The sequence below is a fragment of the Cannabis sativa genome, chromosome 3 (assembly GCF_029168945.1).
Source record: "Cannabis sativa cultivar Pink pepper isolate KNU-18-1 chromosome 3, ASM2916894v1, whole genome shotgun sequence".
NCBI classification, from domain to species: Eukaryota; Viridiplantae; Streptophyta; class Magnoliopsida; order Rosales; family Cannabaceae; genus Cannabis; species Cannabis sativa.
Genome location: NC_083603.1, coordinates 28,205,216 through 28,266,163, shown reverse-complemented (window position 1 = coordinate 28,266,163; position 60,948 = coordinate 28,205,216). Strand labels below are relative to the sequence as shown.

The 60,948-nt window shown below is 34.3% G+C and overlaps 2 protein-coding genes across 5 annotated transcripts; both read left to right on the top strand.

The window, feature by feature from the left end:
* Positions 1-11,461: 11,461 nt before the first annotated feature.
* LOC115710261 (receptor homology region, transmembrane domain- and RING domain-containing protein 1) lies at positions 11,462-14,796 on the top strand. Of its 3 annotated transcripts, none has more exons than XM_030638616.2 (6): positions 11,462-11,636; positions 11,757-11,908; positions 12,102-12,341; positions 12,947-13,342; positions 13,511-13,608; positions 14,135-14,796. In XM_030638616.2, exons 2-6 carry the CDS (start codon positions 11,785-11,787, stop codon positions 14,156-14,158), a joined length of 882 nt encoding a protein of 293 aa, XP_030494476.1. In that variant the 5' UTR covers positions 11,462-11,636; positions 11,757-11,784; the 3' UTR covers positions 14,159-14,796. The 3 variants fall into 3 exon arrangements, with proteins under 3 accessions (XP_030494476.1, XP_030494477.1, XP_030494478.1); XM_030638617.2 differs by having other exon boundaries at positions 11,462-11,643; XM_030638618.2 differs by having other exon boundaries at positions 11,462-11,676.
* A 7,518-nt stretch (positions 14,797-22,314) lies between these two features.
* On the top strand, positions 22,315-25,517 carry LOC115711255 (nuclear transcription factor Y subunit B-1). Of its 2 annotated transcripts, XM_030639592.2 has the most exons (7): positions 22,315-22,651; positions 22,883-23,118; positions 23,239-23,368; positions 23,743-23,748; positions 23,852-23,932; positions 24,069-24,119; positions 25,138-25,517. In XM_030639592.2, exons 2-7 carry the CDS (start codon positions 22,901-22,903, stop codon positions 25,180-25,182), a joined length of 531 nt encoding a protein of 176 aa, XP_030495452.1. In that variant the 5' UTR covers positions 22,315-22,651; positions 22,883-22,900; the 3' UTR covers positions 25,183-25,517. The 2 variants fall into 2 exon arrangements, 1 of the variants encoding a protein (XP_030495452.1); XR_009686833.1 differs by having other exon boundaries at positions 22,459-22,651; positions 22,781-23,118; positions 23,239-23,748.
* The last annotated feature ends 35,431 nt before the right edge of the window (positions 25,518-60,948 follow it).

The window sequence follows — 60,948 nt, the reverse complement described above, 5'->3', positions numbered from 1 at the left end:
TATCCTAAAATATTTCTGAAAATATCTGTTACTGTCATTTTTATCATTTAAACACTTTATTTTATTTTGTTACCAAAAATCTCACCATTTTCGGAACTAGGTTAGAGTTTTATTAGCTTAGATTAAATAAGTATTTTCTTCAATTTCACGCAATTCCCATGGGTTCGACCTCGTTCTTCACAATCTCCATACTACAATAAAGATTCGTGCGCTTGCGAGTTGATAAATGTAAAACGTACCATTTTGGTATACAACAAAGGGACCGATATTGAACTTTGACTTAGATTTATTAAACTTACCGTAATATCTATTCAAGTCAATATCGCCTAGTTGATCCTAGATCAAATGATCTTAATCCTGTTATGATTAGGCTCAATCTTGAAAGGCTATTCGTGTTCTTTGATTTGTTAGTTAAGCCTACTTTTAGGTCAGGGTGATATGTACATTTTGGGAACACGGTAGTGCAATTGAGTGGGAGCGCTATCATAAACATGGAATCTATAGCTTCTATCTGGCGAATAGTAAGCAAAGGATGATCTCCTTCGAGCTTGACCAAACGAACATAAATGGTAGAGTACTCATTTCACATAAGCTGAAATATCATTTATACGGGGTCAAGTGTTTTAAGGAATAAATACATTGTAGGGTGTAACGGTAATCTAATCCCTTTACAGTGTAGATCATTCATATAGAGGATCATTGATCACATTAGGATTATAACAATGGATAACTAATGATGTGTCTATATGGTGGAACATATAGAGCATTCTATATACTGAGAGTGCAATTCTAAGTTCTATGCGTGGATTCAACAAAGAATTAATAAGTTAGTGAATTCTAGTGCTAAATTCTTGATCTACTTATTGGAAGCTCGGTTATATAGACCCATGGTCCCCGCACTAGTTGAGATAATATTGCTTGTAAGACTCATGTAATTGGTTTTGATTAATCAATTATAATTCTCAAATTAGACTATGTCTATTTGTGAATTTTTCACTAAGTAAGGGCGAAATTGTAAAGAAAGAGTTTTAGGGGCATATTTGTTAATTATGATACTTTGTATGGTTCAATTAATAAATATGATAAATGACAATATTATTTAATAATTATTTATAGTTATTAAATAGTTAGAATTGGCATTTAAATGGTTGAATTAGAAAATTGGCGTTTTTGAGAAAATCAGATGCAGAAAAGATAAAACTGCAAAATTGCAAAAAGTGAGGCCCAAATCCACTATGTAGGGCCGGCCACTTTTGTAGGGTTTTTCCCTCTGATATTTTCATTATTTTAATGCCAAATAATTCAAACCTAACCCTAGTGGAATGCTATAAATAGATAGTGAAGGCTTCAGGAAAATTACACTTTTCTTCTGACACTTCTGATTCAGAAAAAACTGAGCCTCTCTCTCTCCGTATCTTTGGCCGTACCCACTCTCTCTTTCTTCTTCCTTAAATTTCGAAAATCCTTAGTGTATGAGTAGTGCCCACACACAGCAAGTGATACCTCAATCATAGTGAAGAAGATCGTGAAGAAAGACTTTCAACAAGAAGGAGTTTCAGCATCAAAGATTCAGAGAAAGAGATCAAGGTTCAGATATTGATAATGCTCTGCTACAGAAAGGAATCAAGGGCTAGATATCTGAACGGAAGGAGTCATATTATTCCGCTGCACCCAATGTGAGGTTTCCTAAACTTTATATGTGTTTATTTCATCGTTTTAGAAAGTTCATATTTAGGGTGTTAATAAACATACTTGTGAGTAGATCTAAGATCTTGGTAAAATAATTTCCAACAAGAACTTTATTGGTATCATTATCTATTACAACAGTAAATCTAAACTGGAACATATAATCAAGATCAAGGATTTATTCTGATAATATCTAATTCATTATATTACTTCCATGTTTAAAATTATGTGTCTCAAAGAGTACTGTGGAATATAGTCCACCCCTAAGTATATAGAGATTATGATCCATCCCTAAAGGTTATAGAGATCATGATTCTGTAAGTGTTATAGAGATTATGTGGAGTTTCGAATATAATCCAGAGTTCATTAGATATAAAAGATCGTTGAACTGCATATTATCTTAACTTTTTCTCCACCCCTATCAGATCAAAAGATCTTTTTATTAAACAAATTCTTAATAATTGTTTTTAGAATTAACAATTATTCATAAACATAGAAATAATTTCCAGTGTTTATGTAGTAATAACTCTATAAAGAGTTTAAGGAACTATAGAATTTGTATCAATAATAAAAACACACACACATACAAACATGATAATTTGGTAATTTATATATAAGATAAAGTTATAAAGCTCAACTCATAGATTGCAATTTATTTGTAAAATAATAAAAAAAAAACTTAATTATAAAATCATAAAAAATTGTTTGCAACATAATGAGAAAAGAACAGGGAATAAAATCCCAAACTAATAATTGAAATCCAAATTGTTCTGAAATTGAAACAATTAATTCAAAAATAAATAAACGAGCTTCATCTTTATCTTGGACGAACTCCACCCCTTTGTCCAACTTTTCGATTCAACTCGCTAAGATAGCACCTGAGTTCAAGCAGCTTGGGCTGTAAGAAGAAAAACAAATAAACAAGGTTAGTAGTCCAGAATTAATAATCCAAATAGATAATAATTCACTAAAACTCATCAATTTATAGAAAGAAATACCTTGTTTCTTTGCAAGAAGCTTAGGACATTGGGGTTTCCAATGGCCTTTCTCATTGCAGTAGAAACACTTTCCTTTTAGTGTATCACCAGGAGCAGCAACCTTTTTGTTCTTAGCTGTTTTCACAGCTTGAGCTCGCTTCTTGGTGTTTTTCCACTTCTTCTTTGTCTTGGGTCTGGAAGTAGAGGCAACATGTGCCTCAGGTTTAATCGTCCCATTACCATTTCCAGAATTCTGAGGTTTACTCCCTTTCTTCTTGGGTCCTCCAATCAAATTTTCATATGTCTGAAGGCCATTGACTAACGTGTGAAAGTCTTGTTCCTTCTTATTCATGACATAATTCGATATAGGGCAGAAAAGCTGGAGTCAGACTATTCAAGATAAGACTCACTTGAGTCGTCTGATCCATTTCAACACCATGATTCTGGGCTTCCTGGAAATAACTTGCCATTTGGAGAAGGTGATCACACACATTCTGATGGGGTTCCATCCGTGCATTGATGAATTTCTTAGTCGCGTCAAAGCGAGACTGGATAGATGCCATTCCGAATAGCTTAGTTAACTGCGTCATTATTTCTGCAGCCGTGACAGTGTTAGCAAACCTTGTTTTCAAGGTGTCAACCATGCTGGAAAGCATGAAGTATCGAGCTTTGTTGTTAGCATTCTGCCAACGCTCGAACTTCTCTTTAACAGCTTTAGTTGCATTGTCACCCTATTGTTAGAGAGCTACTCGATCAATACAAACAGGGTACTTTCACCTATGAGAGCAATATTAATGTTCTCTTTCCATTTAGGGAAGTTAGATCCACTTAACTTATTTTCAGTCAACAGTGATAACATGGGATTCGACATGGCAATACAGGATACTACAAAATAATAAATAGAAATTAATTATGGTTTAACACAAAATCTTATTCAGAAATTATTAGCACATAGCAAGTAGGAATGACAAGAGAAAATACTAAAACATACAATCCTAAATAATTTCCAAGGTTTTCAACAAACTGATATCAGTGTCCCGTTTAGGCGAGAGTCAAAGCTACCATCCATTGAATAGAGTTGTCAGCTCATCTAAAATAATAAATATTCTAGCAACCTTTTATTCGATCGAAAAGAGAATCTGACGTTGTCCCGTTTAGGCGAGAGTCAAGGTCATTCTTATTTCATGAGCTCCCACCATTGTTTCATACTTTTGTAAGTCAAATACAGTCGCCACCATTAGGGTGATCAATACTAATATAAGACACTTACAAATAATACTTATCTCTCGAGATTAAACGGCGCTAACTTGCTAATGAACGTTCCTCCATTAGGGAGAATTACTCACTAAAACAATAGCTATGTAAAACCAACAATGGAGATCGAATATCTTAATAATGATAAAGCTCATTATTTAAAATGTATTTTCTTCTATTATTTATTTAATTAAATTAAAAAATTCTAAATAAAATTTAATTTAATATTTATAAAATTAAACTTAGATGGTAATGAAAATAAAATGAATTATTTCCATCTTAGTATTAATTTTCCAATAAATATTAAGAAAATTATTTAATTTAAGTTGTATTAATTTAAATTAATTTGCAACTCAAATTTAATTTTCTATAAGAATATATATATTGTATTTCGAAAAAAATTAAAGTATAAAAATATACAATTTCAAAAAAACTTTAAAAATAAATTAATCTTTACTAAAAAAAAAAATACTTCAAGCAAAAATACTATCTATCTACATTTTTCTTTGACTAAATAATTCAATTTCTAATAATAATATATTTTAGTTCATTTATTTTAAATTAATCATTAAATGAAAAAATCATTGATTTTAGTTGGTTCAAAATTAATTCAAATAATTAATTTACAATTTTAATCTATTTTTCAAGATAAATTCAAAATCATCTTGCATAATCAAATGCAATTTCGAAAAATAATTAATAAAATAAATAAAATATATTTTGAAAACTATTCAAATTTAAGTTGTTATAAAAATTTCCAACTTAAACTAATTTTCTATTTAGTTAAATGTCATGAAAATAACAATATTTAAGTATCATGATGAAAATCAACTCAGATATTTAATTTCAATTTAATTAAATGTATTAAATTCAAGAAATAAATAATTAAGTATAGAGAAAGCTTAATTATTAATTTCTAGTTTAATACTAGGAAAAATATTCTTAACTTGAATTGTACCAAAATTAATTATTAAACAATTAATTTCACAATCAATGATATTTTCCTATTTTAATATTAGAAATAATTACTAGTATAGAAATAACTATCTAGAAAATATCTTATTTTAACTAAGTATCTTTTCAAATTTTAGAAAATATCTAATTTAAGCTGTTATAGAAAGAATCTAAAATAACCAACTTAAAAATTTCCAAATAAAATTTAATTAAATATCAAAATTAAGTTGTAACTACCTAATTTAAGAATATTCCATTTTAAGTTTAACAACTTAAAAAATATCTCTAGAATCTTCAATAACCAACTCCTAGAATTCCTCAACTTAATTTTAAATTCAAAAGATATTCAAATTTAAGTTGATAAGAAAATTTAGTTAGTAATAACTAATTTATAACTTAAATAGGAATATTTAATGAAATAATTAAAATAGGCTTCAGAAAGAATCTAGTTAGTTAAAATTCTTTATTTAATTAAATACAAGAAAAATACAAATAGTTTATCTAAAAATAATATCTTAAACTAAGAGTGTTTTTCTTAAAATTAACTTTAAAATATTAAAATGAAAATAAATTTCATATATTTTAAAAGTTAATTATGTTGCTAATCAATTTTATTAGGTTAAACTAATTTAATTAACCTAATACAGTTATTCAAATCAGGCAAATGAGCCTTCACAATTGGGGTAGTTCATGTGAGGGGGAGCTGGGTTCAGTATGTCGTACCCACTTCTATTGGCCCCCATCTCTCACACAAGGCCCAAAAGAGAGGAATTTAACCTTAAAATAAATAACTGTTATTAATTGAATAGGTTTAAAAACTAAATGGACCTAAATAAAATTTATCATGGTGTGACATTTTATTTAGCAACAACCTATATGCATCTATAATAAAATAAACATATAGGCTCACACAGGCATGCAGATTTGGATGGACCCTATCATGTTACCAGGTCATACACAGATGAAAGAAGAATGTAAAATTTACCTGTTACAAATTATTTACTTGATCTATTGACAATTGAACCGTGGGTTAAAATCAAATCATTGGATTTATCAACAAGTTAACCATGACAGTTTAGATCAAGAAATAATAGGTTTTATAAAACTTACACATAAGCTAAAACACAAACTCCTGCAACAGGTTGAATTGGATAGTTGGATGTAGGATTTATTTAATTTTAAATAATTAATTAGATTTCGAAAATAATTAAATAATAATAAAAAATATTTTCGGATTTTTAAATGAAAAATAATATTTAAAATTAAACCTACAATTTTGAAAAATTAGGTTTCAACTAACCTAAATATCATTTAAAAAAAATTCTAACCACCTTTTAAATTTCATGTTATTTTATAAATTAAATATTCAATAAAATAAAAAATGATAAATAAATATCCTTTTCTGATTTTATAATTTAATTTAAATAAAAAGTAACAAATTTAAAAGTTAGCAAAAATATCTTATTTCTATTCAAAATACCATGATTATAGTAATCTTATTTTAAATTTAAATAAGGTCAAATTATTTTTAAAAAAAAAAGAATAATTTAAAAAAAAAATTAATATGTGACCTTAAATTTAAAATAAGATAAAATAATCAAATTTAAAAAATAAGATAAAAAAATTAAGCAAAAAGATAAATTTTTACCTATTTTTAAATTCAAATTACACTAATATCTAAAATTAATTTTAAAAAATTCAAATTAATTTATTTCTGATAATTAGATTTGAAATATGAAAAATAAAAATCAAAATATAAAATATAAAATTTCACAAAAAATCGGAAGTTAATTCCATGAAATAGCATGAAAAATCGAAGAAAACGAAAAAAAATTGCAAGTGGTACGGACAGTATGCAATGCATACTGTCCGCGCGCGCATGCAGGGAGGCCTGACCGAGTGGACACGGCGCAGGAGGCTGCAAGCAGCCTCTCTGCGCGCGCCCAGGGGAAATTTCAAACATGCGCCCGTGTCTTAACCGAGAAATCTCGGACAACAGGTTATCTGAGCGTGTGCATCCAAGGGTTGCACCCTCATCCGCGCGCGTAGGGTGGGTGACACCATCTCGATATTTTCCGATTTTCAAAAATTCATAACTAATTCAAATAAAATCAAAATTGAGTTCTGTAAAAAAGTAAATTGCTTAATTTTTTCCAAACTATCCAATAAAAATTATTCTAGAAACAAAAATTCAATTATTTTTCACGAAAATTCACAAACATCAATCAATCATCATATAACACATAGATCAACATGAAACCATCCAAATCACAAACAAATCGTTTTAAGTCCAAATTTCTTGCAAGCAAATCAATTACCATGGCTTTGATACCAGTTGTTGGAATTTATTTTACCAGGAACTTAGATCTACTCACAAGTATGTTATTTAACATCTTAAATATGAACTTTCTAAAACGATAATAAACACATATAAAGTTAAGAAAACCTTACATTGGTTGCAGCGGAATAATCTGTCTCCTTCCACTCAAATCTCTAACCCTTGTATCATTTCTGTCGCAGAGTATTATCAAGATCTGAGTCTGAATGTCCTTCTCTTTGATTTGGATTCTTCACGATCTTCCAAACTATGATTGATGTATCACTTGCTGTGTGTGGGCACTACTCTTTCACTAGGGTATCTCGAAATTGTGATGAAGAGAAGAAGGAGAGGAGGGTCAGCTATAGAGAGAAAAGAAGATGGCTCAATTTTCAGAAAAAGGCAATTTCCTGAATTACTGAATAATTACTTATTTTGGTGTGAGCCATCACTTTCTATTTATAGGCAACTACTAGGTTTAGGTTAGTAATTAATTGGCATTAAGATAATGAAAATAATAATTGGAAAATGCTTGAACAAGTGGCCGACCATGGTGTTAATGGGCCTCACTTGGATTTTGCAGTTTTCACAATTTTTATTTCTATTTTCTCAAAAATGCCAATTTTCCAATTCTAACCATTTAAATGCCAAAACTAATTATTTAATAACTAAAATAGATTATTAAATAATATTGTCATTTAACATAATTATTAATTAGACATATAGAGTTTCTTAATTAATAAATAAACCTAGAATCTCTTTTCTTTACAATTTCACCCATGCTTAGTGAAAATTCACAAACTAGACATAGTCTAAGTTTAGAATTATAATTGATTAATCATAAATCAATTATTGAGTCTTACAAGCAGTATGGTCTCAACTAGAATGGGGACCAAGGATCTATATTACTGAGCTTCCAATAAGCCGAACCGAATTTACCAAGTAAATTCCCTAACTTATTAATTCCTTGTTGAATCCACTCTTAGAACTTGGAATTGTACTCTCAGACTTATATAGAGCGTTCTATATGTTCCACGATATAGATATGCTATCTCATTTAACCATCGTTATAATCTTAATGTGATCAAAGATCCTCTATATAGATGATTTACGTCGAGAAGGGATAAATTTACCGTTTTCACCCCTCAATGTATTTGGCCCCTTAAAACACTTAGCTACCTGTAAATGAAGTTTTAGTAATCTAAGATATAGTCACTGAAACAAGAGCTCATCCATTTACTTCTATTTAGCTAAGCTCGAAGGGAATCATCACTTGACTTCTATACACCAGTAGAAGCTATAGATTCCTTATTTATGTTCAGCGCTCCCACTAGTCATACTATCATATTCACAAAATATACGTATCACCCTGACCCAAAAGTAGGCTTAACTAATAAATCAAAGAAAATGAATAGCACTCCTGAGATTGAGCCTAAGCATATCAGGATTTAGATTCTTTTAATCTAAGATCAACTAGTGATATTGACTTGGAAAGATACAACGGTAAGTTTATAATATCTTGACCAAGTTCAATATCGGTCCAGTCCAATGTATACTCCATACATTCGAAACTAGTATACTTTTACCAATGTCCTGAAAAAAAACATAACACTTACTCCAAGTGTAAGTATACTTCATCGCTGATTATCACATCAGTGTAAATCCAAAACACTGATGAAACAGGGACTTAGTCTTTTGAATCATATAATCACAATCACATTCCACTGTGTTGACAATACTGTAATTGTGAATAAATATATGTTCTTGACTTAACTGATTTTGTGCATATATTAAATATATATATATTAAACCATAAACATGAAAAATACATGTTAATATAAATCACTTCAAATCTCTTAAATTGATAACTAATCAGATTGTAATGGATTTTATTTAGGGCACAAAACCTAACAGGACCCTAGAGAGAAGAAAGGTAGAAGACCTTTCTCCCAACAATTCATTTCTAGCTTAACTTTCACCACATCATTATACTTTACTGCTACAAGTTGAATACTATTCCTATATTATTGTAGTTTTATCATGTAGAGTATACTACTTATCTATACTATATAGTCATTCATAACATATTCTACACCTTGTCACAAGTTTCTCAGCTTTTTATTATATTTATGTCACTTTTTTATATATATATATAAAAAAAAGAATAATATGATACATGAAATTACACTATAGTTAATATAAGTATGAAAAAAACCTCTACATCTATGGTTAAAAAAGTGTAGAGACAAAAAAAGTGTCACCACTGTACAAATTTTCTATGTATATAAATTTGTGGTATATGAACAAATATCCCAATAATGAGCTTTCAAAGATAAAAATACAAGACTTCATGTATGGAGAAAAAAATATTGTTTTAAATTCAAGCTTATCAACTAAATAATATACAATGGTGATAAGAAGCATCAACACCATTCTTGCATCTCAATAACACAAACTGCGAGCTTGATTAATTTTATTTTCTTGCATATAACCTTATCATCATATTGTAAATATTAGTCTAAACACAATAGTTCTTATGATTCTTCATCCATCTAAAAATTTGCGTACAATGCTCAAGCAATCCTCTCCTTGCCATTTCCTAAAAATACACAAATTAAATTCAGCATACAAAAACCAAAACTTTTTCCTTTTTTTTTTCAAAAGAAAAGAGTCAATTACCCTAATGAGAAGAGGAAAATTCTCCCTTGAAAATCGGCCGACCCAGTGATTCAAAATGCCATCGATATCTTCCCAATGTCGGAGCTGGTAAACCTTATCGATGACTTCTGATAAGGTCCAATCCCTCTCAAACTGGTCACCAATAACATGCAAACATTGCCATTTTGGGATATCATATTTTCTGAAGCTGGTGAGGTGAATGGTGGCCTAGTGTTTTCCCTGATCATAGTCAACAGATTCATGCTTCTTATTGTCAATGAAGGTGGAGAAGGAGGAGGAGTCGTTGGCAGAGCTGCTGCAGCCGAGTGAGATTTGAGGAGGTGGAAACTCAGTAGCAAAGAATGATGAGATATGGTGGTTTTAGTCTACGTATCTGAATGAAATAAAAGATAAAATATGAAAATACAAAAATATAGCATATGTTAAACTACAAAAATATAAATATTTGTAAAAATCCATAACCCAAATATATTAAAAAAAATGTCATAAAAAGTAAAACTTTTAAAAATTCTCTCTATTTGTAAAAACTCATAACCCTAATACATTAAAAAATGGGGGTAAGTTAAAATATACTCTTTTTTTTTTTTATCCAGTTAACTAAAAATAGCCTTATTTTAAATTCAATTGAAATGTACCCCCTTTTATAAGTCCATTAATGATTATACCCTTACATAAGGGTACTGTTCAGGGAGGTGACTTAGGTGAGGAAGGTTTTTTTCATTACATAAGAGTATAATCGGGATATAACAAATAAAAGAGGGTATAAATAAAAATGAAATGGGTTAATAAAAAAAGGAGAAATTTACATGGTATACTAACTTTTGCCATTTTTTTACAAAAATATTGCCAGACGGTATTTTTTACTTTTTTCCTGTGTTTTTTTTATAAGTTTCATACTGCAGTATATTGTGTTAAGTTTTCACTGGTGTTCTACTGGTGTTTTTAGTTGTTTTGAGTTGTTCTGCTTTGTGTTTTACTAGTGTTTTATAAAAACACAATATTTTTGAAAAGATTTCCGTGTGATAGTATTTTTGTAAAAAATAACCTAAATTTCAGTATTTTTGTAAGTTTCTCTAAAAAAAGGTATGAGGTGCAATTGTGAAATTTACATGGTATACTAATTTTTGCCATTGTTTTACAAAAATACTGCCAGGCGGTATTTTTTACTTTTTTACTGTGTTTTTTATAAGTTTCATAATGCAGAATACTGTGTTAAGTTTTCACTGGTGTTCTACCGGTGTTTTTTAGTTGTTCTACTGTTGTTTTGAGTTGTTCTGGTTTGTATTTTACTAGTGTTTTATAAAAATATAGTATTTTTGAAAACTTTTCCGTGTGACAGTATTTTTGTGAAAGTTAACCTAAATTCTAGTATTTTTATAAATTTGCCGGTGCAATTTCCACTAAGATATGTGTAATTTCATCTCTATTTATTGTACATGGACCGCACATAGATACGATATTAATCTATTAAATTATTGGGCCGGCCCACGGCGCTGTGCCCATTAGAGTTGTCACGTGCGGTCCACATACGTCCCTGACCCAACATGGTCTTTTTCGGCTTACCTTACCTCTCTTCTCCATCCCCCCCCAAAAAAAAAAAAAAAATACCAATGGAAATTATTATAATAATAGGGTGAATGAACTGAAACTACAAATTCAGCTCTCACAGAAGCTTTGATCCTTTCTCTTGTTACTTTTTATATTTTCATTAGGGATTTTGTTCTCCACACAAGAAATTCGAGCCTTTAAGACTGATAACAGCTCTTGATGTAAGAGGTCCTTCCTGATTTTTCTTCTTCTTGTTTTTGGGTAGGTAGTAGCTAGATTTTGCCTCTGCAATTTAATTGTAATTTACTTTATATTGTATATATGTGTGTTTTCTGTTACAGGTAATTGAAGCTAAGAGAAAGGAGAAAAATGAGGGGAGTTTTGGTTGAATTATTACTCATAATAATTGTTTTGAACGTTATCCAATTAACATCTGCTACCATTCTTCTCAAATCGTTTTCCATGTCATTTGCTGATCTTCCTGCCAAATTCGGTAACTTTTTTTTTTCCCTTCCTTTCGTTTCTTCTTATGGTGTTGGGTTACTGAGAAATTGCTAGAAAAGTGAAGAGACATACCTTACCCATTTTTTTTTAAAAAAAAAACAATTAAAGATGAAAGATATTGAAAATTTCTTATTGAGTAGAGATCCACAAGGAAATTTAATTAATTCAATTTTTTTTAATAGCTGCTGGTGTGAATAGCTCTGGTATATGTGGAGCTTTACACATAGCAAACCCTTCGAACGGTTGCAGCCCACTAAAAAATGATCTTCTTCATCAGTCAAAAAACATAACTGATGGAGTAAGGTTTGCACTCATTATAAGGGGTGAATGTTCTTTTGAAGACAAAGTCGTCAATGCCCAGAAGGCTGGATTTGGTGCTGTAATTGTGTATGACAACATAGACAAGGGAAATTTAGTTTACAGTGAGTTCTCATATTCATTCAAAATTTATGTTTATTGCAGAATTTATTGCCAACATTTCTTGCTACAAGTTTCCATTTTTTTATTATCTAATAGTGAACTATGACGAATAAAATTTCTTAAATTTATATGAAAATCAGCATAATACACCAAAATGGCAGTTATAGGTACAATACATGAGTTGCTTTTGGTTCAGCATTTATTGCTACATAGTTTCATTTTTTCTTGTCTAATGGTGAATCATGCTGCCTGGGATAACAAGATATTGTAGTTTTTTATGAACATCAGCTGAAAACACCAAGCAAGATAGATGGCAGTTATAGGTTATGGGTACATTGCTTGGGTAGCTTTTAGTTCAATATTTGATTGAAATTAGTGAAAACTGTATTATTTTTTCTGTTTGGTAAATCACAAGAGTGTTTCGTTCTTTATGTTATTGTGAACTATATTCCCTGCAAATAAGATGCCCCACTTCTTCATGAAGATTACCATGTACTCCGAAATGGATGAGTGAAAGCTAACAGATTCTTGGAAACATTAATAGGGTAACTTTTGGTTCAGTTTTCTTCTGAGGTCTCATATATCTGTTATCGTTATCTGTTTGCAGTGATGATACATCGGGAGAATGTTTCAGTGAATGCAGTTTTTACATCTAAGAACGCTGGTCAAATTTTAAGGGAACATGCTGGGGGTAAAGATGGTGAATGCTGCATCTTCCCATATAATAATGAAACAGCTTGGACTGTTCTGGCGATATCGTTCATCTCTTTTCTTGTCATATTAGTTATCTTGCTAGTGGCAATCTTTACTCCTAGACAGTGGTTGACTTCAAGGGGAAGAAATAATCTCCCTAAAAATGTAGATACTAAATTAGTGGAAGCCCTGCCCTGTTTTACTTTCAATTCCACCCAGTTGATTGATAGTCATGCTGGAGAAACTTGCGCCATCTGCCTTGAAGATTACAAAGATGGAGAGATCCTCAAAGTTCTCCATTGCCGACACGGTAGGACGCCCATTTTGTACTCATTTCCATGAAACACTCTGGCTGTGTATGCAGAAGTACCATTTCAGTCATATTATTATTTGATTTTAAATTATTAGTTGTTTATTAACTACTTTTTTTTTTCCTGGCAAGGTAGTTGTTTATTAATTACTTGAATGCACCTTGCAGAATTTCATTCAAGCTGTGTGGACTCATGGCTGACTAAGTGGGGAACATTCTGCCCTGTATGTAAGCTTGATATGAGAACCAAATATGAAAATTCCGAGGTAAATTAAGACCAAATATTCTACTGTGAGACCGTATAATTGGTCGATCCTGATTTTATAAGTACAAGTTTTATTTTAATAATGAGACTGTACAATTAGTGGGTCTTAATGTGAGCTTATTTTATTTTCTCTAAATTCTCTTATTAATCTCTCATGTGTTTTGAATAGGAGTTTTAGCATAAATGTCTGACAATTTAATCCCTGAGAAAACAAATTTGACAATCAAATTTTAGAGTTGAATACCCAAGACTGGAAAATAAATTGGAGGTGTATAATATATAGAGAAATGTCAAAATTGTTCCTTAAAACTTAATATTTTGTTAAGGAATTAACAAGAAAGAAATAATTGTTATTGTTTTTAAAACTCAAGGACTTGATTGTCAATTTTCTTCCCTCGTGGACTATATTACCAGTGCCAAATTGCCAAAAGGCTTAAGAGGAGTTTAATGCTAAGAACCCTTTTCTGTATAATTTGTGAGGAAAAGTATATTTTATGGTTCATTCATATTAATCTTCTCACTTTCAGGTAAAAAGGAGAACCTGGCTATAAAAATCAGTCAATAAATGAAGATTCCCAACTGTGGTAAGGAGTTGAATTTAAGAAAGATATGGTTCTTGTATTCTCAACTCCAATCCCTCAGCTAAACACAACAAGATTCTAAACACCCCATCAGCGGAATTCACTCTTTAACCACTCCAGACCAGATTGCCTTCCTCTCTTACATCTTGTGAGGCTTACCAAGACACCTGGATGATGATACAAGTATAGATTGTTATATGAAGATTTGTGTGTACATGAAAGAGAGCAAACTCTATCAAAGTATCTTCATTAATTCAGGTGAAATGTTGGTGTTATCGATGGCTTGCTGGCTCCTTCAACTGTCCTATCCAAGGCAGTGTTCTTAAACCTGATGTCACAACAACTATTAGGCCATGTTAAGTGTTAATTAAGATTGTTTGAGCTTGGATCTTAGTAGAATTACTATCCTTATTGGAAATATAACCCCATTGTTAGCTTAGCAAACTGTCTTTCCTTGCTTGGGTTCTTGATTTATTTGTTTGTTTCTTAAACGTTTATATATGTACTAGTAAACATTCTGCAAAAAATTTATGATATAAATACTTAAAATATTAAATTTATTGCTGATAAATACCGAAATTCAAAAAAATACTAACATATAATCTTCATTTATGGTTTAATTTTTATTCAGATGTGTGTGTTATAAGTTCTGAGTTCGAATTTTATTGTGTGTGTTTTTAATGTCCGAGTTTTAGTGTTTTACTGAGGTTCTAATGTTTGAGTTTGTGTTTATGAGATCTGTTTTTATTCATTTATTTTCTTAAATTTTGAGAACTTGAAATTTGATGTTGTTTCTATTGATTATTAGGATTGAAAGTTTGATTTTTCATACAGGAATTAAAGTTTTTCTTTTCGTTTCATTAATTGAAAAATATTAATAGAAAGTTTATGGAATTAGAATTTTAAATATATGAAAATAGAATTGAAAAATATCATTTGAATCGAGAATCAAAGTTTATTGTTAATCTCCTAACAAAAAAAAAAATTATTGTTAATCTATAAAAATAATATGATGGGAAGAAGATGGAAAAATTAATTTTATTTCATTTAATATGTATATAATGTTTTTTTTTTTGAATAATATGAATTTATTTTAATTATTTTTTTTTTAAAATTATTTTTCTAAAATAATTATTAGTTTGGCCAATACTATATACATATGGTATTTCATTAATTAACTAACACTACGTCACCGCCTCATACTTCTCCTTTATATAAATAGATAGATATATAGATATAGGAATATATAAATTATTATACCATGCATGTAATTAATGCGATCTATACATATATATTACACGTATTCTCTTACTCGATCCTTTTGAAAATAAATTATAAAAGGAAAATATTATTTACACTCTCAAAATTTCTAAAGACACTCCATTTTAATAGTTTTTATTTTATATAAAATTTATATCTTCAATTGTACTAAGTTTTTTTTAACTTTTTTCTTCCAATTTATATTCTTAAAAAATATACCTATCAAATAAAAATAAATTATATTTTAGATATTATAACAAAAAATTTATATGAAATTTTCTTAAAAAATATATCTATTCTATATAAAGTGTGCCTATATAACTGAATTTCTTAGTTTATGAGAAATTCATGGGTGACTTTTTATTTTTATTTAATAAAATAATAAAATATTATTTAAAACAAATTCCATTAATATTTGAACTGATATTTGATATTCATTCTGAATAATATATTAATATATTAATAGCAAAGCTTGTTCTATTAACTTTCCAGGGATAATCGTAACACTGTGAAGCATGTCTTCAACTTCGTAAGCTTTAATTAACCTCAATTCGCCATTAAAATCGTAGTCTTCTTCTTCAGATGCCGTTGCTAAGCACAATATTCGTACCTTAGCTTATTTTATTTTACGACGGAGCATGAATGAGATACTACACACTAGCATTTTTAGCTGGTGTTATGTTTTGGTCACAGGTGGGACATGATGACATGATTTCTCCAAATATTGAATTGCATTCAAGGAAGTAGTATTAGTGTACTTTATAAGAGTGTTGTATGTAGTGTAAAAGTAATAAAACTCATAATTGTGTGGGTACTTTTATTGTATAAAGTTGAAGTCTTATAATACATTAGGATCTACTTCTAAGTTTATGAATTATCGACATTTTGCTCTTTGGAATGTCTGCAGATCACTGATTTGCCATTTTCCCTTTATTCTACTCTTGTGATTGAGGCTCGTCATGGTTTTAATAAGGTTTGGTTTCCTGCTTTGATTTTGTCTCGTTATATTTGTTTTTTTTTTCATTTTTTTTTTTGTATTTTCTAACACACACGCGCACACGTATATATTACTTTTTTTTTGTTTTGTTTTTTTTTCAGCAAACGGTATGGTTATTATTTAGAGACTTAATAAAGGAATCTTTCTTGCCATCATTCTGGGTCCTCCTATTGTGTTTGCAATTCTTTAAATATATTATGGTGTAATAACTAATAATGTTTTCTATTTTACACTATGCTTGAGTAATCTCCTCTCTTGAAATGGTAAAAAATTATGTTGTAATTGCAGAAAGGAGGTCCATACTTGGCCATATATTATTGGGCCTTTATGTTCATTCTGTCAATTGTGATGATGACACTCTACCCAATTCTCATAGCCCCACTTTTTAACAAAACTCCTGTGAGTATTCAAAAAAGTTGTTATCCACTAAGTTTATTCATGCTCACTTTTAGTTTGGTTTTGATTTTTATTCTGTTGGTTATATTATATGATGATAGCTTCCAGAAGGTGGTCTCAGGAAAAAAATTGAAAAACTTGCTGCATCTCTCAAATTTCCATTGTAGAAGTTGTTTGTTGTAGATGGGTCCACAAGGTCGAGTCATAGCAATGTCAGTTTGAGCTTTTTGACTTATTGCATTTTTTTAAATGAAATATGACTGGGTATCAGTGGTGTATAAATTCACATACTACATATTTGAGATATTTCTTTACATATTTACTTTTTTTTAAAAAAATTCTTAGTATCTTAATGTTGAACATTGAATGAAGTTTAGTGTTTTTGAATCATATTCATCAAAAATGGACATATAAGGTTAGTTTTATGTTAATTATTATTGAATGCAATAAGGAGCATTTTAAAGGTGAATGCAAAATGTGTGAATTCTTATTTTCTTATGCTCTTGAGTTACACATCTTCATGTATAAGTGGTTGGAAAAAGTACAGTGCTGTTACCCAGACAAATGTTGGCCAGAAAGTTAGTGATGTTTATTTAAGATGCTATTATTTTGTAGTTCATGGCTTTCTTCTGATGGCCAATAATTTTTTTTGATATATTTGGATTGAGATTACCTAATTGCTTTGATTTTGATAGTTTCTTTGTTGTTGATTTATGAATGATGCAGGCATACATGTACGGATTCTTTAAGAACAAGTGAATTGTTCTCTATCATCTTATCCATTTGCTTAATCTTTACACAGCTCACCTCTTTCTCTCACCACCACAACACTTTTGAATATGACTCAACTTTTGTCCACATGGTTACATACAAGATTCTCCTGATATCTACAAGCAGGAGATAATAATAATGACATGAGATAGTAACCAATCTCAATAAGTTAATGAAATCTTAAAAATGGTTACCAGATTTCACCGCCGTTCATTGCAGTACTGATCCAATATCAGGAAGGTCAGGGGCCACACGAAATCTTAACCATCTCTTCTTCTACTTGAGACAAGGATGCATAACAAGCCCAATTATCACAGCCAAGAGGCTTAATACCATTACCTTCAAAGAAGCAAGGGCTAAGACCACAAGAATCAGTAAGGTTGGGGGATACACAACATAATTGCACCTGATGTACCCACGTGGATCTTATAAACACAACATATTACAGTTAAATTATTAAATTTTCTTAAACACTAATATATTGCATCCAGAATTTACTTTTAATTGTCAAAATTATAAGTTATATTATTTAGATATACATAATAATAATTTCACTTAATAACTAATAATATTTTTTTCTTTAATTTTTAATTATATCACTTTTAAACAAAGTAAAAAATAGCTAGCATAAAATTTAGTATACGTGCCTCGCACGTAGTTTTTTACTAGTATATATATACATGAGTTAGAAAAAATTATGAAAATAAAATCAAAATAATTATTGAAATTAACATAAAATAATGTGAGAAAATTTTTTTAAAACAATATTTAGAGTAAATTTTAAAAATTATTTAAGTTTATATTTTTTTAATAATAGGGTGTATTTATTATTTTATGGGGTGCAAATAGAACTCCCCATTATGTAAATATAATAAGGGTATAACTAAAATAAATTAATAATTAGCAAAACATCCTACTATTTACTTAATTAATTAATTTTTATAATATTAAATGAGTTAGATATATTTTAATTTTTCAAGAAAGATTTTGTATATATATGAAATAGGAATGGACAATATTTTCATGTTTTTATTATTTAGTAATGCTAAATTTTAAAAAAAATTAGTAGATATTTTAATATTAGTAGATTAATTAATTGATTAATATTTATTAATTTAATAAAAAATTATAAATATGAGAGAATTAAGGAGAGAATAAATTAAGCTATTTATTTTATTATATATAAATAAAAAGTGAACATGAATTTCTCATAAACCATTTTATTTTTAATATAAATAAAAAGTCACCCATGAATTTCTCATAAACCAAGAATTTCTGTTATATAGACACACTTTATATAGAATAGATATATATATATATATTATTGAATAACATTATCTCACATAAATTAAATGTAAAAATATTTAGTTATATATAAGAACATGGGTTACTTTACTATCACCAATTAGTTTTGAGATAGAACTTCACGATTTTTGTTGTAAGTATAAATTAGATTTTGATGTGTATATTATAAAGAAAGTAATAGTATTAATATTAGAAACATAATTTGTTATGTTTAAAATATGGAGAAAGATGGTAATCTTGTGATAAATATTAGAAATGGTGGAATTAATAAAAAAAAAAATCACGTGCTTTATAAGAAAATAAATGAAAAAAATAACAATTTTTGAATTTAATAAATTGTACTTGTGACTAATGATGTAGTTGTTTTTAATAGACTATTTTGACTATTTTTTAATAGAAAGAAACAATTCAAATCTTTCTTCTAATTTATAAAAATTTATCATTTAAGAAAACAAAATAGTAAATCAATAACTTTTGTGAAACCAATTTTAAATGATATTTATCATTTGTAATAATAGAAAAATTATATTTACATTTGGCTAATTATAGTTTTTATAATGTATTCTTAGTGATGAATTTATATATTTTGTAATTAGCACAAATACAAATAAATTTAATATTCATTACAAACTAAGTACTCGTCTTTTTACCCTATAAAATTTATATTATTATTTTTTTATTATATAATATAGAATTTACAAATTTAAATGAAACAAAGATATTTGTTATAAATTTTAATGTAGTTCTATAATTATAGATTTTTTTTCATTCAAATTTTTGTCTTTTTTGTTTAGTTTTTAATTTGAAAAGTAATTTTAAATTGAATTAATTATTATTTATTTAAATTTTTAATTTAAAAAATAATTTTAAATTAATAAATTATTATCTTATTTAAAAGTTTTTTTTCTTTTTGGTTTAACTAAATATTATAGTTTTTTTTAGGATTATTTGTAGATAAAGATATATATTCATATTTGATACTTTTATCTATTTATATTTTATCTCAAAAGAGATATGAATTTATTTTTATATAAAATAATAAACAATAATTTTGTTAAAATTATAAATTAATTTAATCCGTAGGTAAAAAATACTACTATATTATAAAATTATTAATACTATCTTTATTTTTGTAAAATAATATAGTATTGTATAATGGACCTCTCAAAATAATATTTGAAGTGGAAATAGCTAATTTTTGTAAGAAAAAAAAAATAGGGGAATTACTCCAAATATTGTTTTTTTAATTTTTTTTTTCAAATTTATAGTTTGGGTTTCTAAAGTGGTTGCAACATTAGTTGCAATAGGGGTTTTTATACGATTTTTTGTTGTAATTTAAGTTGCGGCGCTAGTTGCAATAGGAGTAGGGCTGTACATCGGTCGGATTGGGCGGTTTATCCAATATATTTTCTAACCCAATCTAAAGTTCGAGTTGCTAAAATTTAAGTGCAACCCGTCCAATTTAAAAAAAAAAAAATCTATAAACCGACCGACGGTTTGGGCGGTTTGGTCGGGTTAACCCGCCCAAACCGGCCAAACTTTTTTTTTTTTTTTAGTTTTAAAGTCAAAATCAACAAAAATTAAAAAAATAAATTAAAAATATCACATTCTACCAAAGTACAATACCATATATATGACTTTAAAACTAATAATTAAGTATATAACTTTATATTATTATATATTTAATCATTTATATTATATATATTAAAGACTAAAAAGTTTTTTTAAAAAATAAAGGTGCAAAATCGGGTTGGTCGGTTTAATTGGGCGGGTTGGACCTATTTTCAACCCGCCCAATTAACAGATTGGGCGGTTTGTAATTTTTTCAAGTTATTTCGGTTTGTAATTTTTATCGGTTTTTTCGGTTCGGTTTGGGCGGGTTATTCGGTTTAGGCAGTTTACAAATTTTTTTGTACAGCCCTAAATAGGAGTTTCTATGTAGAATTCCGTAAAAATATAAAAAAAAAAAACTGTTTTGAAGTGTAAAAATAAAAAAATCTCAAAAAAATATTCATAAGTTTTTTTTTTTATATATAATTGAACTATTTGATTAATGGGTAATAAATCATTCATTTAAAATAGAAAATATTAATTTGATACAAATACAAGTAGTAAAATATTCATTTATTTATATCCTACACTATAAGACCACAAAAAAATTAAGCTATGTGAGACTTTTTTACAAAAAGTTACTAAAGAGTCATATCATCAAGATTCTTAAATTAAATTAAAATAAAATATAAAAACTAAGAAAAAAATAATCGTAGAAGAAGCTCATATAGACCGTTCATCACTTCTCTATATTTCATAATTAGGGAATAGATCTGCGCTATATTGAGATTGTTGGATTTAAGGACTTTTGTCTAATTTTATTCAATTTTACTATTTCAATGATTGTTTATGTACTAAACTATGTTCCACAGACTTTGATATCTACCAAATCATGCCCTTCGAACTTTGACATGCACTAAATTATGCCCTCTGAACTTTCATCCATGTTAGACTTTTTTACTAAAATTTAAAAAAAGTCATTAAATCCAACAATCTCAATAGTTCAGGGGGCATTTTCAATGACCTTAAAAGTTCAGGGGGTATGATTTGGTACATGTCAAAGTTCAGGGGGCAAAAATCTTAATTAGCCTTTATTTTTTTACATTGCCGTAGAGATTTTAATATTGTTGCCCACACCTTAGCTAAAGTCGCTCTTACAACATCCTCTAGCACTGTTTGGTGGCTGAGCTCTCCAAGTTGTATTCAGAACATATTAGTAGCAGATGCTACTCAATAATGCATTCTCGCCCCCTCATTTGTTGAGTTTTATTACTCTTGGTGCGGTGGTTGAGATATTTTCCTAAAAAAATACATTGTTATAAATAATAATAATAAATTTTTTTTGCGGCTAAACTCTTTCAATTATTAGTCCACTTGCACTTAACCCTCTAAGCTCAAATTTTGATGGTAAAACTCTCCAAACTATTAAATTGCTAGCAAATTTAAGGTGTCATCTATTTTTACAATTAACAATCAATATAGACTGCTTATGTGTACATTTTTGTATATGTGTCACATATATATTGGTATACCGAATATTATTATTTACAAAATATAAAAATTATTTCAAAATTTATAATATTTTTTATTTTTTATAATTTTATTTGATTTAAAATGAATATTGAAAATAATAATATTATGTGTACTAATATAAACGTGTCATGTGTACAAGAATGTACACATAAATAGTTTATAGTAACAGTTAACTGGATGACACTTTAAATTTCTTACTAACCCAATAGTTTAGAGATTTTTATTACTAAAGTGAAACGAGTTAAGAAGATTTTTGGCCAAAAATTCTAATAATGACGTATAAAGAAAATATTTTCGTTCAGCCAAATAATCTCAAACGACGCCGTAACAGAGGAAAGAATTGTAACACGTGGGCAAATCAGACCGAGACAACGGAGAGAGGAAAGAGCAAACGCAGAACAACAGAGAAAGAAGGAACATGATTAAAAAATGGAAACTATTTATTTATTAAATAAAATTATTATTATTTATTGTATGAAAAATGAAAAAAGAAAAAGGAAAAAACGAACGGTGTTGATAAAGCACTGTCTCTAATCTCAGTCGTCTCCTACCTCATTCCTTCTCCAGCGTCCGATCTTCCTCCATTCTCACCCGATCTAAAGCCTCTCCTTCTCTCGCGCCCAATTTTACAAATCCCAACTACTCTACCGGTTGGTTTCACTATATTTACATATAATACCATTGTTTCTTTTTCTTTCTCTCTCTCTCTCTCTCCATTTGTATACATATATTTATGTGTATATTCATGTTTCATTTCTCTTATTTCTTAATTATGGCAGAGCTAGGGTTTCTGGTTTCGGTTCTGATTTTGTTGTTGTTGTTGTTGTTGCTGTACTTTTTTCGTGGTTGGGGGTTGGTGGTGTGCTGTGTTGTTGGTTTAGGGTTTCGGGTTTGCAGCGATGGCTGAAGCTCCGGCGAGTCCAGGTGGAGGGAGTCACGAGAGCGGTGGTGATCAGAGCCCGCGTTCTAATGTTCGTGAGCAGGATCGATATCTTCCGATTGCTAATATTAGTCGGATCATGAAGAAGGCTCTTCCGGCTAATGGAAAAATCGCTAAGGATGCCAAGGAGACCGTACAGGAGTGCGTCTCCGAGTTCATCAGCTTTATCACTAGCGAGTATGTAAACTGAAATTGAATGGATTATGGTTTTATAAACATCGGTATTTTCTGTTTTAAATTTGGCTTATTTACGATTTTTCTTTTGTTTGTTTTATTTTGAATTGAATAATGGTTCAGGGCTAGTGATAAATGCCAGAGAGAAAAGAGGAAGACAATTAATGGGGATGACTTGCTTTGGGCTATGGCGACTTTAGGGTTTGAAGACTATATTGATCCACTTAAGATTTATTTGACCAGATACAGAGAGGTATGTTTATTATTATCATTATCGTTAACAATTTTGGGTGATTTTGATCTTTTTGTTTATGAAAGCTGAAATCTTTTTACGTTTTTACCTTCAATTTCTCCACGCTTTAGCGTTTATGAATTATGATAAAATGTTATGTAGCTTTATTTGGATATAGGCTTTTCTTTACAAGCTAGTTTATTGCTATTGCTCATATTATTATTATTATTATTATTATCTTTTTGGTTCTGGGATTTTTTTTTCGTTCTTTCTCATTATGACGTGCAGTTTAATTTTGATTTTAAGGTTTTTTTTTTTTAAGCTTAAACTAACTTGCTCCTTTCTCCTGTTTGTCTTGTTTGATTGCTTTTGGGTTCACATGTGGGATGTTGCAGATGGAGGTAAGTAAAACTGTTCATATTCAGTTACAACGTTTTCAACTTTTTTTCTGTCTTGATATGTTTTGGAGTTTATTATTTCGTATTTAACTGTTATATCTGACAGGGTGACACTAAGGGTTCAGCAAAAGGTGGAGATTCATCCACGTCTAGTAAGAAAGATATTCACCCTAGTCCAAATGCTCAGGTTCTTAATTTTTTTTTTGCTGCCAAAGTGCTTCGTTTTTTTTTTTTTGCTTCCAAATTTTATTAGTAGGGATTAAGGTGCTTTATAGAATGGAAGGTTGTCATGTACTTGATATGGCTTATTGTTAATCTTTCAGATTGCACATCAAGGCTCCTTCTCGCAAGGTGTTAATTATGCAAATTCTCAAGTAAAGTCTCTTTTATCTCTCTTGTATTTAATTAATATTATTACTAACAAATTGCCCTCATAATTTTAGTAGTGTTTGTAGATGTTAAATTATTAATAGCACATTTCCATATCCTTATATAGGTTGTACTTAAAAGAACTGATCCTTGAATTGGCAAATTAGTTTCTTGCACTATTTGTGTTATTGTATCAAGCCTTGACATATACATGTAATATATTTTGATATACTGAATAATATATTGTAAGGATATCAGGGAGTATCTCTTTCGCTCGTATATGGGTTTGTTGAGTTTATTGTAGGTTTTTTTTTTGGTGTTCAAGTCTTTATTCAGTAATTGAATCACTTTGGTTTTGTTTCGTGATATACTTGCTCATGGATGTTTTTGGTGGTGGTGGTTTCCCAACCTTTTTTTTTTTTTTTTTGAAAAAAAGAGTAAAAGGTCACTTGTCTTTAGACTGACCTTCACTGTGGTGGTTTCACAACTTAAATGAGGGAGGACATGAATTTGTCTACTTGCGAAACTCTATTTTATTTAAGGGCAATTTGAAGTAGTTGTATGTAATTCAATCACTTAAGTGAATCTTTGATACAAATAGTTGGCTTTAGTTATATAAAAAGACATGTATATGATATTGTATTACTTTGTGCCTGTAGCATTAGTAAATTTGAAATCATGTGAAGTGAGAGAAGGAAACTTCTTCCTTGGTCTAGGATTTCGATGGCGGGAGGGTGGGTTAATTAGGCTGATCTTTCTCTGAGTACATCTGTATTGCATAGCTAGGGTATGTTTAACTCTTCAGGTGATTCTTGTAGCTGGATTTTGCATGATGTGGCCTTATATCATTTTAAGAAAGATTGGATGAATGCACTAGGTAGCATAGTAGCACACTGAATTAATATTCTATCTTTGATAAATCTAATATTGTTGTGAATTTTGTTTTTAAATCAGTTTTTTATTTTCTCTCTCAAGTTAATGTTTGCTGGTACTAATACTTCCGTATCTGTCTAATGAATGTAGTCACAGGCTCAACATATGATGGTTCCTATGCATGGCTCAGAGTAGATAACAGAGATTGGTTCTTCTTCAATTATTGCCATAATTGAGTTCAGTTTGCCATTGAAGAAGATATTTATCCGTCCCCACAACAAAATTCGTAACAAGTTATTTGTCTAAAGTGAATACACTGAGATATTGGGTTGGTTCTGGTTCCCATGTCTATTATATTGTGGTAATACTTGTATATTTAGGAGAGACATTTGGTTGTGTAGATTGACTATTTAAAGAATGTGCGGTGTAAATCTTGGTGCCATCTAGTAATTAATCATCTAGTAATAAATTAATTTGTTCTGTACAACTGTTTATTTCTAGGACTATTGATGTGATACGTGTTTGGAAAACTTCATACTATATTTTCATAATCCGAAGGCCAAATTGTAATAGCTTTTACTTTTTACATGAAAGATATGCCACAGTTTTTTGCTGCTCAATAATTGAGTTCAATCAAAAGAGGTACTGATCTCATGCTGTTTGAAAAGGCTTAGTAGTTTTCTTCAAATTGCAGTAATCTAAACGAAACAACCCACTCGACTGAGCTGACTTTAAATCACGCAGAGTCGCATGAATGCTATTTGGGGTGTCGTTTGGCTTTTTGAATTCACTTTTTATGTGGAGAAAGTTGATTGAAAGTTTATGGTCCTTAATATATTCTGCAAGTCTGGGTCGATATGGAAATGTTATGCTTATTTGTATCATAGTTCTTTAAATTATTAAAGTTTTAGCAAGTTGGTACTTCAATTTTATTTTTAACAAATTGGTCCACAAACTACATTCTAACAAGTTTATTTCAAAAATTTATTTTTTTTAGTAAATTGATTCCCAAACTTTTATTTTATTAGCAACATTAAATTATCACTCTTAAATATTGATATTTTTATTATTTTTTTTATTTATTTTACTTTAATTTATTTTTTGTGGTAAATTCAAATATTTTTTTTTTTTAATTTTAATACTTTGATAAAATAATTATATTAATATATTTTATTTATTGAATAAACTTTACAACTTTATTAACTAGCAATCGTTAATAACAATAGAAAACACTTGTTGGAAAAATTCTCAATTGAAGCACGCGACCTGTAGAGAAACAAGAATCCCTGGCTAAAACATGAGCCAGCTTGTTTGCAGAATGTTTGACAAAACACAACTCAACATTATTTAAAGATAAGAGAAGAGTACGAACATTATGAACTAAAAGACCAAAAGAGGATGACAAAGTAATTTGGCTTTGCACGGCTTCAACACAAACTAAACTATCAGTTTCCAAAATCACTTGTCCCCACGAATGACGGTCAATCCAGCTTAAAGCTTCTTTTATGCCAACAATTTCAGCTATTTCAGGTTGCACCTGCCCTAACTTTCCCATCGTGTAAGCTTCTACCAAATTACCGTTGGAATCTCGAGCCACACAACCAAAACCAAACTGGCCTTCTCGCTCAAACAAAGCTCCATCAACATTAACCTTGATCTTATTTATAGCAGATGCAGTCCAACGCTCAAGCACATGGTCCCCGTCAATCAACGGAGACAAAGAAAGACCCTTTCCTTTTTGAGCGGATTTGTATTGATCAAGCAGAGTTCTTGCTGAAGCAACCACATTCGCAGCAGTACGCCTCCTTTGTTGCCAAACAAAGTCGTTACGGGCACGCCAAATTGACAAGCTAACAACTGTGGCTTCCTCCATCTCTCCCTGCCTACCACGGCTGAACAAAACCAACAGCCAATTGCAGAATGTGTCGTTCAAAGTGCTGCCTGTTAACACAGATTTTCGTTAACTAAAATTGAGCCTCACGATATTGATTTCACACAAAAAAAAAATAAAAATAAAAGCTATAGAAAAATAATATATGAACACAGGGTTTTTTACGTGGTTTTGCAGTTAAAATTCTACATAGTCCACGAGTCAATCTTATTCCGATTTCTGATTTTTTTTAGGAACTCTCTTGTATGAGTTTTTCATCCCTTTTTTTGGTCTTGTTTGTCACTATTTATAATTACATAGTGGAAAATTAACTACAAAGTTGACCAGAATATGTTTACAACAATTATCCCTAAAATTGTGGGATTCGATTACTATCACGTAGTGTAAATGCAGTTTACGATTTGAAAAATGTATAGCTGTGATTTTCCCGCTTTTACTGGGTCAAAATAATCGTGTATTTAACACATCTTTAGCTGTCCTATTTGGAGATGTCTCGACAGAAACTTGGTTATAGTGATCCCAATAGCGAGCTGGGGCCATTCTTCTTTCCAAGGTCGACAATGTATGTCTGGTGTTGATTGCGGTTCTTATTTACAAAGAACCATTCTGACTCGCCAGGGTTGTAAGCCTCGTTACCGTTAGCTGGATGAAGCTATAGGAAGTCTTCCCATAGCGAGATGGTCACCTCGCTTACTTGTTCTTGAGCCGATCCGACTTTTACACTTAGTTTGTTTATTGTACGCTAAGCATCTCCATGATTGATACGAGTCGCTTTCTTTGGTGCCTCGCTATTCGCATTTAGCAACATATGGTTTTTCGCTAATATATTAAGTGCCAGTTTATACATTGATTCCTCGCCTAAGACTTTACAGTTAGCAGGTTATAAATATACTCTGATGCTTACGAAATTAATGAGTTATTCCATAAAAGCAATGGCATCAATTTACTTTCCCTTTATCTTGACATGTGTCCTTCATTGAGGTGCCAGCCGAATTTTGGGTATAACAATTGCCCTTTAAAAAGTTCTTTTTTTAGTAAGGAGCCTGTGGTGGGGGTCATAGGACTAAACTGAGAAGGTTCATATGAAGTTATAGACAAAATTGGTGATGGAACCTACCATTAAAAAAGACTAGATGGAACAAGAATTCCAAGAGCATGGAACACTGATCACCTGCACCGATACTATCAGTAAACTAGGGCTGGTCAGGTTCCTTTTTTGTTTTTCTTTACTTTTTATGTTAGGTGGCGTTTGGTTGGAGGTAATGAAATGGAATGGAAAGGAAAGGAAACAATCTTCATTCCATTCTTTTGTTTAGTTGCATGTTAATGTGTTGGAATGTCATTCCAATGGAGTGGTCTTTCCACCATTTTAGTAGAATGACTATTCCATTTTAAAATGGAAGAAAAGACCATTCCAATGCATGATGAGAAAATTTTTAATAATTTTTTTATCAATTTTTTTATGCATTTAAATTTTATTCCATTCTATTCATATTCCTATCCCTATTCACATTCTCATTCCTATATTTTCATTCCTTCCAACCAAATGCCACCTTAGTGTTTATTTCCATGTACGCCTCAGGACAGGAAGTATCTGAATAAAAGAGGAAGTTTTCATTTCATATTTGGTCTTTGAAAGTTTTATCATTTAACAAGTATCAAAAGTCTCAACTTTTAATCACTTGAGGGTAACATACATTATATCGATTATAAAGTTATACCTCTTTCACAAGAAATAACTAAATTTAAAGACAATTATAAAAGTAAGGAGTATGGCCTAAAGCTGGAACCTCAGGAAACCAAAAATAGCCACTACCTTATTACATTTGAAATTAATCTAGCATTTAACCAAGTATAAAAGTAAGGAGTATTGCCCAAAACTAGAACCTCAGAGAACTAGAAGCAGGGGCGGAGGTATATAGCACCTTACGATGGCCCTGGCCCCCCTAGTTCAAAATATTTGTTCTTATTATATATGTAGTTTTATTTTTACGGAAAGTTACTACGTGACTCCCTAATCAATTATAATAGTGAATGAAAAAAAATATCAAAGAACATTGAAACAAAAAGAGTATATTTATAGACCATAATATATTTATATCTATATATATATATAAATAGTGTCTTTTTTCGAAAAAAAAAGTGAGTTTTTCTTTGTAAGCCATTCATTGGTTTTCATTTATTATTAAATTTATAAATAATAATATATATGTATATAGAATTAGCTAATTAAACAACAGTTTATGGTTATTATTTTTTTTTATGGAAATTAAAAACTAATAAAAATTCTTTTTTTATTAGAAAATGGTATCAAAATATCTACGGTTGGACATCCGATCCAATCTAATATATTTTTTCTAATCCAATCTAATCTAATTAGTAATTAAATTTAGAAAATCATCGTTCCATCCAATCGAATTAGACCTCAAAATCTAATCTGATTCAACCCAACTACTAATTGGATTGGATCAATTTTTCAATTAGATATTTGCTTGAAAATTTTAATATTAACTTAAAAACATAAAGAAAAATACATATAAACTAAATATCATAATTCATAATAATTTAATACATACACTTTCTGAATCAGAAAAACCTGAGCCTCCTCTCTCTCTTCCCTAGCCGCCACTCACTCTCTCTCTTCTTCCTTTGATTTTCGAACTTACCCTAGTGATTAGAGTAGTGCCCACACACAGCAAGCAATACCTCAATCATAGTGAGGAAGATCGTGAAGATAGATCATCAGCAAAGGAGATTCAACATCAAGGATTCAGAGAAAGAGATCCAGGTTCAGATCTTGATAATACTCTGCTACAGAAAGGATACAAGGGTTAGAGATCTGAACGTAAGGAGTCATTTAATTTCGCTGCACCCAATGTAAGGTTTCTAATACTTTATATGTGTTTAATTTATCGTTTTAGAAAGTTCTTATTTAGGATGTTAATAAACATACTTGTGAGTAAATCTAAGATCCTGGTAAAATAATTCTAACAACTGGCCTCAGAGCCATGGTAATTGATTTACTTCCAAGAAATTTGGACTTTAAAACGATTGTTTGTTTGTTTTTGGATGGTATCATGTTGTATTGAGTGTTATTTGATGATTGATTGATGTTTGTGAGTTTTCGTGAATAATTATTGCGATTCTGTTTTTGGAATTATTTTTATTGGATAGTATGGAAAAAATTAAGCAAGTTACTTTTTTACAGAACTCAATTTCGATTTAATTTGAATTAGTTATGATTTTTTGAAGATTCGAAAAAAACGGAGCTGTGCTGAAATTTTCCTGCGATCGCGAAAACTATCCGTACAACTCACAATTTTTTCGTTTTTCTTCGTTTTTTCATGCTTTTTCATGGAATTAACTTCCGTTTTTTTGTGTAGTTCTGTATTTATACTATTACTATTCCTAATTCAATTCTAATTATCATTTTGAATTAATTTAATATTTTTTAAATTTAATTCAAGATATTAGTGTAATTTGAATTTGAAAATAGTTAGTATCTATCTTTTTGCTTAATAATCTATCTTATTTTAAAATTTGATTATATCTTATCTTATTTTTAAATTTAAGGTCAGATTTAAAGTATTTTAAATTAATTTTTTTTTAAGAATTTGACCTTATTTAATTTTTTTTTTTAAAAAAAGATAACTATAATTATGTAATTTTTAAATGATATAAGATATTTTTGCTAATTTTTTAAATTTTGTTATTTTATTTATTTAATTAATTATTTTCGAAATTAATTATTTAATTTAAAATTAAATAAATCCTACATCCAACTATCCAACTAACCTTGTTGCAGGAGTATGTGTTTTAGCTTGTGTGTAAGTTTTCAAAACCTATTATTACTTGATTGCAAATAGCCATGGTTACCTTTTGCCAGATCTAATGATCTGATGGCTCCCTTGGTCAAGATAATAATTTGTAACAGGTATATTTACAAACTTCTTTCATCTGTGTATGACCTAGCAACATGATAGGACCCATCCAAAGTTTGCCTGTGTGAGCCTATGTGTTTAATTTTATTATAGATGCATATAGGTTGTTGTTGCTAAAATAAATTATCATAGTTCTTGATAGAATTTATTTAGGCCCATTTAGTTTTTGGGCCTATTCAATTAATAACAGTTGTTCTTATTAAGGTTAAATTCCTCTCTTTTGGGCCTTGTGTGAGAGTTGGGAGCCATAGAAGTGGGTACGACATACTGAACCCAGCACCCCCTCACATGAACCACCCCAATTGTGAAGGCCCATTTGCCTGATTTGAATGATTGTACTAGGTTAATTACACTAGTTTAACCTAATTAAAATTGATTAGCAACATAATTAATTTCATTTATTTTGAAATTAATTTAGAAAATCATAGTTTAAAGAATTTTATATTCTAAGCTAAACTATGTGTATTTTCTTGTATTTAATTAAATATAGAATTATAACCATCTAGATTCTTTCTGAAGCTTAATTAAATTTTTCATTAAATATTCCTATTTAAGTTGATATTTAGTTATTTACAACTAACCAACTTAAATCTGAATATCTTTTGGATTTAAAATTTCAAAATTAAGTTGAGGAATTTTAGGCATTGGTTATTAAGATTCTTTAGATATTTTTTTAAGTTAATATCTTTTCGAATATTAACTTAAAATGGAATATTCTAGATATTTTTTAGGTTAATATCTTTTCGAATATTAACTTAAAATGGAATATCTTCAAATTAAGTGGTTACAACTTAATTTTAAATTTAATTAAATCTGATTTGAAAGATATTTAAGTTGATTTTTTAGATTCTTCTAAAACAACTTAAGCGAGATATTTTCAAATTTGTTCCATTTAAATATTCGAATTTATTTTTCGAATTTAAATAATAATTGAAAATTAATTAAAGTTGATTTTTTATTTAAACAAACTTTGATTTGTAATTTTTCATTATTATTTTATGGAACTTGTTTCATTTATTATTCGAATTTAATTAATAATTGAAAATTAATTAAAGTTGATTTTTTATTTAAACCAACTTTGATTTGTAATTTTTCATTATTATATTATGGAACTTGTTCGATATTTATTTGAATTTATTTTTCAAATTAAATAATAATTGAAAATTAATTAAAGTTGTTTTTTTTTTATTTAAACCAACTTTAATTTGTAATTTTTCATTATTGTAATATCGAATATTATGATTATACAAAATACATATTGTTGCCCCTGATTTCACCCAATATACGTGGACCAACTGAACAGGGACACGTGGATCAGGTAACTTATAAATATTTGCTAAGTCTTTGAATGCCACAAGGAAACACCCTGGGCATAGGTCCCGGAGGAGGTACCCGGAGTGCAAGGTGCTCCCGGAAGCTTGCACAGCATAAAGCCTCTCCGTGAAGTGTCAGGCTTCTCCTGAGCAATCAAGTCGCATTTAATGCTGCATGGGAGGAAGCGTGTTGGGACTGCAACACGCAATAAAGTCTGACGGCACAACCTCCAACCAGCAGCGCCACAGTAATGATCATTTAAGTCTAGCGACGGCTACACTGCGAAGAGTCACATCAATCACAAGGCAAAAAGGACATTCCTCATAAAAACCCTACAGCACCTAGGGATTTGACCATGCATTACTCATGGTATATTCATTGGGAATACCCAACTTTATGGATACTTACAGATACATTTGTAAGAACAATTCTAGGGATTACCCCACCAAAAACACTATAAATACCCCCTCAAAGCTCATTAAATGGGATCGAGAATCTTGGGTTGCATATGAGCAAGAAGAGTAAATACTCACCAAGAACATTCTCTGTATTTATAAGGGTGACATTCTCTCAAGTGTAGAATCTGTATTAAATACATCCATTAATAACAAAGACTCGTGGACTAAGGCTCATTAACGCCCCAACCACGTAAAAATCCTTCTCTCATTTTCTTACAGCTCAAACTTATAATCATATTTTATTAGTTGCCGAAAACCTCGGTCAACATTTTGGTGCTTTCATTGAGAGCTGAAGAAAGCTGCTACAAAACAAGCATTTTACTTCACAAATATGATGGAGACAAGAAGTACACGTCAGCCTCGCCCTCTGGAAGACGCTCAAGACCCAAACGAGGAAGATGTAGCCTCAAGAGCAGCAGAGGAGTCCGAGGAAGAAGAAATAGTCCCCGATGAGGACTACGAGGGAAACCTCGACGAGTATGCCTATGACGAAGGAAGTTACTCAGAACTGGTGCTTCTTAGACAAAAAGCTATCGATCACGAAGCCGAGATCGAAGCTCCGAAAGCGCAAAACCAGAAAATGCAAGAAGTGATGCTAGCCATGCAAAAAGCCATGGAAGCAGCTGGCATTCATGTGCACCCCAAGGCAATGACCGCTGGACTCAACAGAGAACCAGCGACATCTTCGCCTAATTCCCAGCAGCAGAAATCTAGGGAACCTAGCCCTATAAGATATCCTGCTGAGGGGAATCAAACAAAAAACCCTACTTCTACCCCTGGGTGAAAGAAAAAGGGGCAGGATCCGCGAAAGGTCCGCTCAGATTTCCCTAAAGGGAAAGGTCTGCAGAGGGGCAAGCCCCAAAAAGGGAGTCTTGGCCCTCAGGATCGAGGGGACCGAAAAAGCGTTTCTGTGCACCAGGAACCCGAGGGTAGAGGAAGAAGAGGACAGAGATGTCCTCCCATTGATCTGAGAAATCAAATCAATGGGAATCAAGGTGACCTCCGGGATCACCTTGACCAAAAAAGATACGGGCCCGTGGTTTCCTCGGGAACGTTAAATGAAGGAATTATGGCGGAACTCGCCATACTCCGAAAAGACATTGCCCGAGTCTCCCGGAGGCAGAAGGGAGACGACTCCAATTCAGACAGCGAGGATCGAGAGCCATGTGCCAAGCACATCCTGGAGGCGGAGCTCCCTAAAAACTTCAAGATGCCCGAAATGGCAGCATATACCGGGAACTCCGATCCCAGCGACCACCTGTCACGGTTCAACCGTGTCATGACGGTCATGAGGGTCAGCAATGACGCCAAATGTCTGTGCTTCCCGCTCACTCTGAGTGGGTCCGCGGAGGAATGGTTCAAAAAGCTGGAACCAGGATCCGTGGGCTGTTGGAACAAGCTTCAGACCAACTTCCGGAGACAGTTTGTCGCCGCAAGAAAGGTCAACTTGGAGGTCAGTGCCTTGACTAATATCAAGCAACTGCCCACCGAGACCTTGAAGAATTACATCAAGAGGTTCCGAGAGGAAGCCTCGAAGACTAAAAAGGTTGATGACGGACAACAGCTTGCGCTTCTCCAAGCAGGAATCCGTACTGGGACTCCCTTCTGGAATGAGTTGCAGCAAGAAGGGGCTTCTAGCCTCCAAGACTTCCAGAAAAGAGTCCAAAAATATATCAACCTCGAGGAAGCCCAAATCGTGGCTTATGGAGGCTACTATCCCACCGGGATAGCAGGGTACATGCCCGGAGTATCGCCCTCAGGTACTGCCCCGACCGCAACTCCACAAGCAAGTGGCATACAATTCTCTGCTACCCCCGGGTATAGCCAGGGCCAAGCTTTGGCACCAGCATCTTCTCATTTTGGCAACCCGTCCGGAGTGAATGGGCAAGCTCCTTCACATGCTGCCCCGACTGCTAGCTTAACAGGCCCTTCCCAGGGATCGAGGAGTAAAAGGTCCTCCAAAGGTAGCACCCGAACGGGAGAGAAGCGCCAGAAAAAGGGGTACACCCCCCAATATACTCAATACACGGAGCTATCGGACTCCCAGGAACGTGTGTACTTCGCCACTAGGCAAAATACGCACTACCGGAGACCACAGCCATTGTACAAAGACAGCTCCCGGAGAGATCCGAGCAAAAGATGCGAGTACCACAACGACATTGGTCATAGTACCAACGAATGTAAGAATCTCAAGGACGAGATCGAAAATCTAATCCGATTGGGCCACCTCTATGAGTGGATCAAGAATAGGTTGCCCCACCTTAATCCGGGTCAGGTGGCTGGGGGTATGCCTCCGGTAACACCAGGGGGTACGGCAGGAGTATTGGCTCCAGCTGCTCCCGCAGGTGACGCCCAGCATATTCCCGGACTGCCGCCCCGGCCTAACGGGCGGGTAGCCATGATCTCCGGAGGTCCCCATATCGGAGGGAGTACTCGCAAGGAGCGAAAGCGATACGCCGAGGCCGCAAAACACAATGAGATATGGGAAGTTACTCAACTTCCAGCTCAAAGGCCTCGGCTGATGGACCAACCCATCACATTCACGGAAGAAGACGCCAAGACGGTGCGCTTCCCCCATCATGACCCGCTGGTCATAGAGACCCCCATCGCGAATAAAGTGGTGGCCAGAGTCTTAATTGACAATGGGAGTTCCGTGAACCTGCTCTTCAAAGAAGCCTTCACCGCGATAGGCTTGACAGATCGTGACCTCTCGCCTAGTGGATCCCAGCTCACAGGGTTTAACGGGACAACACTTATCCCAATGGGAAAAGTGAGGCTCCCGGTTACCCTGTGCCCGGACACTCCCCAGAGCACGTTTAAATACTGCACCTTCGTGGTGGTGGACTGTCCAACAGCCTACAACGCGATCCTTGGCCGACCGGCCCTAGTAGACTTTGGTGCAATCACTTCGATCCGACATCTGTGCCTAAAATTCCCTACCCAGGAGGCCGGAGTCGGAACTGTGAGGGGGAATCAGGGGGAGCAAGGCAATGTTATAATGTTGCAACCCACCTACCCGTACTTATGGTCCGGGAGCCCGCTGAGCCAGAGATGGCTGAAGAGGATGAGTTGGATCCTCGTATAGGGTCCGAAAGGATCGTGGAGCCAATGGAGGACGTCGAAGAAATACCAGTGTGCGACGTCGACTCCACCAAAGTGTTGGGTTTTATGCCCTAAATAAAACTCATTTCAATATAATCAGATTTACTTATTAATATAGATCAGAAATAACATTTAATGTTGCATGGTTCACATGATTTATTTCATGATTATATGTACATAATATATAAATTCATCTGAAACCCTTTTCACATACTTGATCCTGTTTATTGTGCCGTCAACACATTGGAAAGTAAACATGACTATGTGAATAAAGTTTCCTAGATTTATCAGACACAGGGTTTTACTGATATGATAATCTACAACAGAGTTTACTTGCATTTGGAGAAGTGCTATGTTCTTTCCAAAACATTGGTTAAAGTAAAGCTCAGGTTGGATGCATGGAGTATGCATCGGAAGGGACCGATATTGAGCTTTGACTTAGATTTAATTAAACTTACCGTAATATCTATTCAAGTCAATATCGCCTAGTTGATCCTAGATCGAATGATCTTAATCCTGATATGATTAGGCTCAATCTTGAAAGGCTATTCGTGTTCTTTGATTTGTTAGTTAAGCCTACTTTTAGGTCAGGGTGATACATACATTTTGGGAACACGGTAGTGCAATTGAGTGGGAGCGCTGTCATAAACATGGAATCTATAGCTTCTATCTGGCGAATAGTAAGCAAAGGATGATCTCCTTCGAGCTTGACCAAACGAACATAAATGGTGGAGTACTCATTTCACATAAGCTGAAATATCATTTATACGGGGTCAAGTGTTTTAAGGAATAAATACATTGTAGGGTGTAACGGTAATTTAATCCCTTTACATTGTAGATCATTCATATAGAGGATCATTGATCAATTAGGATTATAACAATGGATAACTAATGATGTGTCTATATGGTGGAACATATAGAGCATTCTATATACTGAGAGTGCAATTCTAAGTTCTATGCGTGGATTCAACGAAGAATTAATAAGTTAGTGAATTTTAGTGCTAAATTCTTGATCTACTTATTGGAAGCTCGGTTATATAGACCCATGGTCCCCACACTAGTTGAGATAATATTGCTTGTAAGACTCATGTAATTGGTTTTGATTAATCAATTATAATTCTCAAATTAGACTATGTCTATTTGTGAATTTTTCACTAAGTAAGGGCGAAATTGTAAAGAAAGAGTTTATAGGGGCATATTTGTTAATTATGATACTTTGTATGGTTCAATTAATAAATATGATAAATGACAATATTATTTAATAATTATTTATAGTTATTAAATAGTTAGAATTGGCATTTAAATGGTTGAATTAGGAAATTGGTATTTTTGAGAAAATCAGATACAAAAGGTGTTAAAATTGCAAAATTGCAAAAAGCAAGGCCCAATCCACTAAGTGTAGGGCCAGCCACTTTTGTAGGAAATTTAAACTGATATTTTCATTATTTTAATGCCAAATAATTCAAACCTTACCCTAGTGGAATGCTATAAATAGATAGTGAAGGCTTCAGGAAATTTACACAAAAATTTCTACACTTCTTCTGATTCAGAAAAACCTGAGCCTTTCTCTCTCCCTATCTTTAGCTGCCACTTCTTCTTTCTCTTCCCTCTTGAAATTTCGAAATTTCTTAGTGTATGAGTAGTGCCCACACACAGCAAGTGATACCTCAATCATAGTGAGGAAGATCGTGAAGAAAGATCATTAGCAAAGGAGTTTCAGCATAAAAGATTCAGAGAAAGAGATCCAGGTTCAGATATTGATAATGCTCTGCTACAGAAAGGAATCAAGGGCTAGATATCTGAACGGAAGGAGTCATATTATTCCGCTGCACCCAATGTAAGGTTTCTTAAACTTTATATGTGTTTAATTTATCGTTTTAGAAAGTTCTTATTTAGGATGTTAATAAACATACTTGTGAGTAGATCTAAGATCCTGGTAAAATAATTTCCAACACAAAGTACTCCGGTTAGGGAAGAACCTGGACCCGGAGGAAAAGGACAAAATAATCAAAACACTGAAGGGCACCATCGACATCTTTGCATGGCGCCAAGAAGACATGACTGGCATAAGCCCTCATGACATCACACGTGTACTCAATGTCAACCCGGACATGCCTCCTGTACAGCAAAAGAGATGCCCGCTCGACTCGGTGAAAGCCGAAGCTCTAGAGAAAGAGGTGGACAAGCTTTTGACCAACGGCATGATCCGCGACGTGTACTATCCGGAGTGGCTGGCCAATCCGGTCCTGGTGCCCAAGCCGAACGGAACTTGGCGAGTTTGTATAGACTTCACTGATCTAAACAAAGCTTGTCCAAAGGACTGCTTCCCGCTGCCCAGGATCGACCAAATGGTAGACGCCACTTCTGGATTCAAGCTGTTATCCTTCATGGATGCCTATGCTGGGTACAACCAAATAAAAATGCATACGACAGACCAGGAGTGCACTAGCTTCAGGACCGATAAGGGGGTGTACTGCTACCTAGTCATGCCTTTCGGACTGAAAAACGCCGGAGCAATCTATCAAAGAATGGTTAACCGGATGTTTAAAGGCCACCTGGGGCGAAACATGGAGGTATACGTGGACGACACGCTCGTCAAATCCAAAGCATGCGACAGCCATGCAAGCGACTTAGAAGAATGCTTTGAAGTTGTCCGGAGATACGGTATGAAACTCAACCCAAAGAAGTGCACCTTCGGGGTCAAATCAGGAAAGTTCCTGGGTTTCATAGTCAGCCAAAGGGGGATTGAAGCAAACCCGGAAAAGATTCAGGCTCTCCTGAATATGCCATCCCCCAAGAAGCATAAAGATGTGCAGAGCTTGACCGGAAAGGTAGCTGCATTGAGCCGTTTTATCTCACGGTCCACGGACAAGTGCATACCCTTCTTCAACGTGCTAAAGAAATGCCAAAAGTTCGAATGGTCGGACGAGTGCGAGGAGGCATTCAGAAAGCTAAAAGATCACATGGCCAAGCCTCCTATCCTATCAAAACCTGTCCTGGGAGAAGACTTGTTTCTTTACTTGGCCGTCTCCGAACACGCGGTCAGCGCTGCCCTGGTCCGGGAAGAAGAAAAAAATCAGCATCCCGTGTACTATGTCAGTAAGCGCATGATAGGAGCCGAAACGAGGTACCCGGTCATTGAAAAACTGGTATTTTGCCTCCTGATGGCGTCAAGGAAGTTAAGGCCATACTTCCAAGCCCATCCGATCAAGATTCTGACCAACCACCCGCTCCGGCAAGTTCTCCAAAAGCCTGAAGCGTCCGGAAGGCTCCTCAAGTGGGCAATGGAGCTAAGTCAATTCGACTTGCAATACGTCCCCCGGATTTCTATAAAAGGCCAAGCCTTGGCAGATTTCATTACTAAATGCAATGAAGCCGAGGCAACTACGAATACGCCGGTACCACCAATCCCCACCTGGAGGGTATTTGTAGACGGAGCTTCTAATGAGAACGGTTCTGGAGCCGGAGTGGCTATGATATCACCAACTGGACTGCGACTCCAGGCGGCCCTCAAATTCGACTTCACAGCTTCAAACAATGAGGCCGAATATGAAGCCCTGATAGCAGGGCTGAAATTAGCAAAAGCTGTAGGAGCCAAAAGAGTGGAAGTCTACAGTGACTCCCAACTGGTCGTAAACCAGGTATCCGGAGAATACCAAACCCGCGGCGAGCGGATGGCCGCGTACGTAACAATAGTCCGAGAACTGCTCCACGAGTTCGCGGACTACAAAATAGAAAGAATCCCCCGAGAAAAGAACGCTCACGCGGACTGTCTGGCTAAGTTAGCCTCGGACAGCGAAATCGAAGAGCTGGGGGTAGTACCAGTGGAACGCTTGGCAGAGCCAAGCATCAAAATAAAAGAGACCACACTAACGGTTGGGCAAGAACCCAGCTGGATGGTCCCCATCATAAAATACATAACAACAGGTGAGTTGCCCCAAGAGAGGGCACTGTCTCGAAAGATTCAGTATCAGGCTCATCGTTATGTGATGATGGATCAAATTCTCTACCGGAGAGGACTCAGCATGCCTTATTTAAGGTGTGTATCGGACCCTGAAGCTAGACAAATCATGCTAGAGGTCCACGAAGGGTTCTGTGGAGATCATACGGGAGGACCCAGCCTCTCAAAGAAAATATTGAGGCAAGGGTACTTTTGGCCAACAATGAAAAAAGATTGTATAGACTATGTCCAAAAGTGTGACTCGTGCCAAAGGTACGCGAACATACCGAGAGCCCCTTCAAATGAGACTACCCTGATGACCAGTCCCTGGCCCTTTGCGGTTTGGGGAATAGATCTCATCGGGTCTCTGCCAACAGGAAAAGGAGGGGTAAAGTATGCAATAGTCGCAGTAGACTACTTCACCAAATGGACAGAGGCTGAGCCTATGAAGACAATAACTGCCAAGAAAGCATTGGACTTTGTTATCAAAAACATAGTATGTCGATACGGCTTGCCTCACAAAATAGTCTCTGACAATGGAAAGCAATTTGATTGCGAGGAATTTACTGACTTCTGTAACCAACACGGAGTAGTGAAGAGCTTCTCCGCGGTAGCCAGGCCTCAAACAAACGGCTAGGCGGAAGCAGTCAATAAAATCCTAAAGGTCACCTTGAAGAAGAAGCTGCTGGCCTGCAAAAATAACTGGCCTGAAGAATTGCCAAGGGTATTATGGGCCTACCGGACGACCCCCAGAACCACGACCGGTCACTCGCCTTTTTCAATGGCGTACGGTTGTGAAGCAATGGTCCCGGTAGAAACATTATTCCCATCCCACAGGAGGACGACTTACGATCCTGCCACAAATCAGGCACTGCTTCAAGAAGCTTTGGATCAAGTCGAAGAACTCCGGGATGAGTCTCAAATACGGATGGCTGCTTATCAAAAGAAGGTGACCAAGTATTTTAACTCTAAAGTTAAAAACAGAAAATTCGTTATTGGGGATATGGTCCTAAGAAGGGTCTTCCCAGCCACCCAGGAACCCGGAGTGGGGGTACTTGGGCCAAATTGGGAAGGACCATATGAGATCGAGGAGGAGATCGGCTCCGGCACTTACAAACTAAAAAGAATGGACGGAACCACCGTGCCAAGAGCCTGGAACGCCGATCACCTCAGAAGATATTACCAGTAGCGAAATAAAACTTAGACTTTGTTCAAAGGGTTTGTACCGTCCAAAGGTATACCTCCTCTACATGTTAAATAAAACTGAGTGCCTTAAAAACAAAGTTTCTATGCCACTCAGGGGGGGTACTAGGGTATACCGCACGGACAGACAGAAAAACAAACTAAGTAAAATATCCTGACCCAAAGGGCAGGTCAAAAGTATGCGCAAAAATAAAAAGCATAAGTATAAAAACCCTGGTCCAAAGGACAGGTTAAAAAGAGAAATATGTGGCAAAAAAAAAGATCACATATAAAATATCCTGACCCAAAGGGCAGGTCATATACATACAAACGGCCCGGGGATAGGCCTTAAAAAATATTGTCTCCCATTCGAATAAAAACTGCTACCTATATATATTGTTCCAAGGCAGCAGCAAATATGTACAAAAAAAAAAAAGAAGATAATAATAAAAGAAGCGGGTGGAATCTTGGTTATACTGGGTCAATCACAAAGCAGCTCAGTCAATGCGCGGAGGAAGGCGAGGTCCGATACGTGCCTCTACCATGGCATCAAGCTTCTTCTTCTTCTCCCGGAATTTGGCAATCATTTCCTCAGGTTTGGGATAGAAGGTAAGCTTGATATTCTGGTCGTTGGTAGACCAAGCCATGAAGACCCCATCATCGAAGCGCTTTGGACACCGGGCGCAGGAAACAGGAGAAAGGAGCTCGGCTCTTTTTGCCTTCTTGATGGATTGCTCCTTGAAGTCCCTGAGCTCCTTCAGCTCCGCGGCTAGAGCGGCCTTGGACTCTAAGTTCGCCTGGTGAGTGTCCTCTAAGGATCTCACCTTGGCAACCATTTCGTCCAAAGTTTCCCTGGCCTCCCGGAGTTCCCGCTTGGCCTTATCAGCAGCCTCGCTTTGTGCCCTCAACTCCTCCTGATGCTGGGCCTCCAGCCTGTCCCTCCGCTGGGCCTCGTCCCGGATCATGGCCTCCGCTTGAGCCTCCCTCCGTTTGGCCTCCTCCTCCTTGGCCTTGGCAGCCGCCTCCCGGCGCTCAGCAGCCTCCTGGTAGAGCTGCCTCTACGCAGTAAGGTCCTGAAGGACCTTCCTGACGTCGCTCATGTCCCCAAAGTCAGACAGAACGAAGCCGTGATTAATGATTTTCTTGGAGAGGCGGCCAGCCTCAGCAGCAAGCTGAACAATAACACAAGTGAGCAAAATTGCGAAGTATTTACCACGGTGAGGGAGTGGCTGAGGTCCTGGACCTGGAAGATAGAGTTCAGGGAGGCACAAGTGGCAAACCGCTTAGGCGCGCACCAGGTAAGCTGAGAAGCAAACTCGCCGGTCATCTCCGCGGCGAAGGGAGCCAAGGTGGGCCCAAGGAAGCGACGAAACCAGTCCGACAGGGGGTCCAAGTTAAGGTCCCACGGGTTGTTGATACTCTCCTGTACCTCAACCCGTAAAACCCTCCTAAGGGCTTCCACCTCGGCATACCCCCGGGAGTACTCGTCCATGGCATAGTTATGCTTGGCTATCCGGAGCTCTTGCCTCACCTCATCCCCAGGGACCGGAGTCAGCACGATGTTGGGAGGAGCAGGATGTTCTTCCATGGGGGAGACCTCGCCGTCAAGACCATGGGCAGGAGTGTCAGCTCTCCGAGGCCGCTTAGGCTCGTCCTGGGCAATCATCTTGCCCTTGCGCTTGCGAATCAGAGCCACCTCAGGCTCCTCTTCACCTTCTCCAGCTTCCTCCAGAAGAGCCCGAAGCTCTCCCACACCCTCCGCGGCTTCCTCAGGAAAGCCCCATTGCTTTCCTTGACTTTCTCCTGGAAGCACCTCCTCGTCGTCCACTAAATCAATAGTGTCAGGGGGAGCGCTGGAGGAGACCTTCAGGGAAGGGGCTATTGGGGAAGAGGTGAAGGCCGGAGGAGCCACGGGAGTGTGAACTCCGGCAAGCTGTTCCAAGATGGCATCCATGGAGACACCTGTTTTACAAAAATAGGCAAGTGTTAGATATCCGTGGGAAACCACTTACACAAGATACAACAAATAAGCTACTCCTACCCGGACTTCCTAATTCGGCCCTAGCAAAGTCCTGAACTTTAATGCTGGCAGCATCATCTCCGAGATAGCTGTCCGAAGGCCGGAACCAGCTGGATGTAATGTAAGCTGAAGGACCTAAGGGAATAGGTTCCGGAGGGCCAGAGCCCATCCGGGACCGACCTAGAAAATCTCCTAAGTTTGAAAAGTAAAATTCCTTCAAACGATCCCCCCACCGGGTCGATGGCGTCCTAAACCTATGAAGACACTCGTCGAACCCTACATGCCTACGACTGGCGTATTCGCCAACGGAAGGAACATAACGAATTATCAAAGGAGACTTACCGCCGGCACCGGAGGTGCTGGCACCAGGAGCCCCTGAGTTTGGCTCTGGAACCGAAGGCTGTGGCCTGGGGGCTTTTCTCTCCAAAGAATCCTCAATGTGAAGGGGCCTCCCGGCGGGACGATCTCCAACCTCTTCTTGAAGAATCTTGTCAAAAAATTTAGCCTCGGACTTCCCGGCAATCGCCTGGCTTCTTCTTACCACCGGACTCCCCACGCGAAGTCCCCTCCCAGAGGCCGCCTGGGCCTGAGAGTATGCCTTCTCCTGGGCCTTCCGGTAGAGATAGTCTTGGTATTTCTTCTCTGCCGTGGCAATAATCTCGTCCCGGAAGGTCTTCTCCGCGACCGGTGCCCTTACATTGGGACAGATGACCCGTGAGAGGTTGGAGTCCTCCACAGATTGATGCAGAAGGATAAGTTTGGCCTTCCTGCAGTTTTTCGTGGTGACCAAACCCCTGACGTTGAGATCGGCTCGGTCGTAGGAGGCAAAGGCCTGGGCCCTCCGGAGGAAGGTCTGTGTAGGGGCCGTCCGCTGATAGGGAGGGATCCTCACCCACTCAGTAAGGAGCTCCGGGTGATCCACTGCCCTGAACCCAGAGGAAAAGAAAAAGCGATGGCGATACTCCTTGACGTGAGTCTGCCTATTATACGGAACCACCCCTTCGTTAGCGGGATGGATCCGGAACCCATAGAAACCGTCCTTAAGTTTGTCCCCTTTCTTGGGGACGGATACAAGTTCATAAAAATACAAAATTTCCGCCGGGCGGGGAGATCCCCATCCGCGGGCGGCATAAAAAATAAATAATCCTGAGAGCAGGCGATAAGCTTGAGGAATGAGTTGGTATGGCGCAAGGCCGACAAAAACAAGAAAATTAACAAAGTAGTCTTGAAGTGGGAGCATGGCACCGACCATCAGGTGCGTCTGGCTCCAGGCTCCGAAGCAGCCGTAATTATGGTTGGGCGTCTCCGAGTCGCGAGGTGGCCGGTGATAGGTCCCCGAGGTGGAAGGCTTGATCCCCGCAACCTCCACAATATTCTCCAGTTGATGGGGACAGGTGAAGGTGGAATGAAGCTCGACCGCTTCTCACCCGGTTGCTCGGGACTTATACCCCTCCTGGGCAACGGGTCCCAGGGAAACCTCCTCCAAAGTAGCCATGCGTTTCCCGCTCTTCTTCGAGGACTTCGAACCAGAGGCAGACATTTTCTATTCTGTGAAAAATAAAAAAGAAAGAGAAAATTCCAGCAGTTAGGCCCCATACCAAACCCTAAGTCAAGAAAAAGGAATGGGGGTCCCCTAACCGCTGGAAAGAGGCCCCCTCCGGACACGTGTCACACGGGAAACCCTAGAAAGATTCCCTGAACAAGTGTCGGGTGCAGTAAAATCGCAGAAGGTGGTTTTACACAATAAGGGGAACAGAAAAGAAAAAGACCCTATACTATGCCCTAAACATCCATTGAACGAAGAACGTATGGTCTTCTTCAACGAAAATGCACAATAATAACAGAGGCATGATAACGGCGGTCCCACAACTAAAACAGTAAACACAAAACAGAATACATGAAGAACCTAAACACTTGCATACCCAGAAATCTCAAAATGCGAACCCAGAAAAGAACAAACAGAGCAAGTAAAAGCATGTCATTACCAAAGGATGCAAGAAACTTACAGTGAAGTGTTGAACTGGGGGTCCTGATTTGAGTCGAGTAAAGACGAGAAGGACTGATAGCAGCAAGCAAGGAAGAATTGGGAAAAATGGTAAAGTGTTCAAAAGCTTCGTGCTGGTTTTGAGAATTTTCTCTCTGGGAAATTCGAGCAAAAATGGCAAGGAATGGAAAGTAACCGAAATGAAGGAAAGATGGTGGCTTTTATAGGCAAAAGTGCATGAGGAACAGGCGTCACCACCTACCAATCGAACGGTGGGGGAAACGCACGATTCAAATAGCCAAAGATCAACGGGCCAGATTGATTTGCAATAAAGGCGGTGGAAACGTTTGAGTATCCGTCTGACACCATTAATGCGCCGCATCAATCAATGGGCATGAAACGAATCGACCTCTGCAAAAAGCGAATCGCTGCATTTAATGCCATCATTAGATGCACCCTCACGCGCTCAAAGCTCGTGCCGGGAAACCGAGGAGTCGGCCCGAGACACCTCTGCAAAAAGCGAATCGCTGCATTAAATGCCATCATTAAATACGACCCCACGTGCTCTAAGCTTGAGCCAGGGAACCGAGGAGTCAACCGGAGGCACATGAGCAAGCCTTGGTTTATTTTTCAAAGTAAACAAGGCTTGGGGGGTAAATGTTGCCCCTGATTTCACCCAATATACGTGGACCAACTGAACAGGGACACGTGGATCAGGTAACTTATAAATATTTGCTAAGTCTTTGAATGCCACAAGGAAACACCCTGGGCATAGGTCCCGGAGGAGGTACCTGGAGTGCAAGGTGCTCCCGGAAGCTTGCACAGCATAAAGCCTCTCCGTGAAGTGTCAGGCTTCTCCTGAGCAATCAAGTCGCATTTAATGCTGCATGGGAGGAAGCGTTTTGGGACTGCAACACGCAATAAAGTCTGACGACACAACCTCCAACCAGCAGCGCCACAGTAATGATCATTTAAGTCTAGCGACGGCTACACTGCGAAGAGTCACATCAATCACAAGGCAAAAAGGACATTCCTCATAAAAACCCTACAGCACCTAGGGATTTGACCATGCATTACTCATGGTATATTCATTGGGAATACCCAACTTTATGGATACTTACAGATACATTTGTAAGAACAATTCTAGGGATTACCCCACCAAAAACACTATAAATACCCCCTCAAAGCTCATTAAATGGGATCGAGAATCTTGGGTTGCATATGAGCAAGAAGAGTAAATACTCACCAAGAACATTCTCTGTATTTATAAGGGTGACATTCTCTCAAGTGTAGAATCTGTATTAAATACATCCATTAATAACAAAGACTCGTGGACTAAGGCTCATTAACGCCCCAACCACGTAAAAATCCTTCTCACATTTTCTTACAGCTCAAAATTATAATCATATTGTATTAGTTGCCGAAAACCTCGGTCAACACATATATATTTTTTAAATAATGAGCTTTTAATCAAAAGATATTCGATCTCCATTGTTGGTCTTACAATAGTTAAACTTTTTCAATATAACCTCGAGACGCTAGACTTCGTCCCCCTATGGATGGTTATTCGTTGAACACTTTTAACACCGTAAGATTTCATTTGATAAGTGTTTTGTGAGTTTTCGTCTCTATTTAGACTCTCCCCTACGGTGACTACTTAGAGATAAACTCATAAAACATGAAACAATGGTGGAAGCTCATAAAATGAGAACAACCTTGACTCTCGCCTACCAGGACAACGTTGGATTCTCATTTTGATCGAATAAAAGGTTGCTAAAATGTTTAATTTTAGATGAGCTGACAACTCTATTCAACTAATGTTATCTTTGACTCTCGCCTACCGGGACACTATATTTCATTATGTTGGAAACCTTGGAAAATAAACTATGTTAGATTTAGTATTTCTATAACATATGTCATTACTTGTTATTTTCTGAACTTGTGTATGAATTTTTAACCAAAACCTTACTTCTGTTTTATTGATGTGTTGTAGTGTCTATAATCCCCTTCTCATTCCACTCCTAGTTAATATCTTAGCAATTGAACTTGAAGTTATAAACTCCTTGTCAGAGTAATACTTCACAAATGCTCATGATGGACTTTGAATTCCAGAAAGCAGGTAAGCTGGGAATTGTTCACTCTGAAGAGCAAATAGTTCATAACTCCATAAATCCTACTATTTCAAGCTTAGTTGAGAAGATAAGAGAAAGTGATTCCACTTCCTCAAGTTATACTTCACAACAAAATGAACTAGCAAGAACAACAATTAACAAACGAATAAGCAGTAATGCTTTAGTCTTCGAATCATGTGTGTTAGAGAATGATAAATCCATTTGGATTCTTGATTCTGGGTCTACAAACCATGTAAGTTGTTCATTGCAATTGCTTGAGAATTGGAATTAGTTGAATTTCGGAGAGTTGAAACTTAAAGTTGGTAATGGCGAAATGGTTTCGGTTAGAGCTAGAGGAAAAGCCAAACTCAAGTTTCAAAACAGAATTTTGGAATTAGACAATGTCTTATACATTCCAAATTTCAGTAGAAACTTGGTTTCTGTTTCATGCTTACAATTGCAACAATAGAAATTAGATTTTTCAGATTCTGGTTCTACCATTTCTCGAAATGACATTCAGATTTGTGTTGCATCCATGGAACAGGGGCTTTATGTTCTTAGACCAGAAACACCATTTGCCCTACATAACGAACTTTTTAAAGTAGCTAAACCTAGAAACCACAAAAAGCAAAAGATCGTTGATGATAATGAAACATATCTATGGCATTTACGTTTAGGTCATATAGGCTTTGATAGACTCAATAGGCTAACCAAAGACGGTCCATTGAAAAATATCGTCTTAGGTGAATTGCCAGTATGCGAGTCCTGCCTGGAAGGAAAAATTACTAAACGTTCTTTCTCTGCAAAGGGAGAGCGTGCCAAACAACCCCTAGGGTTAGTGCATTCCGATGTCTGCGGACCTTTGAATGTCAAAGCCCGAGGTGGTTATGAGTACTTTGTCACTTTCATTGACGATTACTCTAGATATGGACATATTTACCTTATGCATAAGAAATCTGAAACATTTGCAAAGTTTCAAGAATTTCATGCTTTGGCCCAAAACCAATTAGGTAAATCATTAAAGATCTTGCGAACTGATAGGGGTGGAGAATATATGGATATGCAGTTCAAAGATCATTTAATTGAACTTGGAATTGAATCCCAATTAACCGCCCCTAGCACTCCACAACAAAATGGAGTTCCAGAAAGACGGAATCGCACGCTTTTGGAAATGGTTAGGTCTATGCTTAGTTTTTCAACTCTACCTACGTCCTTCTGGGGATATGCAATTCAGATGGCAACCGACATTTTAAATGTTGTTCCATCTAAATCAATCCCTAAGACACCTTTAGAATTTTGGAATGGTCGTACACCTAGTTTACGCCATTACAGAATCTGGGGGTGCCCTGCTCATGTCTTAAGAAAGAAAGACGACAAACTTGAGTCACGTACTGAAGTTTGCATGTTTGTCGGTAATTCTAAAGAGACTAGGGGTGGAATATTTTATAGTCGCAAGGATAATAAAGTGTTTGTTTTTACAAATGCCACTTTCCTTGAAGATGACTATATTAAGAATTTCAAATCACAAAGTAAAGTAGTGTTGGAGGAAATGCTTTCAGATATAAGTCCTTCCAATGTTCCGTTCTCTTCCACACGTGAAGAGGACGATCCCACTCCCTCAGTTGAACAAACTGAGAAATCTACTACTAAAGATTCCGTTCAGAAGACAACCGTACCTCGTCGTAGTGGGAGGGTTTCAACAAAACCTGCTCGTTATGGCTTGGATGGTGAAATCAATATGGTCGTAGGTAACGGTATTGATGACAATCCATTAACCTATAAACAGGAAATGGCTAGTCCGCAACGGAAACATTGGTCAACCGGCATGGATTCAGAAATGGATTCCATGAAAATGAACAAAGTCTGGGAATATGTAGACGCACCTGACGACTATCATCCGATAGGATGCAAGTGGGTTTACAAGAAGAAAAGAGGAGCTGGAGGCGAAGTTGAAACTTTGAAAGCTAGACTTGTAGCCAAGGGTTATACCCAAAGAGAAGGCGTGGACTATGAGGAAACTTTTAGTCCTGTCGCCATGCTCAAATCCATCCGAATTCTTCTCTCCATAGCTGCTGCTTTCGATTATGAAATCTGGCAAATGGATGTCAAGACTGCCTTCCTTAATGGGGTACTTGAAGAAACCATCTATATGGAGCAACCAGAAGGTTACGTTCTTCCTGGGCAGGAAAAGAAAGTTTGCCAATTAAATAGGTCTATCTATGGACTTAAGCAAGCTTCTCGCTCATCGAACAAAAGGTTTGATGAAATCATCAAGACCTACGACTTTCTTTAGAATGAAGATGAACCTTGTGTTAACCAACTCAAGGAAGACCAAATAGTAGTATTCCTGGTCCTTTATGCTGATGACATTTTGATCATTGGAAACAATGTCAAGAAAATGACTCACATCAAGGAATGGCTCAAAACTCAATTCGATATGAAAGATTTGGGTGAAGCAGCCTATGTTCTTGGTATTTAGATTATCAGAAACTGGAAGAACAGATCTCTTGCTCTCTCTCAAACAACCTACATAGATAAAGTCTTAGAGAGATTCTCCATGAAAAACACCAATGGGGCAAACATGCCTTCTAGATGTGGTATTCGTCTATCTAAGGAACAGTCACCGACTGATCCTCAAGAGATAGAGGACATGGCAAAAATTCCCTATGCCTCTGCAGTTGGAAGTCTAATGTATGCAATGTTATGCACTAGACCTGACATCTGTTATGCTGTAGGAATCGTGAGCAGGTATCAGTCTAATCCAGGACAAGAACATTGGAATGCAGTTAAGTATATTTTGAAATACTTAAAGAGTACAAGGAATCTTGTGTTAGTCTACAAGGGTGGTGCTTTAAATCCCATAGGCTACACTGATTCAGATTTCTACATCTGGGATGGTGTTTACTCTTGGGGGTGGAGCAGTGGTTTGGAGAAGTGCTAAACAAACCGCGATATCGGACTCAACTATGGAAGCTGAATACATAGCAGCAACCGAAGCTGCTAAAGAACTTGTCTGGCTAAGAAAGTTCTTCACCAGCATAGGTGTTGTTCTTGGAATGGGAAAGCCTCTGGTACTACTCTGTGATAACAATGGAGCAATAGCAAACAGTAAAGAACCTCGAAGCCACAAGAGAAGCAAACACATTGAAAGGAAGTATCACATTATCAGAGAATACGTGGCAAGAGGGGATGTACTAGTTGAGAAAGTTGACACAGAGGACAACCTGGCTGATCCATTTACCAAAGTCCTGGCCGTGACGGCCTTTGAAAAGCACCGTCAGAATTTAGGATTAATTGATATGTACTAATTAGTTTTATATTAGTGCAAGTGGGAGTTTGTTAGGTTTTATGCCCTAAATAAAACTCCATTTCAATGTAATCTATTTTATTCAACATCAATAAAGAAACAGAAGCATTTTTCATTCATTTGTGTATGTTTTGGTTCACTTTATCAATTGCTTGTCTATTTTATTTATAAATTCATCTTAAACCCTTTTCACATACTTGATCATGTTTATTGTGCTGTCATCACATTGGAAAGTAAACATGACTATGTGAATAAAGTTTCCTAGATTTATCAGACACAGGGTTTTACTGATATGATAATCTACAACAAGAGTTTACTTGTATTTGGAGAAATACTATGTTCTTTCCAGAACATTGGTTAAAGTAAAGCTCAAGTTGGATGCATGGAGTATGCATCGGAAGGGACCGATATTGAACTTTGACTTAGATTTAATTAAACTTACCGTAAAATCTATTCAAGTCAATATCGCCAAGTTGATCCTAGATCAAATGATCATAATCCTGTTATGTTTAGGCTCAATCTTGAAAGGCTATTCGTGTTCTTTGATTTGTTAGTTAAGCCTACTTTTAGGTCAGGGTGATACGTACATTTTGGGAACACGGTAGTGCAATTGAGTGGGAGCGCTAGCATAAACATGGAATCTATAGCTTCTATCTGGCGAATAGTAAGCAAAGGATGATCTCCTTCGAGCTTGACCAAACGAAAATAAATGGTGGAGATCTCATTTCACATAAGCTGAAATAATATTATACAGGGTCAAGTGTTTTAAGGATAAAATACATAGTAGGGTGTTACGGTAATCTAATCCCTTTACAGTGTAGATCATTCATATAGAGGATCATTGATCAAATTAGGATTATAACAATGGATAACTAATGATGTGTCTATATGGTGGAACATATAGAGCATTCTATATACTGAGAGTGCAATTCTAAGTTCTATGCGTGGATTCAACAAAGAATTAATAAGTTAGTGAATTTTAGTGCTAAATTCTTGATCTACTTATTCGAAGCTCGGTTATATGGACTCATGGTCCCCGCACTAGTTGAGATAATATTGTTTCTAAGACTCATGTAATTGGTTTTGATTAATCAATTATAACTCACAAGTTAGACTATGTCTATTTGTGAAATTTTCACTAAGTAATGGCGAAATTGTAAAGAGAGAGTTAATAGGGGCATATTTGTTAATTATGATACTTTGTATGGTTCAATTAATAAATATGATAAATGACAATATTATTTAATAATTATTTATAGTTATTAAATAGTTAGAATTGGCATTTAAATGGTTGAATTAGGAAATTGGCATTTTTGAGAAAATTAGATACAAAAGGTGTTAAAATTGCAAAATAGCAAAAAGCAAGGCCCAATCCACTAAGCCATGGCCGACCACCTTTGTAGGCTTTTTAAGTTGATATTTTCATTATTTTAATGCCAAATAATTCAAACCTAACCCTAGTGGAATGCTATAAATAGATAGTGAATGCTTCAGGAAAATTACACTTTACACTTTCTGAATCAGAAAAACCTGAGCCTCCTCTCTCTCTTCCCTAGCCGCCACCCACTCTCTCTCTTCTTCCTTTGATTTTCGAACTTACCCTAGTGATTAGAGTAGTGCCCACACACAGCAAGCAATACCTCAATCATAGTGAGGAAGATCGTGAAGAAAGATCATCAGCAAAGGAGATTCAGCATCAAGGATTCAGAGAAAGAGATCCAGGTTCAGATCTTGATAATACTCTGCTACAGAAAGGATACAAGGGTTAGAGATCTGAACGGAAGGAGTCATTTAATTCCGCTGCACCCAATGTAAGGTTTCTAATACTTTATATGTGTTTAATTTATCGTTTTAGAAAGTTCTTATTTAGGATGTTAATAAACATACTTGTGAGTAGATCTAAGATCCTGGTAAAATAATTCCAACATCATCCCATTTATCATAGTCAGCAGATTTAGTGTTACATCAAGTAGGATACTGTTGGCCAGCTTTTTCGTTTCATCATATTTGATTCTACCCTTTTTTGATAAAACTACTCAACAACTTCTAGATATGCATTGTCCTCCTCCGTCACCGATAAGGGCCTAATAGGAAGGTTGAAGGGTACAAGAAACCAACTTTTTTGCAACAAAATTTAGCTACGAAATATAGTTGGTAGCAGTTAAGTAATATTTGTTACTAAATTTTGGTAGCAAAATGATTTTGTAGCAAGTTCCAATAAAAAAAAAATACTATATGAGTTTCCTACCAAATATTTTAGTAGCAAATTTATATTTTTAGCTACTATTATCTTTGGTAACTAACAATTTGAGCACTAAATAAAAATTTGCTACTAAATTTTAGTAGCAAAATGAGTTTTAATCTAAATGACACTAAATATGCTTGTTACCAAATTTTTTGGTTGCATATGAATACTTTTAGCTACTAATATTTTTTTTGTAGCTAAAATTATATATTGGTGTAAAATATTAAATTGATGCATTTTGTGTATATTGGAATTTATTGCAATTTTTAAATTTATTGCTACTAAATTATATCATATTTTTATACTAGCAGATAAAATATTTCTAGTTGAAGTGTTTTGTGTATTACTAATTAATAAATGTAGAATATAATATAATATAATATATATGTAAGAATAGTAAACATAAAAACATAATTAAATCTGTACTTGTGCTCCAAATAAAAAAAATTAATCTATATTTTCTTAAGAAACAATATGTATATAAATTATATATTGTTCTAATATTAAAGAAAGATAAAAAAAAAGATAATTAAATTTATAATAAATAAACAACATAAATTAAATTTATAAAAATAATAAACGCCATAAAAACTTGAATGAAAAATAATGTAATAAACAACTACATAAGTCATATAGGATACATATAACTTTGTTTAAACAGAGATACTAGATGGACCCTCTTATAATAAGCCTCAGTAAAAATATCAAAGAAACCAACATAGATAAAAGCATCTTAGGGAAAAAAAAGAGCACTTACTACCTTAAAACAAATTAATAATTGACTATAAAAAATGTATCATAATAATAATAAAAAAAAAAAAGTACAAGGACAAATGCTTCTAGAACAACTTTCAAAAATGAAAAGTTTTCATAACACAATAACAAAGTTTCTTTCATTGTGATCACTCAATTAAAGCACTCCATCTTCTGTAATTTCTTCTAAAAATTGGTTAGCCCATTCCAAACAAATTTTATCAATTTCTTGTTTTGTATAAGTTTTTTTCCCATTCCACTGCAATGAGTAAAGGTAAGCATTAGTTTATATAGTAATATTTATAATAGGATAGAAAAATATTTTATTATAGTGTGTATATACCCCAAATATATATTACTTACCTGAGTGGTTAGCCAATTGATAGGTCTAGAATTCATGCAAAATTCACGCATGTATCTCATTAGATAATATCCACACTCAAAATCCGATATTTGTTGAGGACACTACACATATTTGTAAAATAAAAACACATAAATATTTTAAAATTTATAGAATAATTACTATATTGTTATATTAATGTAATTATATTTTACAACTTACTTTTATAGATTTCCATGTAATGCAAGACTTTTTTGGCTGCCTATTACTGGAAGCATTGTAGTAATCAAAAGTCCTAATAAACAAAAGAAATATTAAAATAATTTAAAAATAAAAATCAAATTAGACTAAACCATAATATTATTTAACTTACATTGCCATTAGAGATTTAATTTTATTAGGCGGGGGTAATCCAATTGAATCAAGACAATAACATGTTTCACGCAATACATCAATAATTGCTAGCATCCAATGGTCTCTGTTGACCACCAAAATAAGATATTATATGTAAGTCAAATATATTGATAACGTAAATAGTTAACTAAATAATTCTTACTCAGTATTAACAGAAAGCAACCAAAATTGTCCCGCTTCTGTTCCATCCATGCGATCTGCCATTGTCATTGCATTTTGTGCTTGACATGAATCCAAAGATAAATTGGATGAAATAAACGAAAATATTGTGCTCGATTTGCCTTCACCAACTTTTCATGTAAGATCCTAAATATTAAAATTAGATTAATAAGGAAAAAATATTATTTAGTGCATTAAGTGTAATTTAAAGATAAATTTTTGTACCTAATGTAAAATACTATGCAAGCAGCTCCAACCCGTTTCATAGTGCCTAGATGAATTACATCAATAGGTGAAATATGTAAATATTCATCATTATCCAAATTTTCTGGGTCCATGACCATGGAAAAAGTGTGTGAAGCTTTTATAAATCGAACAGCTAGTAATGCAACTTTTACACCCTTTGGAGTGTCCTTAGGAATCTCAAATTTAATTGGAGAATCTCGCACTTCTTCTAAATTTGAGGACGATTTAGTGGGTTTTTATGAAGATGAGGATTGATCTTTTTCTTTACTTGGCTCCAGTTGCGTGAAAAAACTGTTTTGTTTATCCTAAATAAAAAAAATTGTTATAATTTATTTTAAAGACATGAAAAAAAAATATGTAAGAGTAAATATATGTTCTAATGAAACCATTGATGGAATTCTGATTGGTGACTCTGATGATCGTTCCTCTAATAATCTGCCTTGTTGTGATTCATAGAATATTTTTATATTCTCTTGAACGATTCTTGCAACATTATTATCTTGATCCTTCCTTAGATCTTCAATGATTTTCTCTAATTTGTTCAAACGTTCTTCTTCAATCTCTTTATGTTTGGATGATAATTCCACTGAGATCTTTTTTCTAAGTGTAGGACCTAAACCTCGTAACCAACCATATTTTCCTTCACCTAACACCTGCCTATATATAGCAGCCTCATCAACTACTAGTAGCAAGCCATCTTCAAATTGAATAAGTTTGTCTCGTCGCAACTCAACCATTTCATTCTAGAATAAAAATAAAATAATGATTTATTACTTTTACAAAAACGATTAAATAAAATAATTAACTTTTAAAGTTAACATACATATTTTTTCTAGGCTATTTTGTTGATCCATCCATTCTCAATCGTATAATGAGTTTTTCGAAACATTTCGATCTCTCCACACTTCATAGTTTGTTGTTGTACTTCATCACCTATGCTTTGTTTTGATTTCTGTAATACATTTAAATAATAAATAAAATTAAATATATTAATATTTTAATGCTATTATACGAAAAAAAATACTACCTCTTCATGTAAGTATTGAATAAAGGATTTTGTTCCACCAGAATGCATAAAAGAAACTTTTGCTCTATTTTTAGAACCTGCAGTTGACTTTTTCTACATAACATATTTCATGTTAGTATTAAGAATTTAAAAGTATTAAATGTGTACAAATTGAATAAATATTATGATACCTTCCATTCTTCATTAGAAAAATAGTTTTTACACATCCATTCACAGTCTTCGTCTGTTAGCACCAACTTTTTAGGTCGATTTTCTAATGGATTTTTACCTTCCTCGATTAGAGATTTGTATTTACTGTGGCATTTGTTACGGTAGCCCCTATATCGCTCTTGACAATAGTGATTGCAAATAGTTTCGAGGTATGGATCTTTTTTAAAATCTATGTCAAAGATGTCCTAAAAAAAGATAATTATTAAATGAATCATAAAATTATAGCTTTATGTACATAAAAATTGTATTATAAATATGTATACCATGATGCGAGCATATACATCTTTCTTATCTTCTGGAGAAATTTTGGCCCAACCACTATACTGAAGTGGAGCATGATGACGTACTTTTACACTAACAGATTTTCTAAATATAGTTGCATTTGGCCCTTAAACTCTAAATTCACCTTTCCTATAAGAAATTATTTTCTTACTTGTATCATTTTTTAATGAACGTCTAACTCCATCCCCACGAGTAAGGCCACGGGTGTTCTTCTTTGACTCTGTCCATAATTACAATATAATTTGTGATATAACTATATTTATGTATATATTATTTTAATTAAGTCATGCATCTATAAACGGTTTGTACCTAACAATTGTTGAATTTCATTATCAGATGGTGTTGTTGAATCTTCATTTGGAGAACAAGGCACAGGAGGTGGAGATTTTGTAGATGTTGAATCATTATTATGTGTGTTCTTTGGACCAAATGACCTTGTACGACTTAATGGTAGATCACGTGACTTCTTATTTGACATGACTATAAAGCTGAAAAATACAAAAGTAATTAGTATTGCATGTAACAAATTTTTATATTGAAAAATTAAAAAAAAAATTGACGCACTTTATACTAAATTAGTTTTATCACTCAATATTATATCTTCAGAATCATCAAGTTACGGTTCTTCTTCAGTATCATCATTATAATTTATTGGAATATCACTAAATACTCCATCATCACATTCTATGTCTTCGATATCATCCCGAATAAGATTGATATCACTTTTTGTTGAATCAAAATTTAAATCAATATTATTCGAAAATTCTTCTTGATATGTTTCAGAACCGATGATAGTGGGATCTTCATCATCAGCTTCACCATGATCTGGCTTTGGTGGTATATCCCAAATGTGGCGATGATTCACTTTCTGCACTACTTTCCAATCTTTATTTTTTTTAATATCATCTAAATAAAAAACTGAACATACTTGATTAGCAAGAACAAATGGTTCATCTTCAAACCATTTTGAGCTAATATTTATACTAGTAAAATGATACTCAGTATACATTTTATTCCCATTGGTATCGTACCAAGAACATTTGAACAATACAATTGTATTCCAATAGAGGTAGTGTACTTCCCAAATTTCATCAATGACGCCGTAAAAATTGCACATTTTTCCTTCATATTCTGCTTCAACCAAAACACCGTGATTTTGAGTTGCACGTTTTTCATCTCGACTTTTTGTATGATATCGAACTCCATTAACCATACAACCATCATATGAACAAACCAACAAATCAGGTTGCACTGCAATTGCATACAAATCTTCTACTGTTGACCAGAAGTTGTTTCGTTCATTTTTTTTATCTGTGATTATTTCAAATTTCATATTGTCATTTTATGATGGAAACACTAATAAAGTTATAAGATATTGTAATTTATATTTTATACTTACTTTATTTTCAAACCATCTTGAAAATTCATTCTTTTCTACTTGGTCAATGTCGAAAAATCCTTGAGATTGTAAGAATAATCTATATTCTCTGTTTTCATAACAAGTACTATGAAATATTAATTTTATGCTAAAACATAAATATTATAATATTTGGGAAGAAAAAAAATTAACTTACGTTAAGTATGTGTCTAACTCAGGACAATTATTCCAAATGTACCATTGAAGTTGGTTTCGTTCCTCTTGAGTTAGTGTGAAAGATGATTGTTTGCCAAATGGTCTTGTAGGCATTTTGAATATAGACAAGGTAGATTCTTTTCTGAGGCCAAGGTTTTCATAATTACGATCAGGGCGATTAAATCGTGTCTCTATTCCACGAAGATACATGGAACAAAAATTTAATGCCTCCGTAATAATGTATCCTTGAGCAATACAACCTTCAGGTCGAGCTTTGTTCTTTACATATTTTTTAAAATGACCTAATTCCCTGAAATTTATTATGTTTTCAATGTATAATTTTAAAATATTGTACTCAACAATTATCGAATAATACAAATTTAACTAAAATACAATTTATGATACCTTTCGTTTGAATATATCCATCGCATTTGTACTGGACCTCCCAACTTAGCTTCTAATGGCAAATGCACCGCAAGATGAATCATCACATCAAAGAAAGCAGGAGGAAAAATACTTTCCAATTTACATAAGGTTAGTACAATGCCCTCTTCCAATTCATCTAAGTCTTTCACATTTAATGTCATCGCACATAGTTTTCTAAAGAACAATGATAACTCAGCAATTGCATCCATCACCTTTTTATTCAAATATGGCCTTAAACCAATAGGTAACAACCTTTGCAGTAAGATATGACAATCATGGCTTTTCAACCCAAATAATTTTCCATCTTTCATGTTAACATTTCGAGAAATATTTCCTGCATATCCATCAGGAAATTTTACAGACTTTATGAACGTACAAAATTCTTGTCATTCCTTTGCCGATAGTGTATAACATGCTACTGGTTTCAACCATTTATTCCCTTTCTTTTTCATGTGTAGCTGCTTCCGAATATTTAAGTCTTCTAAATCAAGTCTTACCTTTTCAGTATCCTTAGACTTCCAATCGATCACATCCAAATTATGTCTTAGTTTTAACTTAGGCCAGTATTCTAACTCCCACAAAATACTTTTTCGCTTCCAGTTTGTTTTGTTTTCATAAGATGCATCCTTCATTTGTTGCTTATCTTCCTTGATGATCTTATCATTTTTGCCTGGTCTACATTTCCATAAACCTTTTACTTTGTCCAAGATTTCATCTCCTGTTAAAATTCTTGGAGCCGAACGTCTTTCAATTGTGCCATCGTACTTTTTATCATTGCGCCATTGGTGGTTTAGACTCAAATATCGACGATGACCCATGAAACATGTTTTTCCTCTTACTCAAAATGAAGATGTGTCTTCCTCACAAACAGGACAAGCCTTATACCCTTGAGTGCTATACCCAAACACAGTACCATATGTTGGAAAATCATTAATCGTTCATAATACTACAGCACGCATTGTAAAAATATTCTTGGTCAACAATATCAAAAGTACGCACACCATTTTCCCATAGTTCCTTGAGCTCATCAATTAGAGGTTGTAAATAGACATCTATGTCTTTACCTGGAGCACTGGGTCCTGGAATTAGTAATGCCATCATTACGAATTTTCGTTTCATACATTTCCATGGAGGCATGTTATATGGCATTAGCAACACTGGCCCCATACTATGTGCGTTTGATAAATCACCAAATGGATTGAATCCATCTGTTGCAAATCCCAACCTAACATTTCTAGATTCTTTTGCAAAATTAGGATATTGTCTATTGAAATCCTTCCAGACTTCTGCATCAGCTGGGTGTCTAAGTTCACCATCAGTATCAACACGTTCTTCCTTATGCCACCTCATATCAATTGATGTATGGCGAGACATAAAAAGTCGTTGTAGACGTGGAGTTATGGGAAAATATTGCATCTTTTTGTATGGGATCTTCTTGCCTTTAGTTCTTGAAATTTGTATTGTTCATGATCACATACAGGACATCTTTTAGCATTTTCATTCTCTTTCCAAAATAAAGCACAATTGTCCTTACATACATGAATGGTTTCATATCTTAAGCCAAGATCACGCAATATTTTCTTAGCCTCGTAATACGACCGTGGAATCTTATTGTCTTTGGGAAATGCTTTCCAAAGTAAGTCCAACAGCAGATCAAATGATTTGTTACTCCAATCACACATCACTTTAATGTGCATTAGATTAACAATAAATGTTAAGCTCGAGAATACTGTGCATCTGGGGTATAACTCCTTTTCAGCTTCAGCAAATAAGTTAGGCAATGAATTCCTTGCATTGTTGTCGCCATTTGAATCTCCAAGGTTCACAAAATCACTATTTCTACGAGATTGATTAGCTAAATCCTCTAATGATGGTATCATATCGTCGTCATCTTCATCATCACTATCATATAATGTGTTGTCTTCCTCAACGTTTGATTCTGCATTCTCTTAATCCTCGTGTATTCCTGTGATATCTTCCCCGTGAAACTCCCATAGAACATATTTTGTATAAAATCATTTTACAAATATATGACGCTCAATTTCTCCAAGTCCTAATAGTATAAGTTCATACATGAAACACATGGACATCGAATCTTATTTTCATCATTCAAGTAAAAGGATGATAATTTAAGAAAATTCTTAAGTCCGTTGAAATACTCCACCGATAATCTATTCTCTTGGAAAATCCACTTCTTATCTATCATTTTTTATTTTATCTTTCGATAAACACGATGGATTATACTACAAGAAAAAATATTTAATATTAATGTAGAGAATACTAGGGCAATACCAATTATAAATTATGGTAGAAGGAAAAGAAGCACCTATCTATAGATTAACTTTGGAAGTAAGAAATTTAAATAACAATGTCCATAGCGAGAGAAATGTAAGAGTTTTAATTTCCGACTTAATAAACACTTAAATTTTTGTTTATAAAACTAATACATTTAAATTAAAATTTAAAATATTAAAAACATAGTAGACCAAATATAAATGAGATTTACATAAATATTTGTTTTTTTAAAAAATCAACATAAGCATTTAATTTTTGATAATTCTTATTTTTTTAAAAAATATTAATTCTGATCATATTTCTAGTGCATGTTTGACATCATAATTAAAAATTATTTTTTGTTAATAAAAACATAAAATTATTTTTTCAAAACAATTAGGCTTGTTTGACCTTGTTTTTTAGAAACAGTTTTCAAAAAATAAAGTTACAAAAAATAAAAATTTTAAAAACAACTTTTCTGTTTTTTTTTTTGTTTAAAAAAAGAATCACTTTTGGACAATATTATTTTTAGAAAATACTAACTAAACCTGATATGTGTTTTGAAAAATTCAAAAACTATTTTTGTTCTCATTTATAAAAACACACTTTTGAAAACAAAAAACAAAAAATAATACCAAACATGCTCCTAATTTTTTGGGGAGTTTACACATCTATACTAAGAAGAGTAAATAATATTAATTTTGTTAAGAAATAAATAATATACCCATAATCTCACAATAATTATCATATAAGACTAATATA

Bases quoted from the DNA above. Each gene is read 5' to 3' on its own strand.
- LOC115710261 (XM_030638616.2), top strand. From the start codon at position 11,785: ATGAGGGGAGTTTTGGTTGAATTATTACTCATAATAATTGTTTTGAAC. The intron at 12,342-12,946 runs GTGAGTTCTCAT...ATCTGTTTGCAG, and splicing joins CAAGGGAAATTTAGTTTACA to TGATGATACATCGGGAGAAT. The intron at 13,343-13,510 runs GTAGGACGCCCA...TGCACCTTGCAG, and splicing joins AGTTCTCCATTGCCGACACG to AATTTCATTCAAGCTGTGTG.
- LOC115711255 (XM_030639592.2), top strand. From the start codon at position 22,901: ATGGCTGAAGCTCCGGCGAGTCCAGGTGGAGGGAGTCACGAGAGCGGT. The intron at 23,119-23,238 runs GTATGTAAACTG...ATAATGGTTCAG, and splicing joins ATCAGCTTTATCACTAGCGA to GGCTAGTGATAAATGCCAGA. The intron at 23,933-24,068 runs GTTCTTAATTTT...TTAATCTTTCAG, and splicing joins ACCCTAGTCCAAATGCTCAG to ATTGCACATCAAGGCTCCTT.